Here is a 72089-nt window from a genome sequence, read left to right as displayed (position 1 = left end):
TTCCTCCTCCTTTCTCTCTTTCCTCCTTTCCTCCTCCCATGCACCCATTTCATACACCTTCGCTGAGCTCCAATGTGCAAGCCACTGGGCAAGGCTAAGGCTACGAAATAATTCAAGATCCCTGTCTGATCCTAAGCAATACACAGGACAGGGAAAGAGAGAGGCACACTGTCTCACTGACCTTTTCCACACTCTTGTAACACAAAAGAGAAGCTACTATACACATAAATACACATCCAGAGCACATATATGTATTACGTGCTTAAATGGGTACATATGTATATACATAGTCTGATCCTAAAATACCTTCAATCCCTTGGGGAAAGATCCTCCCCCACTCACCACACTGTCTCCTGGCACCATTCCTATGTTTCCTGGTCTTTCATTGAATTCCAACAGGTTTTGAAGAATTGAACATATGCAAGGATGTTAAAGCCCACTCAGAATGGCAGACATAAGCTCGTTGCTGGATGAGGGTTAACAGTGGTAGGAGTTGGGAATTAGCTCTCGGAGAGATGGAAGGACGTAAATAAAGGCATGATATATGCCGAGGGTATTATAAGGATGTGGGGGAAAAAACTAAGTACCAAGATTTCCTTCAAAAATAACTTCTTTCTAATTTTTCTCCCTAGAAACCTGCTCTTTAAGAACAAACAGACCTTAAGTGTAATCTTTGGAACTAGATTGTCTGAAGACAGACAATATGTAAGAAAACTTTTTCTTTGTGGAGACACCTCTTTTCAGAAGCACCTGCCTTAGGACAGAACATGTATTTTCCAGAGCTATGAGAATTAGCTGGGTAGCTTTAAAAATTATCAGGTCCAGCCCCAAACCAAGTAGGCCCCAACATCGACATGGCTTAAAACTGCCCAGTTGATATTACTGTGCAGCCATGGTTGTATGTGATGAGTGGTTATATAGACATATGATTATTACTTGCATTTCTATCATCTTTAGTAAAAGGACATTATTCTAAATAATTTTTTTTTGGTTTTGATAATATCATCATCAAGAATTTATTATAATAATATGTAATATGCTTTAAACTCCATTAAAAATAAAGACTGGTATCAAATTTTTAAATAGACCCTACTGTTGATTAAGATAACTGAAACATAGAGGTTTCTTTCATGCTTAATAATAAAATGACTCCCTAAAAAAATAGCAAGGTCTTGGTAAACAGATGGAGTTTGGGTCAGAATAATGATGCAAATTTTTTATTCAAGCTTACTCCCTCCCACCCACGTCTTCTATTTTCTCATCTATGCCATATCTGGAGCCTAATGTACAGAATTGAGGTAGGTTAGCAACAGACAACACAAGTTAGTTTGGGTAATGCTGACTTTCAGCAACTCAAAAGTCTCTTTCAGCCACATTTTCAGTAATTTTATAAATACGTCTACTTTAGCATGTTAGTCAGTAGTACAGGCCACCGTTGGTTTCCAACGCATTCACACAATTTAAGAAGCCATCTCTATGCCGGGCTTATGCTATATGTACAACAGCTGTGGAAATTAAGGGAGGGCTTAGTCTTTAGAGGTATGCCTACAAGGTATGGAAACCCAGACTAGCTCTGGCATACAAACAACCAAGAACATTCTTGTTAACTGGGCAACATGTTTTGTAAAGGTGCAGAATCCACTTTGTTTCTATCACTTGTCAGAGTTAAGCATAAATAATGTACAAACAAACAAACTGTGCCAGTATGAAATGTAATATTTGTTTATGAGACACTTCCAGAATCTGACAGTGGCCCTCTGTTAACAATATTTAGGCCATAACTATATTGGCCAAATTTACAAAAAAAAAAAAAAAATTCTTAAGCTTTGGGTAATGTTAAATAGCTTTAAAACTTATCCCTGGATCTTGTTTCTAATCTCAGATAAAATCAGGACAGAGTCACCCATTCTAATAATCATAATGTCACAGTAAAAGCTAAGCAAGAGGAATAATAAACTATGAGATTGTTATGTAGCAGGCTAACATTCTCCCAACCTTGGGCTCCCTGGACTTTGGGATTTCTTGAACCAGTAAAAATCACCCCCCCCCCAAAGTATTAGAAAATTAACAGAGCTATCATTACTTTTCAGAATTTTGTCAAGAAAGAATATTAAATGAAAAGGATAAAACTACAACCATTATCAGCATTACATCGCAATACCATGTAAACACCAAAAGAGTAGAAAGTACGGAATCTCTCAATAAACGATAATCCTAAAAAAAGAATACACTTAATGAAAACAATTTTCCTTGAATACCTTATTTCCCTGCTGTACAGTGAAAATGTCATCACAGATCAGCCTGAGTCCACAGGCCAATTTTGAGAATTACTGTTTGGAGAGTGTGCATTTAGTCTCCTGCCTAGTTTCTCAGAAAACTCTGCTTACGATCACCTTGATACCTGAGTAGAGCTGCCCATCCAGCTCATATAAAAGGACGTCCAGGGCACTCATGACAAACCTGAAAGGAATTTTTCTTCACCCAGAGCAGAGCACACCACTCCACCTGAGCTTGCAAGAGCATTGGCAAAATTAGAAAAGTCACTTCCCTCAAATATCACCATCTATGCAATGCCAGGGTATTATTATTATTATTATTATTATTATTATTATTATCATAATTAGTTTTGTTTTAAACAAGAGTTCAGGCAACAACCTTTAACCCAGCACCTAATTCCTCAGATTCAGAATGAGAATCCATGGCCAGTCAGTTTTTAAAGGTTTTTCCATATTGTATGGAAATTAAATGGAAGGGATCAAGATGTGTGTGATTTACATATTTGCACATAATTATTATTTTATAAATTTAGCCAAAACATGGAAGTTTCCTCTATCTTATAAGGCCATTTATTATGATACTCAGAACAACAGGAATAAAAGTTTCCTTGTTCATGTCCTATAGTCTGTAATAGTTTCCTTGTTCATGTCCTATAGTCTGTATAAGCCCCTGGTCTGCCTAACATAAATTTACTACTAAATGATAAATATATAGTACCCACACTAAGCAGCCTGTCTGTAGAACTACCTGCTGGTCTTGTGTTTCTGACTTCACAATGACATTTGGACTGTTAATCCGAAGGCAAATCTTTCATTTCAAAAATCTGAAAAACGGTCATTTGATTCAATACAAAACATTGAAAAATGTCCTGCAAATGAGCATGCTCCGGATTTAAGTTTTAAGATTTTAAGTTCATTGTAAATGGTCTAACTTTTCGTTTATTTCAGGTTTTTTTCTTAACAGTACTTTGATCTTCAGTAAAGAATAAATAGCTTTATTGGTTCTGTTGATAAATATTTCTTTCTTAATTGATATTCCAGTTCTTTTTCAATAATGATCTCAAACCCATAGAATGATAGTGCAAACACTGACATGAATCTCCCCCAATTTTCCAATGGCCTACATCCATAGTGATCTCAGACTTTCAATTCTGTGTAATCACTGACAAGGAATAGAAGGTCCTCAAAATGGTTTATGCTGAAAGGTAATTTTGGAGGGTTTTTTTCCCCTCCTCCAATGTTAAAGACACAACTCAAGGGAAGACATGTGCATTAAAAGGAAACTTTAACAGCACTTCTGTATAGGTAGCAAAACAAGCAGTTAGAGTGTGAGCCAAATAATTTTGCATTTCATGTGTGTTAGCTCGTTGAAACACAAAAACTACAAATAAATAAAAATTAACTTAGATGATTTAAAATTTTCCATCCTATCAGAAAGGGAGACAGAACATAAAGACTCCTAACTCTGGGAAACGAACTAGGGGTGGTGGAAGGGGAGGAGAGCGGGGGGTGGGGGTGAATGGGTGACAGGCACTGAGGGGGGCACTTGACGGGATGAGCACTGGGTGTTATTCTGTATGTTGGTAAATTGAACACCAATAAAAAATAAATTTATTATAAAAAAATTTCCCATCCAAAATTGAAATCAAAAGCTTTGATAGAAGGTATTTTATTTGAAAAAAGAGCAGTATAGCTTTACAAATTCATAGCAAACCAGGACTCTCTCTTCTCTCTCAGGCCAAGCAAGAAGCTAGCGAATGAGCATCAATTGCCCCTATCAAATGGAACCTAAGAAGTAGCACTTCAAAACAATCTCTATTTTTTAGCCCCCTCTTACTCTTTTTCTAATTTCTCAGTTACTTCCAACATTGCTTTTGTTCTTCTGTGATTGGCTGAAATAGAATATTTACCAGCTAGCCTACAAATGATTATTTAATGCTGATCACACAGTATTCTTAAGCATAGTGTTTTCAGTATTTGAAATGCAGATTTGATTCTGAGAAATGTAATTTGGCATTATCAGACAACGTACCAGATAAGACATACACAGTCACCTTGAAGAAGAAATGACTCCAAGTTCTGCAGGATTTGATTGTAGTTGAATTGACCATTGTAACATAAAAATGAAACAAAAGGGGGGGGGAGTGTGCGTTTGAAAGTGAGTTTCATCTATCAAGCATTATAAAAGTTAGAGAGGCTCCTCTTGACAATGCTATCCAGCTCTGTCTATGAGAGGCAAATACTTTGCCAAAAACTTTGGAACTCCCATTATGGAACTCCCTATTATGAAGTAGATGTCAGCCTAAATCCATTTACTATTTGATTCATCTTTTTCTTACTGTAGGCTCACCAGCTCCCCTTTGTCAATAAATTAGATGCCCAGGTAGGACTGCCCAAAGTGAGTGAGTGTGCTTAGAAGGCTGGTCTGTGAGTAATATTTTTCACTCTAAACTAATAAGATGACATTCTCACTCCACATTAGTCATCCTGAACAATGGATTCACTCTTGATGTGTAATTGAAATCAGGCTTCTGAGACTGGGAGACTGAGGCCCAGACTGGACTGTGTTCAACTCCCGCAGGTACCTGCCCATCATTGAGACACGTTGGAAAAAGACATTGTTAACCATTAGCCTGTTTTTTTTTCATTTTGCGACTTCTACAGACATTAGGTTTTAACACGACTTTATAAAGCTAGAGAAGTTTCACTAAAATATAAAGCTGACTCGGCTCCTGCCGAAGCATTTGGACAGCCAGGTTTGTTCCCTCCCTGGGATCAGCCTTACTTTTTAATATATACGCTTAGTGAAGTGCATAGAACACACTTGGTCCTTAAGAAATTTTTAGTTTTCTACCAAAAAAGAGTGCTAGCTTTTAGCAACAACAAAGTGATACCACATCTTATCAGCCTCAGCATTTACCTGAAAACAAAACAAAACAAACCCAAGCCTTTTGGATCATATCAAACTTGCATATGTCCAGGCACTTTTTATCTTAATTTAGGACATTGGTTCATGAATATTAGAAACAGTCCATGATATAGGCCAGAAATTTTTAGGTAGAAACTCCTATCCTAATTGTGTGATCTTAGGTACAGAAAATGTTACATGCAGAGTGCCATTGGTTATTAGAAGACAAGAACCATTCACAGAGGAAAAGTATTTAAACTAATGAGGAGAATTTTCCAGAAACATGTCCTTATTCATACCCCAAATCAAGAAAGACTGTAAAACTTCTCTCCTGCAGACATTCAAGGGTGTTGACAGGCAACAAGAATTTTGCAGAAGACACTTGCAGAGGGTGTCACCTCTAACACTTTCAGTAATGTATAATTTTTACACATAGGAACAAGAGCATAATGTCTAGAATAATAGGCATATAACAGAAATCTTTATGTTGGAACAGCTTATCTTGGCACACCTAGAGCCAAAAGCCTAAGAGCTCTCTAGCAATGACTACTGCCGCTCTGATGCAGGCTGTGACTGGGTCAAAGTTGATGGATGAGGAGGTATCAAGTCTGACCTGTGATGGGGAGAGACTTGGAAGAGAGGAGGCATAACACCAAGATGACAAAGAAGAGGACTTAGTCCAGACCTAGATCCTGCTCTGTTCACTCCTAAGAATTTCAGCAGTACTCTAGACGGGAGGAGTTAGTTGTTACCATAATATACTTCCTCTAGCTGTAATTATGCCTAAGTTAATTGGGTATACCTGGATACATATGTAAATATTCTTACTTGTTAGCTAATTGAACATCATTCCATAATCAATGGTTTGAGATGAACATTCTTCAAGGTAAAAACAAACAAGTAAACATACAAATAAATTGAAGATGTTGACAAGTGTTCTGTGATAAAAGAACAGAATCTTACAAAAGAGAACAGCGGAGAAAAGGGGGAACTTTAGATTGAGTGGTCAGGAAAGACCTGGAAAGTGATAGGTTAACCTGAGCTCTGAGAGAGCAAGAGAAAAAAAATTTCTAGAGAGAGGTATCCAAGGGTCCTAAGTCAGAGGAAAACTCAACCCAGTCAAGGAGCTGAGGGTACTGGGGACAAGCAGAGTGACTAAAGTGTAGTCATCAATGGAAAGAGGGTCCAAAATGCAATGGGCAGATTGGGTCGGGGGGCACAGCACACGGGGCATGATGGGCCATGGCAGGAGGCTTGGATTTTATTCTCTTTGTAATGTAAAACCACGGAAGACATTTAAGTAGGACGCTAACAAGATTTAATCCCTGTGGCTGCTATGTGGGAAATGAATGTATAGGGAGGAACACAATAAACGGGGAAACCAATTAGGAGTTTATCACACTGGAGATAAACTCCATAGAAAAAAAAAATAATGATGAATCAGCATTGGGACACCTGGATGGCTCAGTGGTTGAGTGTCTGCCTTTGGCTCAGGTAGTCGACCTGAGGTCCTGGGATCCAGTCCTGCATCAGGCTCCCCTCAAGGAGCCTGCTTCTCCCTCTGCCTGTGTCTCTGCCTCTCTCTGTGTCTCTCATGAATAAATAAATAACCTTAAAAAATAATGAATCAGCATTAGGTAATGACTATTGTGACGGAAAGATACAGATAAGTTTCAAAGCTCTTCTGAAGGTAGAATTGAGAGGAGCTGGTTATTCACTGTCTGTAGGGGAAAGGGAGGATGACTCCTGGCTATTGGACTTAGACCATGGAGGGCTGAGGGAACATCACCCAAGTCTATGATGAGATGGACCCAAACACACAAGTACTGGGGGAAAACCAGTCAAAAAGCACCACCTTCAGAAAAAAGAAAAAAAAAAAAAAACTTCAAATAGGAACTATTTCTCTTAAGATGTGCACTCTCTGAAAATTGCAATAAATTTGAAGAGCAGACTAGGGGGCAGGGGGTAGTATTGGTATTGTCTAGATTTTTTAGGGTATTTCCTACCCTTGTTGTTGTGTTTATATAATATGAATCTGAGGTTTTTAGACAGTTAAATAAGTAACTGCTTTCTTTCCCCCTGGATTTCCAACCAATTAAAAAAGAAGACAAAAAACAAGCATAAAAACAAAACAAAAAAAACAACCAGCAGAAAACAGCCCGCCAGAGATCAAAAAGGCTGATTAGAGAAGTGGGTTTCATTCAGCTCTGAGGTCTAAAACCTGGCCAACACTCCATACAATCCCTGCGCCATCCCCATTCCAGCCTTAGGAAAGCTCAGTAGAGAAAAGCCCACCGGGGTCACTACCCCACCGTGACCCAAGGGAGCCAGGGAAGACTTACCTTCTTTTAGTTTTGCACTGATCAATTAGGAAGCAAGGACCATGGAGGCCAGCCCCTGCCACCCTCGGGTAGGGTGATCCGCTCTTGCTCCGGGACGAGTGGTGAATATGGCATACTCGGGCTTACCAGAGCCAGTACTAAACAAAAACTAAGATTCAGAATGAGTGGTTGTGTCTTCCTAGTCACACTCTGGCTTACTGTGTGTTCTGGGAGTGATCTGACCTCCGCTAGGGATCCAGCCTGATAATGAAAAAGACACGTTTTGAAAATCATAAAAGGCATGAGTTTTATTCTTCTTAAAAAGTTCACCAATGTCTCTTCCAACTTTGTGTACCTTGAAAAGCATAAGACCCCTTAGCATCTCCGTATCCTTCTCTGCTCACTTAAACTTTCAGGTAGTAGTTCTTCACCTGCAAAATGACAACCTGTTCTTGGAGGTTTTCAGTCTTTTTCCTAAGCAATGGAATCCTGGTCTGGACACGAGCTTCGATCTTAATCAAAAGGCCCTTATATGGAAGTAATGAGAGCTAAGTTGCCTGTTGGGAAGCCTGGCATTCTGAGGCTCCATCCACAGACTGATCCTTTCCAAAATTCTAGGGCCCTGTAGCTGCTATGCCCCCCAATTCCTAGAGACAAACTATCCATGTGTCCAAAGAATCAATCAGTGGCAGATTGAAGGAAGGAGGTTCACTGTTCAGCCAAGTCAGATGGGGAAGGAAAAAAAAAAAAAAAAGCAAAAAGCAAACAGGTAAGTGGATAAAGACCACTCCCCCCTTAAAAGATGGAAAGATGAGAATTTCCAAGGATATATTTGATTGATAATAAAAACTAACAGGACCAACTTTTATTTCATTTCATTCATCAGTTCTATGGGTAGTTTTTGTACAAGCTTGTGCTATTTTTCTTTTGAGAGAGGGGGAGAGAGAGAGGTGGGGAGCGAGAGATGGACAGGGAGGGAAAGAATCCTCAAGCTGACTCAGTGCTGCGCATGGAGCCTGTTGTAGGGCTCAATCTCACGACCCTGAGGATCATGACCTCAGCTGAAATCAAGAGTCAGACTTAACTGACTGAACCCCCCAGGTGTCCCCAACATGTGCTATTTTCTATACTATTTACTTGCTTCTTGAGACTTCTATGATTTGTGAAATCCATTTTAATCTAAAGTCTCTTGCTATTCCACAGGAACAATTAGAAAAGAAAATAGAAGTTTTTAGAGAGACATCAAACAGCATGCACTTCAGAGTACTGAGGCTCCTAGCTTCACGAATTCTCATTTTCCTCTAATGTTGGTTTAGTCCTGCATTGAATTAGGCTGTAATATCGCATTATATGATAAAGCATCATTTAACAGGAAGTTATACTCTTTTATGTTATGTTTGCATTTCATTTCCATGCTACTTTTCAGAAAATAAGTGATAAGTAGAAGCAGAACAGGTATTTGTAATTACTCATGAGTCATTTGCTCTCACGTAATTTAATAGCCACAGATCTTTAATATTTATAGCACATGTTGAAAGGATTTAACATATGTAGTCATCTTCACCAAGTAACTCCATACACTTCTTGAATACAAAGATGTAAATTTTGTCACCATTTATGCAACCTGCTAAAAATCTTGCTATTAATTCATGTGAATGAGTTTTTCCTCTAAAATTTTAATTAAAACACAAATGCTTTGCACACTTCAATCTGCAATATCCCACAGATGCATTTTTTTAATGCCGACTGATCAGTTGGATAAGAAGGGATTTCTCTGTAAGTAAGATGCTTTCAATACCTGAAAATTCCCACAAAGCAGTTACTTTTATGTAAAAGCCCATTCAAAAGCTAAATAACCAACACACTACAAGTTTCTTGATAGCGATAGTGTTCTCTTCACTATCCGGTATAGTTCAAAATGTGCTGTAATAAGAAAAGGGGAGTAGAAATCTATTAAGGTGAATAGGTAATAACAATAGTCCAGACAATTTGAGAGAAAACCATGTCATAAGTAAAGTCAACATTAATAAAGCTTCAGAAAATGTATAACCACGATCAAAACCATGCATAACTTAGGATTTCTGTGACAGTTGTTGCTCAATGAAGAATACTTCGACTATCAATTATGATAATAGCAAATAGTTATATTTTTCAACCACTAAGTCTAAATTACTCCAAAGCTTTCTATCATACAACTGATTCAGAATGTTTTCATATATTTTGAAATCCACACTCTAAAATAAGTTTTAAAGTTTTTTTAAAAGTACTTCTTTGATTGGCTACTTTTTTTTCTCCAGAACAATAACAAAAATAGGAGTGATATAACATGATAATATTACTGTGTTTTCTGGAATCTTTAATACACACACACATGCACACCCTTTGTTCCTTTCAACTGTTCTTTACAGGCCACTTTTCATTTAATCATTTAAACTGACTTTAAATCATAAAAATGATTTATTTTTATAAATCATTAGAATGCTAAATATTCTTTTACCATCCTGTTTTCTTAATGATACTAAAAATTCAGCAATAATTGTGGGCTAGGGCAGCACAGCAGTTTAGCGCCGCCTTCGGTCCAGGTCGTGATCCTGGAGACCCGGGATCTAGTCCCACATCAGGCTACCTGCATGGAGCCTGCTTCTCTTTCTGCCTGTGTCTCTGCCCCCCCCACCCCCCGCCGTGTGTCTGTCATGAATAAATAAAATCTTTAAAATAATAATAATAATAATAATAATTAATAATAATAATAATTGTGGGCTATTAGAAAGCAAAAGTAAAGATTTTTCTAGATCCATTTTTCAAAACAGAAGTATGTATTTTCCTGAAGGGTTGAAATAGAAATGTTTGATTAACTGACACTTAGAAATCATTCCTGAGCAATCTGTTAGAATTTCTTTCCCTTTACAATGTTTTCTGTTCTATGCTATCAAGAACTATGAATCATAATTTCTGGCAGCTAAAACTAAAGGGGGTGATAGGCTCTATTAGCATCCTAAAAATATGCATGTCCTAATGCTCTCTTAAAATATGTCTTCTCAGAGATGTTTCAGATTTTCTCAGCCAAGCAAAATGACATTAACTAAGACCCTGGCGTGAAGATTTGCTTATTTTAGTTTGCCTAACAATGTAACCATAGCACAAAAATATTGCTACTCAATGGCAGATAAGTTACCCTGTCACATTCTGACCTATTGTTTGTTAACTTCACATGATAAACGGAATCGCTTATGAGCACTAATTACTTTGATCATTCACATATGAAGACAAGAAACTAAAGCTATGTTAGACTTAGTTCTTTTTAGGGTAAGAGAGCATTTTCTTTCTGTTTTAAGGGAGTCTGGTCAAAATGACTTCAACCCAAACTAACTGGGAATAATTGAGAACAATTAACAATTTAAGCCAAAACAGCATAATGTGTCTACATCAATAACTGATAAATTTCTGGAAGAGAAAATCAAAAAGTGTCGCTAATATATTTCTTGTGTTCAGCATTCCACAAGGAAATTCTACTTTAGTTGCCTTTTCCCTCTGAAAGTTTACTACAGGATTCCAGGAAGAATTTCCTAAGAGAGAACAATATCTGGCAGCCTATTTAGCTGACTCTCATAAAGGATGAGTAGAATGCAGAAAAGGTCAGTCTGAAGTCAAAAGAGGATGTCTTGTTATTCTGATGTTACACCTTTGAGGCAAAGGTCTTAATACCTTTTCAGAAAATAAAAAGCAACAAAATGAATACTTTTCTCTGCTAGAGACAGAAAGAGGACAGAGGTCATGTAATTGCATCTCTTGTTTGCATTGTTTCTCCCATTTTCTCTTTTATAATAGAAAACAACACATTGAGCAAAGAAACACTGCCTACTGATTTATTTCATATGACTAGTACATTTATATACTTCCAAAAACATAGAATACGTTAAAAGCGAGGTAAAATAGAAATGTTTGATGAATTCAGTGGAAAGATGTAAAGAAACTTTAAGTGGCCAAGAACACAGAGAATTCAGGAAATAATTCTAATAGTGATGGGAGGAAAATGGAAAATAAAGAAAAAGAGACTTCCAAGAGGAGTCTCTAGACTTGGAGTCCATAGAACAGACTCCAGTTACCAGAGAGGGAAATGGGGACAAAATAGGAAATAAGAGGGACGTCTGGGTAGCTCAGTGGTTGGGGGCCTGCCTTCAGCTCAGGTTGTGATCCCAGGATCAGGATCGAGTCCCACATCAGGCTCCCTGCAAGGAGCCTGCTTCTCCCTTTGCCTGTGTGTGTCTCTGCCTCTCTCTCTCTCTCAGTCTGTGTCTCTCATGAATAAATAAATTAATCTTTAAAAATAATAGGAAATAACAACAAAAGCCTTACAATTACATTATGCCAGGATCATGCCTGGAATCCAAGGTTTACTTATTCCATTATATCAGTATTTCCAAAGATGTTTCTTGAAACATGGATTCTATCATGAGATTATGATTTATTGCCAAAGCAGCTAATTTCTATAATCAAAAGGTTGGGATACACTGGATTAAGCAACGTTGACGCATTTCTTAATTACACGACTTTCAGTCTTTAACATGCTAAATGAATTGTATGGCTTTCCAAGAGAAACACATGCCATGCTTCTCAAACTTATTTCACAAAGAAAATTAGAAAGAGAGAGAGATACAGAAATACTGCAAGTCTAGGAAATGAGAGCCCATGGAATGCAGATTGGGACTTCCCAAGAAGTTTCTTTTTCCAACACAAAATTCACACATACTGACGAGGAGAAATCATCGTTTTTCCTTCAATTCATTAATTTAAACTTTTATCATCTTCTGTGTAAATACTTTCTGCATACTATAATTATTCAATTAATAATTGAATATTATTGAATATTCAATTAACAACATTAATAATTATAACTCCTACATAATATTCTATTACTATTTTTATAGTCCCATTTATTACCTTCCTTCATAAATAAAAACATAGGAAGTGCTAAATATACTACACTATGTTAAACTTTATTTATAACAAAGTAACCAAGCAGAGTGCCTACATGTTTCGCTAGGAACTTCAAAACACAGAAACCAAAGGAACTTGATTTAAAATAGTACAAAGTGCATGGGAGTTAATCGCCTATTTACCTAAGATCTGGCTTTTTTTCAAGTAATATACATATTTAAGCTATTTTAAAACATCATCAATTGTGAGATACATTGTGATTTAAGAAATGTCAAAAAGTGGAGAGAATATATATCTAGATATCAACCAAAAACAATGTACATGTACATACATATATACATATATATCCACAGTAATAGAATAGGAGACAAACCATATGGACAAAAACACATCCTAGCATATGTACAAAAGGAGCTGCAATCTAGGAGAAAAACAATCTGCAAGGTAGACTTCTAATAAATCTGAGCTCAGAAACTGCAAGTAAAAGGATGGGAGGGGAGGGAAGAGAGGAGAGTAGGCCAGAAGTCAGGGTACGTTGATGAATGACTCTCCCTCGAAAACTGTTCACAGAACTTCCAGAAGTGGGCATTTTCATCCCCCAGGCAAAACAGACAAATGGAGAAAAACAGTTCTTCACAAAATAGAATGAATGATCTCTTTGGGAAGAATGAAGGCAATCATTCTGGTTGTGTTGGAATGCTAACCAATTACCTATGAGACTTTATTTTTTTTGAGAACTTTAATTTTTTTAAAAAAAGAACAGAATGATATAAAAAAAGAACAACTACATAATTAGAAGTTTTCAAAATAATTTTTAGACTTTATCAAAATTAAAAAGTCTATAGTAAGTTTTAGCAGAAATATTATGACTTTATCAAAATTAAAAAGTCTATAGTAAGTTTTAGCAGAAATATTAGAGGAATATAAAACAAAACAAAACAAAAAGTCCTTTCATATTTAGTCTAAGAGAGGAAGAATCGGGATGCCTGGATGGCTCAGTGGTTGAGTGTCTCCCGGGATCGAGGATCAAGTCCCCCATCAGGCTCCTTGTGGGGAGCCTGCTTCTCCCTCTGCCTGTGTCTCTGCCTCTGTGTGTGTGTGTATCTCATGAATAAATAAATAGAATCTTAAAAAAAGAGAGAGAGAGAGAGAGAGAGAGAGGAAGAGAGGAAGATATTTAAAGGATCAATCCAGGAATACCAACATCTGATTAATAAGGATCAAAGGAAGAATAAAAGAGAGGAATTTATTAAGGAAATAATAGGAAATAAAATCTTAGAGTCGTCAAGAGTAAGACTAAAAGTGCCTACAGGTGCCTAGCACAATTAATAAAAAAAAAAAAAAGTAATTACCCTGAGATTCACTAGTATGAGAAGCTAGAACACTAAGAAAAAAGATTTAACCCTAAAAGTGTTCACAAAGTCACTTAAAAGAAAATAAGGATCAGATGGAATCAAACTCTTCACTGGTATCATAAGAGGCTAAAAGACAATGGAAACATATTTTAATACAATTTTAATACAATTTTTATAACCATCCAAAATATCTCAATTTATCATAGGACAGAATAAAGACATTTCCCCAACGTTCAAACAAAAGAAAAAGGGTATAGACTTTTTAGGGTGTATGTTTAACAAAATAAAAGGAAAAACAACCCAAAGATTCAGGAAACTGCACTTAATTCAGAAAAGCCTTGAGGTATATTCCCAGGCCAAACTGCAGCAGGAAGATGAATGGCTTAAAAAGAATTCTCAGGGAGAAGAGTGTAAGAAGTGCATGGGTAATCATAACTATAGCTGATGAGGGAAAATCCTGAAGACTGAATAAAGTCAGCTGGTGAAGGGTGGAAAAGAGAAAACCAGGAAAGATTATCCAATGGGAAAAAGACAGTCTCTTCAACAAATGGTGCTGGGAAAACTCAACTTGCAAAAGAATGAAACTGGACCATTTTTTTTCACCCTACACAAAAATAAATTCAAAATGGATTAAAGACCTAAATGTGAGGCCTGAAACCATAAAAATCCTAGAGGAGAACAGAGGCAGTAATTTCTCTGACATCTGCCATAGCAACATCTCTCTAGATATGTCTCCCGAGACAAGGGAAGTAAAAGCAAAAATAAACTATTGGGATTACATCAAAATAAAAAGCTTCTGCACAGTAAAGGAAACAACAAATAAAACTAAAAGGCAGCTTACTGAATGGGAGAAGTTATTTGCAAATGACATATCCAAGAAAGGGTTAGTATGCAAAATATATAAAGAACTTTTACAACTCAACACCCAAAAAACAAATAATCCAATTTAAAAATGGGCAGAAGACGTGAACAGACATTTCTCCAAAGAAGATATCCAGATGGCCAACAGACACAGGAAAAGATGCTCGACATCACTCATCACTGGGGAAATGCAAATTAAACTACCATGAGATATCACCTTCCACCTATCAGAGCGACTAAAACCAAAAATACAAGAAACAACAAATGTTGGTAAAGCTGTGGAGAAAAAGGAACCCTCTTGCATTCTTTGTGGGAATGCAAACTAGTGAAACCACTCTGGAAAACAGTAGGGACATTCCTCAAAAAACTAAAAGTAGAACCACCCTACGATCCATACCCTACCACCGTGTATTTATGAACAAAATACAAAAACACTAATGCAGAGGGATACAGGCACCCCAATGTTTACAGCAGTATTATTTACAACAGCCAAATTATGGAAGCAGCCCATGTTCATCGATAGGTGGATGGATAAAGATGTGATATATATATACACACACACACACACACACACAATGGACTGTTATTCAGCCATTAAAAAAAATAATGAAATGCTGCCATTTGCAACGACACAGATGGAACTAGAGAGTATGATGCTAAGCGAAATAAGTCAGTCAAAGAAAGACCAATACTATGACTTGGGAATGCTATGATTTGAATATTTGTGTCCCCCCCCCAAAATTCATATATTGAAATCCCAATCCTCCCAAATGACAGTATTAACAGATGGGCCCTTTGAGAGGTACCAAGGTCATGAGAGTAGAGCCTTCATTAAAGGGATAATGTTCTCACAAAAAGACCCCACAGAGCTCCCTAGCCCTATCCACCGTGTGCAGACACAGCAAGAAGGTGCCATATGTGAATACAAAGCAGGCTCTCACTAGATACTAAATCTGCCAGCACCGTGATCGTGGACTTCCCAGCCTCTAGAACTGTGAGGAATAAATTTCTGTTGTTTATAAGCCACCCAGTCTGATGTATTCTGTATAAGAGTCTGAAGGGATTAAGACAAGTAGGGAAAGGGGAAGAACAACATGTAAACTGTCTAAATCCTTAGGTGCTAGGTCAGAAAGCTAATAGGGAAAATAGCAAGATAAACATATTATCTAAAAGTAAGTACATGATTATTCCTAAGCTTAAGAAACTGGAATAAGGCAAAGGTGGTGCATTTGAAAATTATTGCTAACAGTGGAGTGAAAAGTTTTAGGACAACTGCATTTCATTATAAGCCTGAGTGTACAGCTTCATTTTTGAGCTTCTGCATTGATTCCTTTGATGAAAGTTTGAAGAAATATGGGTATGTATACATATACCCAAACTCCTGCTTCCTTCCCAAGGTCACTATTGTTTAGCATCTCTGAAAGGTCTTAACCTCTTTTATAGTTACTTTTCAGCCTTACTAATGATTGAAATACGAGTACCATAGGTTTATAGGTTCTTAAAAAAGAATTATGCTGCCTCATATTTGCTCCCAATTTGCTCCAACCAAGCATCAAGTATTATGACGCAGCTCTCACATGCTGGGATTTGATTTTTTTTTAATTAAGAATTTGGTTAAATCTCCTTTTCGTCTTTACTCTTCTGGTTAGAATTGTCTATAACTTTTCTTATAGTTAATTTCTATCTTCAATAATTTCAGCAACTTGTTGGAAAAATCACTCTACATTCTAATTTTTAAGACTTTTTTTTTTTACTTTTCATTTTTATTTTTTGAAGTTTTTTTTTTTTTTAAACTAAAGATTGTACTAATTTATTTGAGAGGGAAATGAGAGCGAGAGCAAGCAAGCATGTGCAGCAGGGAAGGGCAGAGGGAGAAGGAGAAGCAGGCTCCTCAGTGAGCTGCAAGCCTGACTCGGGGCTGGATCCCAGGACCCCAGGATCATGACCTGAGCCAACGGCAGGTGCTTAACTGACTGAGCCACCCAGGCACCCCATTACTTTATTTATTAAATTAACATAAAGTGAAACTGACTTTTTTTAGGTGTATATTTCTGAGTTTTAACACATGAACAGATTAATATACCCACCATCGCAATTAGGATATAGAATAATTCCCTCACTTCAAAAAAACCTGCCTGTGCCACTGATTGGGGTCATTCTCACCCATTCCTAACCCTTGACAACCACTGATCCACTTTCCATCACTACTTTTGCTTTTGAGAATGTCTGATACATGGAATCAAACCATATGTAACCTATGAGACCGAACTCTTCTATTTGGCATAATGCCTTTGATTCATCCAACGTGTCTGTTATCAATAATTAATTGCTTTGTGTTTAGTAGTAGTATTTTATGAATATACCACAATTTGTTTTCCTGTTCACTTACTGAAGATTTGTGTTGTTTCCAGTTTGACACTGATATGAATAGATTTGTTACAGACATCCTTGTACGGGTGAACGTTTGTGAGAACATAAGCTTTCATTTTTCTAGGAAAAATATCTAGGAGTGAGATTGCTATATCACACGATGTAGGCACACTTAGCTTTTACAATAAACTGCCAAACTGTTTTCCAAAGTGACTGTATCATTTTTCCACTTCCATCAGCAATGTACAAGGGCTCCAATTGCTCTATCTCCTCGTCAGTGCCTGGTATTGGCAGGAAATTCATTTTATCCATTCTAATACATGTATACTGGTGTTGCAGTCTTTCACTATCACAAGTGATGTTAGCTTGCAGATGTCCCATATCAAGTTGAAGAAGTTTCCTTCTATTCCTAATTCGCTGAGAACTCTTATTACGTATGAATTTTGAATACTGAAAAAAACCTTTTTTGCATTACTTAATATAATCACATGACTTTTCTTCTTTAGACTATTAATAAATTGTCTATACTATTTTTATTCCCAAAACTTCTGACACTAAGTGTGTGGGCTTTTTCTCATACCAACCAATCCTCCAACACTCCAGACACCAACTAGGTGCCCTACAATTCAATTCAGGCCTGACACTAACCACCTGGAGTCAGCATTGGAAACCACAGGTTTAAGAGCTCAGACCCACAAGCCTACCATCACTTCAGATGCTGTCACAAGCATTGGGTGCTTATGGCACCCACACTTCTGTTCAACTTTGCTACACGGTAGGGGGTTCCCAAGATCCCTGCCGTTTTAGGTTCAGTAATTTATTAGAACAGCTCATCAAACTCAGGAGAGTGCTTTAGTTACTATTACTGGCTTATTATATAGGCTGCAGCTCAGAAAATCAAATGGAAGAGATGCATAGGTCAAGGGATGGGAGGAGAAGGGTAGTGCATGGAGCTCTATGCCCTCTTCAGGCTTGCTCTACCCAACCAGTACCTCAATGTGTTCACTAACCCAGGACCTCCCTGCCCCCTGTCATTTAAGGGTTTTTATGAAGGGCACATTACATAGGTATGATTCATTAAATCATTGCCATTGGTATTAACTCAATATCGACCCTCTCTTCACTCCTTAGAGGTTGGGGGACAGAGAGGTTAAGGCTAAAAGAGTCAACCTATTCATGCGTTGGTCGTTCTGGTTACCAGCTTCCATTCTGATGCTACATATGGGTCCCCAGCCATCAGTCATCTCATTAGCAAATAAAATTTCCTCTTCTTAGTCCAGAGATTCCAAAGGGTTTTAGGAGCTCCATGCCATGAACCAGGGACAAAAATCAACTATGTATTTCTTATTATACTACAGATGGGTTTCACAGATTGACTGCCAAACCCTGAACCAACCTCGCATTCATGGGATAAACACTACTTGGTCATGTTAAACTATTCTTTTATACATCACTGGATTTGATTTGTTAATATTTTGGTGATGTTTTATCATCTATGTTTGTGAGAGATGTTGATCTATTATTTTCTTGTATTGTCTTCCTGGTTTTCATATCCTGATAATGCTCATATCATGACATTAGTTGGGAAGTGTGTCGTCATCTTCAAGAGTTAGTGCAGCCTTGGTTTTATTTCTTCTATATCTGGTAGAATTGACATTATAACTATCTGAGCCTAGAGATTTCTTTTAAATGGGTTTTTAATAATGGATTAAGTGGTTTAATAATTATAGAACCACTATGGCTATTTATTTCACCTGAAGACAGTTTGTGGAAATTTTTGGTTTGGAGGAAGTTGTTCATTTCACCCAGCTTCTTGAATTACAAAGATTTATTTATATTATTTCTTTTTTTAACCTTTTTTTTTCTTCAGAGAGTGCAGTAAGAGCCTTCCTTCATTTCTGCTATTGGTAATTTGTGACTGTTTTTAAAGTTTAACAGTTTGATTATGATGTTTCTGGGTGTGAATTTCTTTGAATTTATTATGTTTGGGGGCTTATTGAGCTTCTTGAGTCTTTAGGTTTCTGTCTTTCACCATATTAGGGAAACTTCCATCTACTAGGTCACCAAATATTTGTACTATACCATACCGTGTGTTCTCATTTTCTGAGACTCTCATAACATGAATGTTAGACCTTCAGTATTATCCTGAGTCTCTTTATTTTTCCCTCTTTTTGTCTATTCCTTAGATTGTGTAATTTCTACTGTTTTATCTTCAAGTTCACTATTTTCCATTTCATCTTCAATTGATTATTGAGTCTATACAGTGTGGGTTTTGTTTGATTCTTTGGGATGTTTCTTTTTGTTTGCTTATTTTTGCAGAGTCTGAGTTATTATACTATTTTTAAAATATTTTTATTTATGAGAGAGAGAGAAAAGGAGGCAGAGACACAGGCAGAGGGAGAAGCAGGCTCCATGCAGTAAGCCTGATGTGGGACTTGACCCCAGGTCTCCAGGATCATATCTTGGGCTGAAGGCGGCGCTAAACCGCTGAACCACCCGGGCTGCCCTATTATACTTCTAGTTCTAAAATTTCCACTTAGTACTTCTTTATATCTTTTAGTTTTTTGTTTTCTCTACATATGCTTCAAGAGTGTTTATCCTTACTTCTTTCAGCACTTTTGTAATAGCTGCTTTACAGTCTTTGTCAGATAATTCCAATATCTTGACCATCTTAGTACTGATGTTTGTTCTTTGTCTTTCCTCATGTAAACTGGGTTGGCGGAGGGAGGGGTGGTTCTTGCCTGTCAATGAATTACTCATTTTATTTAGACACTTTGAATATTATCTTATGAGACTCTGGGTCTTATTTAAATCCCATGGAAAATGTTGATATTTTGCTTTAGTAGGCAGTCAACCCAGTTGGGTTTAGACCCAAGTTCTAAACAGCTTCCTGTGGTTTATGTTTTCAACATACATTCCAGTTTTCAGTAACTTTGCTGTGTTACTTACATCTGTCTCCTGTGTTTGCCAGTCAGTAGCCATTCTAGGATCTGGACAATTGCCCATCTCTTCATTCCATTCTCAAAGGATGTGGTATATTGTTTATGATTAGATCCATTCACGTGCAGTTCAAATGAGACTCCCGTTTCAGTTCTCCAGAGATCTTGGGCTTTAGTTATCCACCCTGACACAAACTTCCCATGACTGCATCTGCATCCAGGGTCAAGCAGCAGGAAGACAAAGAAAGAAAAAAATACTGAACGTTCTCATCCCTCAAAATTTGAAGCACTAGAAGGCCCCTGCTGTCACCAGGTTCCTACCACAGGATCCTTTTCCTTGTTTTGTTCCTGGAGCCTGAACTGGAGGGCTTCCCACCCCCCCGCCCCAGGTTCTCTCTCTCAGCATGGTGCCAACTTTCATGTCTTGTACTGCTTGAATCCAGTCTGGGGTACACTAGAAGGGAATAAAATGGTAAATTCACTGTAGATTCAGTGGTACTTCAAATTCTAGTAAGATCCTCAAATAGCTGCTCCATGCATTTTGTCCATGTTTTCTAGCTCCATTCATTATGAATGATAGGTTGAGGTATTCTTACTCCATTTTTTTAGAACTGGATGCCTTGCATTCTTTAAGTTAAGCTTATAAAAATCATTGTTACTTTAAAATTAGTATCTATCAAAGCCTTATCTGTGTGTGTGTGTGTGTGTGTGTGTGTGTGTAAGGGAAAGAAGAGAGGAGGGGGGAGGAAGGCAAGAAGGAAAGAAATGGGGGAGAGAAGATCAGGAAAGAGAGAGGAAGCCAGTGAAGATAGAAAGATAGACATTAATCTCAAATACCTGACTGGAGTGAGATGAAGGCAACTTCTTTAAGATATGACAAATTACTACTCTTGTTTGGGAAAGAGATCACTGTGAGGAAGCCAGATTTCCTAAATGTATGTGTAGAAGTTACAATTTCATCACATAGTTTTTGCCAAGTGGAATAAAAGTGCCAATTTATTTTTGAAAAAGAAAAAACAAATAAGGCAAAAACTTCATTTAATGCTTATCCTGAACTCTTTGGAGGATAAGATGGAGAACTCCATCCTTGAAAAAGCTTTCAAGAAATAAATTCCCAAAGGTTATTAAGTCAATGTATGAAACATAATATCACCTTGTGGAAGGGAGTTGCACGTACGATTTAGAAATGTATTCCCAGGTTTTCCCGATAAACTACAATGGGCTAAGAGCAGAAGTTTTGACTTTAAAAAAGTTTTAACTCATATATATCAAATGTTTTTTACATTTATATCTCATCATATAATTTTATATACGGAGATTATAAATACCTATTCATGATGAATTCTTTTAATCTTAAAAGTATATTTAGATGGTAAGCCTACTAAAGTACTATTCATACCTAGGAGGCTATTCTTAATAAATGACTCAACTGGTAAATTCAAAATTTATTTCTTTTTCTATGTGCACTCCCCCCATTCTATTATGCTCCTAAAATGGGAAAACCAGAATAAAATCCACAGTACTTCAGATCTAGACACTGAATAAAAAGGATAAAGTAAAATTTTCATTTTTTGTACATCATCTGTGTATGTTGTGAAGAGGAGGAATTTTAAGAGGTGGTGTTCATATAGAAACCCAGAAATACATAAATTTTGTCTTAGCCCAGCTACCTCTTAGTCCCGTAAAGTCCCCATGGAAACACATATATAAATAAAAATGGCAGATCTAGGCAAATTAACTCTCATTATTAGCTTGGACTTCAGTCCCAATGGCTAAGCAAAACCAGAGCTCCAGTCCGTTGCACTGGACCAATGGAAAACTCCTTTCTCCTATAGAAGCACAATAGAGGCAAAAACTAAACTAAAGCACACTGAGTAATCCACAATGTCTTCAAAGCCCACACTAAAGTCAGGATTTACTATGGACTGCAAAAAGGGCAGATTTTGAGACCAGCCATCTTTTCTGAAAGGAAAGGTAAGGGTACTTATTCCAAAAGGTAAGCCATCGCCCAAGAATTCTTGGGCCAATACAAAAGCCAGAGTCTATCTGCCTTGTGGAAAGAGAAGAAAATTTCCCAATATAAGAAAGTAAAAGCAATTGCAAAGGCAGGAGTCAGAAGTAAAATGAGGGGGACATCGGGGAAAAGCCTAGGTCTGATTCTCCAGCTCCCTCCTCAGAGTCAGTTTTAGATCCTTGAGCCTAACAAATCCATTGGGAGAAGTAAGGATTGATGTAAAGTCAACAAAGAGAATATTTCTTCCCTAGAGGGCCACATTGTTCTCCATGAATTACCCAGCATTTTCTTACCTTTCAAAACACTCATTTCAAAACATTCTCATTTTTCAGAGAAGTGACCATATAGCAGTTCTCAGATTTCTATCTTTAATTATCAATGAATGTCCAAACTTCATCTTTAAAAGTATTGTTTCAAGTTATAGACATGATCTTATACTGATCCATGGTGAAATTAATTGGTTGCTCACTTTCCTGCCAACCTTGACAGCCAAGCAAAATCTTTTACCTATTTTTCTTTATAACCGTATTTTGCCACTGTATGAGTTTCCTATTGCTGCTGTAACAAATTACCACAAACTTAGTGGCTCCAGGTCTGTGAGCTAGATTAGGTCTAGGAATTGAACATGAACTCATGACTGCTTACCTTGGTGACCTGAGTCCAATTTCTGTGCTCTAGACTTTTTCTACATATGAGAAGCAACATCTTAGTAAACACATCCGTTTCATCCCTAAGGATTCCATGATAGATGAATCAATGCCACAAGTCCCTGTGGGTCAAACACTCTTCTCACCATTCCATCCTTGCCGCTTATTAATATAATTGCACTCATCTTGTCTTTGCTGGTTAAGCACTGGCATGAGGCCCCTACCACTCTATGAGTCCATGATTCCATCAAGACCTGGAGGCCCAATGCCAATGCAGCTCCTCCTACTGTCATCCCCAGCCTGCAGAGGACAGCCACTACAGAGGCTGCTGTTTTTCATTACCAACACATTTCTGAATGTTCAAGTGAGGGGCATGCTAAGTGGGTGGCTGCACAAACTGCATATAATAGACTCATCCCAACATTCACACCTCCCTGGGCCTTTGGACTCCTTCCACTACAACATTCCAGGAAAACTCTAGTATTTTTTTCTCATCAACTCTACACCACCATTGGGTGTAGTCTTCAGCTCACCATGTTTACATCATTCCCAGGTGGCTGAGCCAACACATTAAATCCCAAAACCCAGGTAAAGGCAACTGTATAGATGAATTTGACCCAGTCTAATGTTACAGTTTTCCTCTTTGGCTTAATACTCTTAGAAACTGTACTTAATTTTTTTTTTTTTTAAGAAGCTGCCTATACATGTGCTACATAGATTCCTACTGATAGAACCTGGCAAAGTGCTAAAACTCCTTGATACATTGACAATTTCCTCTGCAACCATGCACTGTACCTTTTTTTTTTTATGATAGTTACACACACACAGAGAGAGAGAGAGAGAGAGAGAGAGGGGGGCAGAGACACAGGCAGAGGGAGAAGCAGGCTCCATGTACCGGGAGCCCGACGTGGGATTCGATCCTGGGTCTCCAGGATCGCGCCCTGGGCCAAAGGCAGGCGCCAAACCGATGTGCCACCCAGGGATCCCCTGTACCTTTTCATTCCAGCTCTCTTGTATACCCCATTCTACTACTAACTGTACAGCCTTAGGCAAGTTATTCCATGTATATGAGCCTCATCTTTAAATGAAAGTAACAATACCTACTTCATAGGGTTGGCACATGAAAAATAAATAAATAAAACTACTAACACACAGCCCAGGACATGAGAAGTGCACAAAACAGTATAGCTCTTTCCCTTCTTTAAGGATCAACTTTGAACCAAATCCCCAGATACAAGCAAAAAAGCAAAAAACAAACAAACAAAAAATCAACAGAGAACTCAACTACTTTATTAAATTCCTTCTTTTCTTACTTAGGCCTAAGGAAATCTTAAATATGAAAAAATAATAGTTTAGTCTCTCTCACACAAAGCAGGTACTTCAAAATGCTATTTGTAGAATTAAATCCTAATCCAAACCTTGAATCTGTTACTGTCCTTTGAATGAATTCTCCTTCAAGCATCTATGTCTGAAGAAAAAAAAAAATCCATAGGATTTCCAGATATACCAGTAAAAGACAAATGTATCATAAATTGGTATTTTAATTACTCATGAGTGGGATTGATGCTGAGCCTTGAGTATACTTAACAGGTTTTGTTTTTCACGAAAGCCTTCATTTCCGTTGACATTGGCAATCAGATTATGAATCTTAGCTCCAGTGCGGTAATTATGTCAAACACAGCTTGGGAGGGTAAAAGTGTTCAGTAGAGAGCAGTTGCCCTTGTTCAGAAGGAACAAGCACAAAAAGGATAAATGGCTACTTATCGAATTCATCCTACTTGGGGAATGACAAAGTTTCTATAGAATCATAGGAATAAAACTGCAGTTAGAAACCTAATTTTCATCTTGTACGGAAGAAGCAAATAGGGTAGTAACAGTGGACAACAGAAAATTCATTTATTCACCAGTATTTTATTCTCCTATTGCCTAGAAGAAAGTGTAAACATACTGTCTCTCCACATGTTTTAATTTATACTAATACTTTCACCAATTAAGTTGTTGGGGAACGCCCTTGTAAAAGCTGATGCATTTAGGACTAGCTTGCCATCGAATTGTGATGTCAATGTTAATTGCTTTAAGAAACTACACTGTGGAGAAAAACCAATATGCATGTGTTGCTGAGGCTATGGCCATTCTTTTGGAAAGCAACTTCCTTAATAGCAAAAAGGTGCAATGTATAAACACATAGTCTAGAGCCATCTATTAGAAATTCATTCATTCCAAATACTTCCCCAAAGTGTAAAATTGAGATATAAAATAACCATTCCATGATGTGCTTCAAAAATGTACCAGATGTATTTCTCCATTCTTGCGGGAACCTGTGGAGTCGCCTTCCCACATGAGCTATCCCTATGCAGGAAGATAATTTCCTCCTACTTTTCCCACGAACCCTGTTGCAATTTGCAGGACATTATGGGAAATTTGCCACAATATGTGGGACACTTTGGTCTCTCACTGGAATTTTGCAGGCATGCACTGCCATGGTTTGAAGCAGGGATCAAGATATTTGTTTCACATGGTGAGATGGAACCTATAATGCTTCTTGAGGGGACCAGGAGCCTGCCTTTCTTTTCCGAAGTCATTAGAGCTGACAGTACAGTCCATTCGTTTAGTCAAACTGCAGAGGAGAAAGGCATAACCATTAGCTACAGACATCCCTGCTGATTTACCAGGGCTAGAGACCGCAACAGCCTATCTGGGCACCGCCAGGCAGGGAAGGAGCCAGAGAACCCATCCTAAACTGGGTTCTCCTCTTGAGAGAAACTTAAACTCCACCATTCTGCTGGCTCTGGGAATCACAGAAGTTTTGAGCTGCTACAAATCCTGGTACTTATTGCATTTTATTCACCTGGTAGGCCTGATAGACCTGGAAGCCGAGAGGGAATTACTTTTTAAACAAGAGCCTGAATTATTTATGTAAACCAGGTTTTCATGGAGCCGAGGAAGAAATCCATTTTTAAGTCAATTTTCTCCTGAGAAGTAATGATTCCATGGAAAGGGGAAAATGTTTATGAACCTGAATATATAAAAAGCTCAATTTTAAAAAACCCAAAATTTGAAGAAAAAAAAAGGAATGAACAGAAGTTTTAAGAAGCATTCATCATTTATTCCAACTGTTTCTATACCTGTCTTTTTTTTTTCCTTTTCAGAATATACTATTAAAAAAATACATCAAAGTGTAAGAAAAGTCCACTGGGTATATTTAAAAGTAATTGCCCAATAAAAATAGTTGATTTGACCAATTCCAAACGATCAGCCTAAGCTTCCTGTCACTTCTGTGCTAGTACTATGAGTCACCAGGACGCAGAAGTTATGTTTCTATTATAAAAACAACCAGACGGATTATAAATGAAATGGTTAATTATACTACAATATGGTTGATTTAATCACAAACTGAGATTGGCTATAAATAGGAAATAATAAAAAATTGAGACTGCACATAATGGTTCGATGGCAATCCTAAAGACATATGTATTATCAGAGAGATTTAAATAATAAACAAAAAAAGTTAAAGCCCTGACAAGCTATCGCAGTAGTCTTTACTACAGGAATCTCCTAAGAGGAGAGGAAGAAGAAAACTATCAAATTAAGCAAATCCCACCTCTGATATTTTTTTAAATCTTAATAGTAAAGAGACAAAACCATAAACGCTTTGAAACAAGCCCCAAATTTCTCTAAATAACTATATACAATATTTTGTTTTTTCGTCTCTCTCTTATCCATCAACCCAGCCCACTCTTGCCTTTTGCAGCTTCCTCCCCCTAATGTAAACACACTAGTTTCCACTAAAGTTACTAATAAAGATCTAATTAACTTAAAAAAAATAAAGTTGATAAATCTAATTGACATACTTTTAGTCCTTGTCTTATTTGGCCTATTAAAAAACACAGCCCACTTCTTACTAATCCTTTTTTATTTTTTAAGATTTTATTTATTTATTCATGAGAGACACAGAGAGAGGCAGAGACACAGGCAGAGGGAGAAGCAGGCTCCATGCAGGGAGCCCGACATGGGACTCAATCCCAGGACCCCAGGATCACATCCTGAGCTGAAGGCAGATGCTCAACCACTGAGCCACCCAGGTGTCCCTACTAGTCCCTTCTTGAACCATTCATGTCCCTTGTCTTCCGGAAACGTCATCCTGGTTTCCCTTCTACTCTGGCCACTCTTCTCTGTAGACCAATATCTTCTCCCTGGCTATGAGTGGTGGCATTAAGTCACCCTTTCTTTTCACTACACCCTCTCTTCCTGCACAATCTTTTTGAAACTCATGAAGTTTTTATGGAGATAATTCGCAAACTTAATTCTTCAGTCTAGACCTCCTACTTCAGGTAACCAAATGCCTTCATATGTCCATTCAGTTCTCTTTCAGAACCACATACTTACAATTGTTCAGAACTGATCCCATGGTTCTTTATTCTAAATATGTTTTTTTTTCCAATGTTTTTTGATGGTACCAACAATGATCCAGTTGTGCAAGTCAAAACCTGGAACCGGCTTTAACAGTTCTCCACCAACTCTTCCCCATATAACCAATCCAACTGTAACTACTATCAGATTTCCCCTTGATGTTTTATTGAATTCATCCATTTTGTCCATCTCTGATGACCCTCTCCTCATTCATGCTATCATTATATCTTATCTGAGCCATTAAAATTGTCCCATTATAGCTTTCCACTCCTACCTTTGCTCTTCTCAAACTAAAGCTGCCCTGAAGCCAGAGTAACTGAAGTAAATAAATAAATGTGATGTCATTCGGTGCATAAAATACATCAATAGTTTCCTATTGCTCTTAGACAAAGGGTAAGACTCTTAGTGGTTTCCCCGCCTATATACCTCATTAGCATATCGTCTACACTCCCCCTCCCAGACTGTCTGCTTCTGGCACACCTACCTTTTTCTCAGTTCTCATAATATACTACGTTTCTTCTTGCCTCATATGATGTCCTCTTTGATGAACACTCTTTCCCTCTTGTCTCAGTCACTTCTTCCTGGAGATCTCAGCTTCAATGTCACTTCCTTAGAGAAGCCTTCCATGCCTGTTCTGACCAGGTCAAATTGCCCATCATATGCTCTTATAACAATATCCCTATACATCTACTTTGTGGCACTTATCACAGTTATAGTATGAAAGTTATCTGTGTGATCTTCAGATTTATATGCATAAGTAAGTTCCACGAGGTAGGTGAAGGGTCTGGTATTCCCTGCTCCAGCATACTGTAGGTCAATATTTATAGAGTAAATTAATATTTTTATAATGAATGAATGAATGAAGTTTTATGGAAACTCTTATTAAACAAGGAGAGGTACTCCCCTTCAACTCTTGATTGTCCAAAGAACAACTAGTTAAAGTAACCATAGAACCAGACACTCATGGTGAAGCTAATATGGTTGGTGATGAAACTGAAGATGGTGACAGTGATAATGCTGATGATCATGATGATGTTATTTAATCCTCAATGAGCACATGAACAAAATACCAGTGTAATCCTCATCACCGCCCTAGAAGTAAATATTCCTGTCCCCTTTTTATAGGGACACTAAAATTCAGAGAGATAAAAGTGATTTATTGAACTACTATCATTAAAATTTGATGACCCTCTCAAGTATGTTTTTTTACTATTTTTATCTGTGAAGAAGAGTATTTCTAACTCCTTTATCAATCCAATAATACTGAACTTTATAAATTTAGTGCCCTACGAGGAAATTGATGACCTTTTTTTTTTTAATTTTTTTTGATGACCTTTAAAAATGAACTTATTCACAAACATTTCCAATAATTTAAGTGCACTGCCTTTCATCATCAGTAAGTGGAACTCTGGTTTTTAGTACTGCAAAAGCACTTATTTAGAATATAGTGTGTCCAGTAAGTTAAGTAGTGAGTTGACTTGAATTTTTTCTTTTTTCTTTTTTTTTTAAGATTTTATTTATTTATTCATGAGAGGCACAGAGAGAGAGAGGCAGAGACACAGGCAGGGGGAGAAGCAGGCTCCCTCAGGCTTCCTGAGGAACTTGACCTGAGGACCCCAGAATCAAGCCCAGAGACAAAGACAGAGGCTTAACCACTGAGCCAACCAGGTGTCCCTTGAATTTTTTCTTACTATAGTGTTCTAAAAACCTGGTGAAATTCTTGCATAAGGTAAAGAAAAGTTTACCTTTTTATAACACTACAATAGAAACTCTATTCCTGGTATTGAAGGTAGGACTATACAAACTTTAAAAATAGGTCTATCTAGAAATAAAGAGTGGATTTATTATTCACTTGATTCTATTTTACGTGTCTCTGATATTTTCGTGTTTGTGATTCCAAAAGTAAAAATATAACTGCAAAATAGTGATAATATAAAATGTATCGAAGAAATTGAAAATCAATAACAACAAGAATTATTCCTCTCCTGCACAATCACCTTCATAGGCCTCTGGTCACTTGTAATAGCATGGCTACCCTATGGTGAGGCAAATAAGTACTGATAAACCAAAGCCATGGCTTCTCAATATAAAAGAGATCTAGTGTCAGAGTTTGCTAAACTCTCTAAGTGTCAGAAAAGATTTCTCCAACTTCGACCAACAGTCCAGGATGATGCTGCAAAATTTTTCCAACATAGGTACAATTTTCCCCAATCTTCCCAGCCTTTGTTGGTTATAAATTATTTTATATCAACCTTCTGTCATCTGAAATTTTAGAATATTTCATTTACAATATCAACTATTTGGATAAACCTGTGAAAATGACAGCTGATCCTGTTTTAAGAAACGTGTCACTCTGTCTCACAAGAAGTCAGGCAATACTGAGACCTAATGATGGTTTTACAACTGTTTTCCAGCATATTTTTACATTGCATGCATTTTCACTTCCAGCCATGAATCCAGTACTTCACAAGACAGAAAATTAATAATTCAGCTGAACATGTTTAACCAGGTAATGCAGTCACATGCTAACTCCCCAGATGATTGAGCTTTATTTCACTTTCTAGATAGAGATTTTAAGTCATCTGATACTATGACCAAGGTGACAGGATTGTGATATGCCGAAAAGTGCAATAGGTTTGCTCCTCAAATGTGTGCTTCTTCTGTGTTGTACTAAATGGGAGAGAAGGAGGAGTTTAGGGAGGGGGACGCCACACGGACACTCCATCTCATCCTAACTGGTTCCTTTGTGTACTCTGTTATTGCAGCACATATGGCTCATTCCATACTGATCTGAGATCCCTCCAACACGTAGCAATAAGCAGAAAAAGTGAGGAATGAAGTGTTAGCCTTCACTTTGAGTTTCCTAGCTTTGGAGATTTTCTCTAAGAGTATTACTTAAAAGTTGTTAATTTCCTTTTATAACAGTTTTTTTTTAATGGAAGAAATTCCTCATAGAAGTGTAAAGGAGATGGCAGGATTGACTACAAAGGTTCTAAAGATGTGTAAATACTTAATTGTGGACTTTTTGAAATGCAGATTATGCAAATACTCATCAAGGTACTTTAAAACATATTATGGAGCAAACTGACTATAATTATTTTATTTGGTGTTATTAGAATCGGCCTCTAAAATACAAATTGGATATTTTAAGTAATACTGTTTACCTAGTAGATTATAAGGATTCCACTAGGGCTATTATAGTCTATGTATAAATATTTAGAACATATGTTGAAAATTAGCAGTCCAAGGCCCAAGAAAAATCCTTATGCACAGCTCTTTCTCAGCATAGACAAAAATCAAACTGCAATTTAAAAATTAGATAGACCGCTAGTGACCCACCATCATATTTAGCATCAATACATATTCTCTAATTTCCCTTAATATCTGGTCACTGGGCCCACTCTTGCATTCTTGGCAAAATGGTTTGGGACTCTTTCTTCCCTGGAAAAGTTTGAAACAGCAGGTTCCCCTACAGGAAACAAAAGGTTCCCCTACAGGCCACTAGTCAGTTCTGCATTGTCTTCCAGGTAGTTTAGAGTTTACCTTCTGACCAAGTATGACAAATTTTACCACCTTGAAATGCAAGAACCACTAGGCGAATAATTTCAGCGCTTCCCTATGTCAGCATGCATGTCAAAAGAAAAATGCATTTTCAATAATTTATGTAGAAGATAAAAGAGATTAAGATGATTTCATTCACCTAGATTAAGTCAATAATTAAGCCTTATGTAGCATGTACAGTAATCATGTAACATTTTCTCCTTTAATATATTAAAACAAATTGTAATAAATGTATTTTATATGATTTTTAAATAAATGTATTTCAAATGAACCTCTCTTTTTTTTTTTTTGCATTTCACACAATAGTTACATAATAGATATGGTGTAACAGTTTAAATATAAAAATATTTTCAAGTCCTAAGTCCAGAGTGACAACTTTAAATTGTTTACCATTCATTCATGAGATTCTGGTATATTCTATATAGTATATTTGCCTAGCCGAGCAGAGGGCTTTCCAAGACAAATACAGGGGAAAAAAGAAGATCAATGCTTATTCCAGTTACAAAAGACTTTGTAACTTTTGACGGAAGAGTAAAATAGTCAGGGGTGGATTACTTAAGGCTATTCCTAATCTGAAAATGTTTCTGGTTGCATACTTCATGCATCTCCACATGGAAGTGACATAAATGAATGAAGAAGAAACTCAAACCTGATTCAGAAGTGCTAGTTTTGACTAAAACCCAAACCGTTGGTTACAAGCAAGTTTGCTTGAATAGAATTAACTCCCAAAATAACAGGAGAAGCACATTTTAAGAGCATATCTGGGACCCTGCTTATTATATCAATCTTTACAAACAATAGTTAACTCAATAAATATATTGAAAGCAAGTACATATGGATGAAATTTCCTTGACATCATTTAAAAATAATTAAGGGCGGGAAATACTTGGGATAGAAAGCATTTGGGATTTTATTGAAAACAAGCCGTTTGTAAAATAACTGGAGATGTTTAATGAGCTTAAAATGTAGGCGTGTTGGCACATCTTCCTTTTGGATTAATAAACTTTTTATTACTAGAGCCTGGTGGGTACACATTCCTCAGATCTAGTGTCAGCATTACCCTCCTTCAAGAAAGAACCCTGGAGCCAGCCATGGACCATATCCATAGTGTCCTTAAGCACGGGAAATCCTGGGAAAACAAGAGATGGCAAGAGGAGGATCATAGCAAAAACATGGTCATATAATGATACAATTTTTCTCATGAGTTGACTTGCGCCTAGAAATAATCAGCATGAGAGAAAGGACTTGAACTTTGGATTTATAATCAAAGTAACACTCTTTCTTTAAAGGTTTAAATGATTTTAAATGTACCTATCCTGCTAGAATAACCTATAATCATTGGGTTTGAACAATTTAAGAGCAGTGATACAAAAACCAAAGGTCACAGACTCTTGCCTACTTCTGTGTCAATCAAATTCTACAAAATGCTAGTTACTGGGGACACTGTTTTCTGAAGTGTAGGGTCCAAGGAGTTTACTAAATGAAACTAATTTAAAAAAAAAAAAAAAAAAACTAAGAAAATACAGCTTCCTGGTACCCGAGACCAAGAATCTATAGCTTAAGGTACACTCGGATACCAAATTTCTGTCCCATAAAGAAACACTCTGTGAGTCCCAAAACATATCTGCAATAGTGACTGTTTCGTGACAGCCCTTAGAAATGTGGCATTTTACCTAATTTAACATAATCAAACTCTATTGAAACAACGAACTGTCCATTTCCCCCAAACAAATGCCAAATGCATCAGTTTGTGCAGGAAAGAGCATTAAGAGGGAGGAGGGCAAAGGTCCTGGAAGAAATGAGACTTGCAATAGGCCCTGAGAAATGGATAGGGTGGGGGAGGCAGAAAGACAAAAAAGAAAGTAAGATACCGGGCAAAGAGTGAAAAACAAGAATCAAAGCACAAGAGCCAGAATGCTGAGGCAAGAGAGTCTAACTTAACCACTGCGAGGAGTGCTTTTGAGGAAACTGAAAACCAAGGGTGAATAAAATGTAGGAAGACCATGTAAGGTCTTTAAAGCAAAGCAGAAAAGCCAGGACATGAGGCAACAGGAGAGAGATCACCGGTTTGGTGTTCAGAAACGCCACGGTGGAATGGGTGTTTTAGAACTACTAGTGTAGGGATCCCCGGGTGGCGCAGCGGTTTGGCGCCTGCCTTTGGCCCAGGGCGTGATCCTGGAGACCCAGGATCGAATCCCACGTCAGGCTCCCGGTGCATGGAGCCTGCTTCTCCCTCTGCCTGTGTCTCTGCCTCTCTCTCTCTCTCTCTCTCTCTGTGACTATCATAAATAAAACAAAACAAAAAATTTAAAAAAAAAAAAAAAATAGAACTACTAGTGTAGAGGAACAAGTATGCTGAATGGATTGGAGAGACACTTGAGGAAGGAAAATGAGGTAGGATATTACTGCAGAATTAGGAGCATAAAGCGACTAGGAAGTAGGAGCGTGTGTTGGCAGTCGCCAAAGCCAACGGAGCAAGAAACATCACTGAAGTGTCGAAGGCCAACATAGTCAACTAATAAAGAGAGATCTTCACCTAGTAAAATGGGAAAAGCATGGACTGAGTTTAAATCTTCACTTTATTATCTATTAACTCTATGACCATAATTAGGTCATATAATCCCCTCAAAACCTTAGTTTCCTGATCTGCAAAATAGGCAAAAAAAAAAACTAATATGCAGAGTCATAAAAAGTAAATGAGGAAATGAATATAAAGCACTTGGAAATAAATAGATAATAGATAGATAGATAGATGATAGATAGTAGTTGTTATTAAGGAACTATATAATTTAAAAATGAGGAATATTTGTAATTTCCACTGTAACCAAAAACATCTTCAAGGATCCTCTCGCTGACCTTAACAGATAGTCTTCAGTGGAAAGAACTGAATCATGGGGTCCCACTTGTTTTTTTGGTTTTTGGTTTTTTTTTTTTTTTTTTGATGGGGTTCCATTTGATGAGTACTTTTAATCATCCCTTGCAAGAAATAGAAGTTTTCTATTCTGCTTCTTTCCATTACTCTTTTTCAAACTAATTGCTGCTAAGTAAGTGAAAACTTGACAGGATGAACCAAATAGATGCAATTTCAGGGACATGTGGACACCGATAAATGAAAAAAATGAAATTTCCAATATTGATTAGCTTTTCCTTCCTCAGGTATCTTTTGCTGAGTGTTTAAAGCATTTTTTATAAAGATAAAAATAATAGACACCGCTGCTTTTTGCTGTAGCTGAACCCTTTGTGTTCATGTAAATTGGCTATAGATCTTATAAAGATCATTAACATACTGGAAAAGCCAGGTTCAGGCTCACATTTGCTGCTGGAGACACCCTGTCTCCCATTTTGTGTGTGTGACAATTCTTCAACAGCTCAGAGTACAGACATTAACTTTTACCTGAAATGCATATACCTACCCCTTTCGGTCTGTTGGTATTCCAGAAACCAATGCCATTGTCCCTCAAAAATTGAAATGAAAAATATGATTTCCCTAGGCACCACAGCACCCAGGTCTGGAGTTCAGAATTATTAAATTGGTTCATTCACTCTAAAACTTTGCCTTTATCCACCCTTCCCAGCACAAGTAAATTTCTCATCTTAAATAATTTGAAGTCTAGACACTAATTTCTTTTTTTTAATAAAATAATTTTTATTGGTGTTCAATTTACCAACATACAGAATAACACCCAGTGCTCATCCCGTCAAGCGTCCCCCTCAGTGCCCGTCACCCACTCACCCCTACCCCCCGCCCTCCTCCCCTTCCACCACCCCCAGTTCATTTCCCAGAGTTAGGAGTCTTTATGTTCTGTCTCCCTTTCTGAAAATGTCCATGTTACCCAGGGCAATGTACACGTTTAATGCAATCCCTATCAAAATACCATGGACTTTCTTCAGAGAGTTAGAACAAATTATTTTAAGATTTGTGTGGAATCAGAAAAGACCCCGAATAGCCAGGGGAATTTTAAAAAAGAAAACCATATCTGGGGGCATCACAATGCCAGATTTCAGGTTGTACTACAAAGCTGTGGTCATCAAGACTGTGTGGTACTGGCACAAAAACAGACACACAGATCAATGGAACAGAATAGAGAACCCAGAAGTGGACCCTGAACTTTATGGCCAACTAATATTCGATAAAGGAGGAAAGACTATCCATTGGAAGAAAGACAGTCTCTTCAATAAATGGTGCTGGGAAAATTGGACATCCACATGCAGAAGAATGAAACTAGACCACTCTCTTTCACCATACACAAAGATAAACTCAAAATGGATGAAAGATCTAAATGTGAGACAAGATTCCATCAAAATCCTAGAGGAGAACACAGGCAACACCCTTTTTGAACTCGGCCACAGTAACTTCTTGCAAGATACATCCACGAAGGCAAAAGAAACAAAAGCAAAAATGAACTATTGGGACTTCATCAAGATAAGAAGCTTTTGCACAGCAAAGGATATAGACACTAATTTCAAAACCATTCTCTTAGAAAGAGAGTATCTTGACTCAGCTCAGGTATTCAACACCCCTATCATGAAGAGATATTAAAGTTTAAAGTTGCCTCTTATAAAACTGGTGGTTCGTTTCAACCTCGACTTCAAAGAGAGAGGAAAGGGAAGAGGTGACACCGAATCAGGACAATGCCTTAAACTGCTGCTTAGTTTCATGTCATTTCTTAAAAGATTTTATTTATTTACTTGAGAGAGAATGTGTGCAAGAGTGGGGGGGTTAGGGCAGTGGGAGAGGGTGAGACTCTCAAGCCAACCCTGCACTGAGCATGCAGCCCAACTTGGGGCTTGATCTCACAACCCTGAGATCATAACCTGACCTGAAACCAAGAGTCAGAGGCTTAATCGATTGAGCCACCGAGGCGCTCCAGTTTTGTATCATTTTTTTATTGTACTTTTAACATCAAGTTTCTACTTTTATGAGTTACAGTTATTGAATGATTAATGGAATCAAAATATAGAATATTTCCATCACCCCATTAAGCCCCTCACAGAGTCAGTCTCTCTACCTTCCCAACCCTAAGCATCCTCTGCTCTATCATCTGACCTAGCAGTCTTCTCTCTCCTAAGTATGATGGAATGGCATCAGACAGTAACTTGCTCTTCTATCTGGCTTTCTTCACTTGACATAATGCTTTCGAGATCCATCCATGTTGTACCATAAATCAGTAGTTTGTTCCTTTTTGGCTGTGTAATATTTCAGTGCCAGGATATATCACTGTTTATACTCGCAGCAATTGACGGACATCCAGTGTTGAAGAGTATGAATAAAGCCGCTATAAATAGTCACATACAGCTTTGTGTAGACATGTGGATGTGTTTCCACTTCTCCTGCATAACTACCTTATGCAGGAGTAGGATTTTTGAGTCAAATAATAAATATGTATTTAATTTTATGAGAAATTAAAAACCATTGCCCAAAGTAACTGTACCCTTTTGCATTCCCACCAGCAACATATGATAGATCCAGTTGCTCCACCTTATTGCTAGCGCTTGATGTTGTCTCTTTTCTTAACTTTTAGATTTTTTAATAGGTATGTAGTGATATCTCATTGCAGTTTTATTTAGCATTTCCCTGTTGACTGATGTTGTTGAATTTATTCATAAACTTACTTGCCATTTGTACCTCTTCTTTGGTGAATTGTTCAAATCATCTGGCTGTTTTTTGTTTGGTTGATCTTACTATTGAGTTGTGAGAGTTCCTTATACAATGGCTCTAAATGCTAGATATGCGTTTTGCAAATATCTTTTTACTCGGTAACTCCATATTTTCATGTCTTAACATCATTTTTTGAACAAAAGATGTGTTTTCTGATGAAATCTAATTTTTTCTTTGATGGCTTCTGCTTTTTGTATATTAATTTAATTTGCCTCACCCAAGGTCACAAAGGTTGTTTTCTATGTTTTCTTCTAGAAATTCTATAGTTTTAAAATAAATTTCTGGTGAATTTTTATAAATGGGATGAGGAATACATCAACATTAACTTCTAGCATGTCATGGGGTATTCTAATATAATGTTCTGAAAAGACTATTCTTCCTCTAATGAATTAACTTGGCCTCTATGTCTATAAACAATTATCTATAGGTGTGTGGCTTTATTTCTGGAGTCTTCATTTTTTTTTTCCAGTGACCTGTATGCCTGATCTTTCACCAAAACTATACTTGTTAATTTCCATAGAATTATAGTTAGATTTTAAATCATGATATGTGAACTATCTACTTAGTCTTTTTCAAAATTACTCATAATTCAAAATTAGTATCCTAGACCCCTTGTTTTTTGATATACATTTTAGATCCACCTGTTAACCTACACACAAAACTCTGCTAAGGTTTTCCTTATGGTTACATTGAGTCACTAGATCAAGCTGAGGAGAAAAGACATCTTAATATGAGTCTTCCGCTTAAGAACATGATAGGGCTCTCCATTTATTTCAGTCTTCTTTGTTTTTTTCTAAGCTGTGTTGCAATTTTCAGTGTGCAAATAATGCAAATGTCTCTTAGTTTTATTCATAAAGATCTCATGTTTTTCATGTTGCTGCAAATGGTACTTCTTTTCAATTGCAATTTTTCAATTTCAATTTTGTTAACTAATATAAAGTGTGATATTGGATTCTGGAGTAGAATTCAGTCATTCACCACCTACATATAACACCCAGTGCTCATCACAAGTGCCCTCCTTAATACCCATCACCCATCTAGCCCATCTCCCACTCACATCCCTCCATCAACCCTCAATTTGTTCTCTATCATTGAGTCCCTTATGGCTTATTTCCCCTCTCTCCTTTTTCCTTTCCCCTTTCCTATACGTTTGCCTGTTTTCTTTCTCAAATTCTACATGAATGAGATTGTATGGTGTTTGACTTTCTCTGACTTATCTCACTTAGCACAATACACTCTAGCTCCATCCATGTCATTACAAATGGCTAGATTTCATTTGTTTTGATGGCTGAGTAATATTCTATATATATATATATATATATATATATATATATATATATATATATGCATCACATCTTCTTTATCCATTCATCAGTCGATGGATTTGAGCGCTCTCCATAGTTTGGCTATTGTTGATAATGCTGCTATAAACATCAGAATAAATATACCCATTCAAATCTGTATTTTTATATCCTTTGGATAAATACCTAGCAGTCAATTTCAATTTTAACTTTTCCTTGCTAGCATATAAAAATGAAGCAGAGTCTTGTATCCTGAGACCCTGCTAAACTCACATATTAGTTCTTACAGTGATTTTGTAGATTATTTGGGGCTTTCTATATGGACAATATGTCTTCAAATAAGAATAGTTTTATTTCTTATTTCTTAATCTATATGCCTTTTATTTCTTACTGTATTGCACTGGCTAGGAACTCCAGTATCATTTTGTACAGGAGTGGTGAGAAAGGACATCCTTAACTTATTCCAGAAGGTAGGAGTAGAAAATTCAGTCTTCACCATTAACTATTATATTAACTGCAAATTTTTATAGGGCTCCTATAAGAGATAGGGGATGTTTTCTTCTATTCCTAAGCCCCTGGGGGCTTTATCAGGAGTGAATGTTGAATTTAGTCAAGAACTTTTTCTGTGTCTTTTGAGAAGACATACAGTTTGTTTTACAGTATTTTGATATAATAAATTACATTGATTTTCAAATGTCAAAATAAACTTGCTTCCCACCAGGTCACAATGTATTATCTTTTTAATATATGGATGAATTTAATTTCCAAGTTTTGTGAAGAACTCCTGTGCCTCTATTCATAAAGGATGTATTCTGTAGTTCTGTTTTCTCCTTATGCCTTTTCAATTATTAGTATCAGAATAAGCCTTATAAAATGAGTTGGGAAGTTTTCTTCCTCCCTATTTTCTGAAATATTTGGGGTAGAATTAGAATTATTCCCTCCTAAAATGTGTAGTGGAACTCACCAATGAAACCATCAAGAATTAGAACTTTTGTTTTTGGACAATTTTTAACATTAATTTCTTAAATAGGTACAGACCTATTATTATTATAATATGCTCTAGCTCCATCCATGTCCATTGCAAATGGCAAGATCTCATACTTTTTGATAGCTGAGTAATATTCCATTGTGTATACATGCCACATCTTCTTTATCCACTCACATCAATTGATGGACATTTGAGCTTTTTCCATAATTTGGCTATTAATATGTTTCTATTCACCTCATGGTGCATGTGCCCCTTTGAATCAATATTTTTGTATCCTCTGGGTAAATATCTAGTAATAGCTGGATTGTAGAACATAATCTATCTTTAAGTAAACAATACAATTCACACTTAGAACAAAAACCTTACAGCATCAGGGGTGCCTGGATGGCTCAGTCAGTTAAGCATCCACCTTCGGCTCAGGTCACAATCTTGGAGTCCTGGGATGGAGCCCTGAGTTGGGCTTCCTGCTCAACAGGGTATCTGCTTCTCCCTTTCCCCCTGACCCTCTCCCCACTTGTGCACATGTTCTCTCTCTCTCTCTCTCAATAAAATCTTTTAAAAATAAAAAACCTCACAAAAATGTAGCTTCTTCCAATCTCTTCCTCCCATTTGTTGTGTTATTTTTATCAAACATCGATTTTTTAAATATTTTATATATCCCACAGTACATTTTTAAATTTTGCTTTTTTTTTAATTCAAATACAATTGACACACCACAATATACTTTATTATTTTGGCCTTACACAGTCTACTACCTTTTTAAATGATTAAATATTTTTAAATCTTTTAAATTCATTTTGGTGTCTTTCATTACTTCTGCTTGTGTACATGTGTGTAGATCCAAATGTCCATTTAGTATTACAATCCTAGAGAACTTCTTTATTTCTTACAGAGCAGGCATGTTGGCAATAAATTCTCTGGGCTTTTTCTTAGCTTAAAATATCTTTATTTCACTTTCATTTTAAAACTATATCTTCTCTGGGTATAGAATGCTGGGTTGACAGGGTTTCTAAGTACTTTATATATGTTTATTCATTAGCTTTTGGCTTGTAGTTTCTGAAAAATATTCTGGTATAATCCCTCACTTTCATCTTCTGTTTGTAATGTTTCTTTTTCCTCTAGCTTCTTTAAAGATTTTCTATATACTTTTGCTTTTCAGCAGTTTTACTATGACATGTCTAGGTGTGGGTTAGCTTTGCTATATTTTGGTATTTATCCTTCTTAGCAACCTAGAAGCTTTTGGATTTATGATTTGAGCTCTTACTCTTTGGCGGTAGGGGTAATTTTCAGCCAATATCTCTTCAAATATACCTTCTGCTCCATTCCTGCTGTGTTCTCCTTCTGGAAGTATAGTTATACATACCTGAGACCACTTGGAATTGTTGTGCAGACTTTGGATGCTGTTATGTTTATTATTCATTTTTCTCCCTTTGTCTTTCCTTTCAGATGATTTCTTCATCCTCTCTTCCACTTCAATGTGTCTTGCCTCAACTGTGTCCACTCTAATGGTGAATCCATCAAATCAGCTCTTCATCTCTAGATCATGTTTTTCTCTCAGCATTTTCTCATTTGATTTTTTTAATAGTTTCTATATGGTGCTAAATTTCCTAACCGTTCATGTCTATTGTCCACATTTTGTACCAGTTCTCTCACATATGAATTCTTGTTATCTTCAAATGTCTTTCTGATCTGTCATATCTAATAGATAGAGTCTAACACAGATACACACTCCCTTTCTCATCTGTGTCATAGCTAATTCTGGTTCTACTGATTATTCTCTCTCTTAATATTGAGTTATTTATTTCTTGTTATTTTTGTGTATGTCCTATAACTTGTTTTATTAATGTCAGACATTATGTGGAAGAATAGTAGAGACTGGAGTAAATAGTATTTATGCCTGGAAATGGACATCTGTCGTCTTCTGCAACGGGGTGATTAGAATGGCATTTTGAGCCAATCTAGTGAGGAATTGAACTGAGTTTGGGTTTTGTTGTTGTTAGCTAAACTTAACTTCAATAAACCTCAATTTCATATTCCTATAGGCAGTAAACAGCACTTTGGGTTGAGAGTGAGGGCTAGAGTGCTAAGTGCTTTTTCTCAGTATCCCTGCTCTACTATCAGCTTTGAGTATAGCACATGGGCCTACACCACACCAGGGTCTGCCTCCATGCCCTGACCTTCGTTATTCAGCATCAGGTTAATGGGAAGCCAGGGAAGTCCTCTCTTGTCCTGGTCCAGCCTCAGGCTTAGGCAGGGTCTTTTTGCCCTCCGTATTCCTGCCCCTCTGATTCATGACAGCAAAGTGCTTCCTTGTATCTGCATTTGTCTTTGGATGGGAGTTTTCTCTTTCTCTCCATATGCCATGCTTATGGATTGTAAAAGTTATTATTGTAAAATGCTCATACTACCCAACACCATCTACACATTCAATGTAACTCTATGAAAATGTCAATAGCACTTTTCACAGAACTAGCATAATCCTAAAATTTGTATGAAACCACAAAAGACCTCAAATAACCAATGCAATCTTGCTAAAAAAGAATAAAGCTAGAGGTATCACAATCCCAGATTTCAAGATATACTACAAAGCTATAGTAATCAAAACAGTTTGGTACTTACACAAAAAATCAACAGAACAGAGTAGAGTGCCCAGAAATAAAACCACACTTAAATGGTCAATCAATCTATGACAAAGGAGGCAAGAACACACAATGTGGAAAAGAAAGTCTTTTCAATAAATGGCTTTGGGAAAATCAGACAGCTACATGCAAAAGTATGAAACTGGACCACTTCTGTATACCATACACAAAAATAAACTCAAAATGGAGTTTTGAGTTTACAACCTAAATGTGAGACCTGCAACCATGAAACTCCTAAAAGAAAACATAGGCAACAATCTCTTGGACATCATCCTTAGCAACATATTGATGGATGTGTTTTCTTAGGCAAGGGAAACAAAAGCAAAAAAAAAAAAAAAAAAAGATTAGAACTACACCGAAAGAACTTTGCAGAGCAAAGGAAATCATCAACAAAACAAAAAACAACCTACTCTAAAAACAACCTACTCTAAAGGAGAAAATATTTGCAAAGGGTATTTTGATAAAAGGTTAATATCCAAAACATATAGAGAACTTACACATACAACTCAACACCAAGAACACAAGCAATCAACTAAAACATGGGCAGAGGACACAAATAGGTATTTCTCTAAAGGAGACACACAGGTGAACAGACACATGGAAAGAAGCTCAACATCACTAATCAGCAGGGAAATGCAAATCAAAACCACAATAAGCTATCATCTCATGCCAGTCAGAATGACTGGCATCAAAAGGACAAAATATCAAAAGGACAAAAATAACAAGTGTTGGCAAGGATGTGAAGAAAAAGGAACCTGTATACGTAGTCGGTAGGAATTGGTGCCACCACTGTAAAAACAGTTATGAGATTCCTTCAAAAAATTAAAAATAGAACTACCCTATGATCCACTAAAACCGCTACTGGATACTTACCCAAAGAAAACAAAAGCACTAATTCAAAAAAGATCTATGTAGCCCTATGTTCACTTCAGTATTATCGACAGTAGCCAAGATATGAAAGCAATCCAAGTATCCACTGATGAATGCATGAAGATGCAATGTATACCTCCCCTCCCCCGATATACATAATGTAATATTACTCAGCTATAGAAAAAGAATGAAATCTTGCCATGTGTGATGATGTGGATAGACCTAGAGGGCATTATGCTAAGTGAAATAAATCAGAGAAAGATAAATGTCATATAATTTCTCTTATATTTGGTATCTGAAAAACAAAACAAACAAAATACAAATAGACTCTTAAATACAGAGAACAACTGGTGATTGTCAGACGGGAGGTGAGGGGGTGGGGGTGAGTGAAATGGATAAAGGGAATTAAGAGGTACAAACTTCCAGTTATGAATAAGAAAAGGAGATGAAAAATATGGCACAGGGAATATAGTCAATAATATTGTAACAACGTTGTATGGTGACAAATGGTGACAACACATCACAGTGAGCACTAAGTCATATGTAGAATTTTTGAATCAATATGCTGAAACGATCCTGAAACATACTATTGTATGTCAATTATACTTCAATAATATTTTTAACACACAAAAAAAAAAAACAAGAAAGAAAAAATTCTATTGCTGCCAATGGTAGGATTTCCTTCTTTTTGTAGTCATTGTATATTTATACATTTTCTTTGTTAATAGACAGTTTTTTCTTACATATCGGCTATTGTGAATAATGCAACAATGAGCATGAAAGTGCAGATATCTCTTTGAAAGTGATTTTATTTCTTTGCATTTATACCCAAAGTAGAATGCTGAATCATATGGTATTTCTATTTTTAATTTTTTGAGAAGTGTCCATACTGTTTCTATAGTGGCTGTACCAATTTACATTCCCACCAACAGTATATCAGGGTTCCTTTTTCTCTACATTCCACAATGTTTGTTATCTATTTGATAATAGACCTCCTATTAGGCATGAAGTGATATTCCATTGTGGTTTTCATTACCATTTCTTTTATGATTAATGCTCTTGAGCAGCTTTTCACGTACTTTTTGGCCATTTGTATCTTCTTTGAAAAATATCTATTCAGGTCTTTGCCTTGCCATTTACAACAACATGCACGAACCTGGAGGATATTATGCTAGGTGAAATAAGCCAGACACACAAAGATAGATACTGTGTGATCTCTCTTATATGTGTAATCTAAAAGTAGTCAAGGTCATAGAAGTAGAGAGTAGCATAGTGATTACCAGGGCTTGGAGGTGGAGGAAATGGAAGATGTTGGTCAAAGGTTATACACTTTCAGTTATAATATGAGTAACTTCTAGGGATCTAACATACAGAGTGGTGATGATAATTAATAATATTGCATTGTATTCTTGAAATTTGCTAAGAAAATAAATCTTAAGTGTTTTAACCACAAGAAGAAGTAAAGAAAGATGAATGAAAAGGAGGGCGAAGGGAGGGAGGAAGAGAGAAGAAGGAAGGAAGGAAGGAAGGAAGGAAGGAAGGAAGGAAGGAAGGAAGGAAGGAAGGAAGGAAGGAAAAAAAGGAAGAGACTAAGGTGATAGAGTGTTAATTAGTTTGATCATGGTCTTCATTTCACAATATAGGTATATCAAATCGTCATGCTATACACATTAAATATATACTATTTTTATTTGTCAATGTCAACACAATGATGGGGGGGAGTCAACACAATGATGGGGGGAGAAATTATGCCTGTGGTGGCAATTTGGACCTGCACCTATATTTCATACAGACCACAATCCTCCCTTCCTGAAGGCCTGCATTATGGATCTTAAACTTTCTTAGCCAACTACCATAATCACCTGATTCATTTCTTGTGATAGATAGACAGAGACAGATAGATAATCTCCTACTTGTTCTGCTTCTTTGGTTGAACCTTGACTGATACATTTCCTGACTTCAATAACCTTACCTTCTAGTGGGAAGAGGCAGATAATAAACACATAAATATATCAAGAATGGATAAATAATATGAAGAGAAGGTAAGGACATAGACAAGACAAAGACTGCCACCTTAAATAGAACATCAAGAAACAATTCTGATGACATGAGCTTTGGGCAGAAGTCTGAGTGAAATGAGAAAGCAATGCCCTACATGTATTTGAGAGAAAACCATTTCTAGTTTAGGAACTAGCAAGCACAAAGCTCATGGGAGATGATGGAACACTTAGTGTGTTTAGGGAGGAGAAGGATGGAAAGGCTGAGGTTCAGGCAGGGAGGGGTAAAATGGAGGAGTTAAGGTCAAACAGGCTCCTGGGATAGATGCTGTAAGGCTGGAAAGTCACAAAAAGGCTTCAGGTCTTCTGAATGAGACGTTAAATTCTGTAAGGTCATTGAGGTTGTGATGAGGTACAGGTTAGAAGGACCCAGCTGTTGTGTAGAAAGCCAAACATTTGGTGGAAGAGCAGAAGCAGAGTGAGCAACTGGGAAGTGATTACAATATTCCAGGAAGGGAGTGAGGACAGTTTGGTCAGAATGATAGAAAGGGAGGGCAAGAAGTGGTTGGATCCTATGCCTATAATGAGAGAGAAACAAGATTCACTGAAGGATTTGGATGAGGATTGTGAGAAAAAGCAGAGAGACAAGAATGATGCTAAACTTTCAGGACTGAGCCTCACTCAGGCTTTCCCTGATTCCCCAAATTCTGATTAGGTGATACCCCAGGACCCTGCTCTTCAGACAGCAGTGATTATCACACCACCCTGACTGCCTGTTAGCCTTCTGTAATTCACTCAAGATTGCAAGCTTTTCCAGGCTACAGACTGTCGACCTCTTGTAACTTTATTCCTAGGACAGGCAACAGCATCCAGAGACACTCAAAAATATGTATTGAATGAATGACTTTTTTTTTAATATTTGCAGTTCATAATTAGGAAATTTTATCTTATAATTATATCAATTTCAATCTATTTTATTTGGTATATTAAATATAAGCTATTTTGTTGAGCTTTATTTTCATACGTTGCTAACCATTTATCATTTATTTCCACTATCTGTTTTTTATTCTTTCCTCTATGTCTTCTAAAGTATACATTTTTTTTTCACAAATTTGGATAAAATGTTTTCATGTCACAGATATCTCATGTGTGATATCTATAGAAATTTTCCCTGTTCTTACTTCAATTTTGATATTTTTGATGAATAGAAGTATCTTTTTCTATTTTCATTTTTATGAGGTCAAATTTATTATTTCTTAGACTTCTCTTTAAAGTCCCGTTATAGCCATAGAGCAAAAACATGCAATTTATATCATTCTTCAAGTTTTTATGGTTTGATTTTCTTTTTAATTATCCCCTTTTCCTCCTGAGCTTTATTCTGTATGCGGCAGTAAATGATTTACTTCAACTGTTGTGCAGATTCTCTGAAAGGACATTGAGTTTTAACCTGAGAAACCTCCTCACCAATCTCTCAAGGCCAAGAGTGGTATATTTTGTGTTATTTTTCAAATGACAACTGATGTCCTTATTGTTTCTGAAACAATACCAGCTGTCACTGTAGGCAATACTAAAATATGAAATATTGCCATTCTTTATTTTAGAATATGTATCAATACATATCAGATGTTTATTTAAATTGGCTCACTGAGCCAACACTACTGCAAGATTTAGATTTTAAGCACAAACAGTACTTTAGCCTTTCTAAATAATCTATCCAGTTCCCAAGGCCTCCCAAACTGGTATAGCTAAAAGCAAGAACTTTATTTTAGTATACCCATGCTTTGGAAGTAGGCAATTTCTAGGCATCCTTGTGTGCTTAACAAAGACTATCTTGATATAATTGCGTTCATTCTACTTGTGACCTAAATAAGACCTAACTCAATTCTTTAATAGCAGAACACTAGTCCACTGACACATTTTTTAATGTAGCACAGCCACAAATAATGGCTTTCTTAGCTTTTTCTTTAGCAAACTAAGAAACTTTTTTTAGTTTTTCTGACTGTCAAAATTAAGCACAAAAGAGCAACGTAATGGGGAGAATAAAAAATACATAAACAGAGAATTTTTCAAACTTTAAAAACTAATAATAAATTTGAGGGCAAAAGTTGACTACTATACCAAATGTAGGACTTTACATAGTTCAGGGCCTTAAATCCCTAGGGTTACAGAAATCCCAAATACAACATATTTTCTATTATTAGGTTTTTCTATTTTTAATCCTGTTCAATTTCTGCTGTAATAAAAATATGGAGCTTCATAAAGCCAGTTTATAAGATCAGAAAGTTTTCATGTGCCAGACCATTTCAAATTCCAACTCCAGGTTTTAGAATTTTTTAAACAAATCAAATCCATAATCGACTTATCCTAATTTTTATCAAAATGAAAACATTTACCGAGGAAGGGAAGTGACTAAGAAATATGCTGGAATTCCACCTTTGTCACTTTCATTTAAATCAAATAAGAGAGCGTCCATGTGGCTCTCAGAGGTACAAATAAAACATGTTCAGAATTTTAGCTGACTTCCTAATGACTGGATCTCTTCTTATATATTATTAACTTTTGAACCATAAATCTACCTCAACATCCTAGAATCTCGGCATCAGGACACTCAGCAAAAGTTTAAGTGTTCCCGCTTCGAAAATATCCTCTGGTAAAAGATCTGAGGAATGTTTAATGACCATCAAGCGACCGAGTAAATCATCTGAGTATTCCATCTTGTACATCTCGTAATAATATACCTTTGCGCTTGGTTCAATATCCAAATATCCAAAGCAAACAAAGAGCTTAATAATGAGTGCATGCATTTCATCTCAGAGATGTCATAATATGCACACTTAAGTGAACCTTCGTTAGAGCAGTTTCTTTAAAATATTTAAATAAAAAGCAAATTTGACCATGTATTAGAAATAATAATTTATTCACTAGTTGAAAGAGCTTCTTATTTAAAGCAAAAGCAGTATGACTTAGAAGGACTACAGACTCTACGTGTTGTCACCACAGCGCATCAGGTGTTTTTACTTGAATACATTTCTTTGTCATGCATGGGTTAGGAGAGAACCGTTCTTTTTCTTGCCAAATTTGAGCATTTGGCTTTACAATCATGATCATATTCAGGTCATCAATGGGGACTATGACAGTGAAAGTAAAATCGTGTTATGGTGCATTTTAAGTGGTTTGTTTAAATGCTTCTTCTGGTAGGCTAACAATATCTTTTGAATCTAAAAAATGAGCCATTTCAAAAATAAGTTTTAAAATGTATGCAAGTGCCCAGAATTCTGATCACCTAACATCTGAATGTAATGATCATTTTAAATCACTTTTAACTGCCAAAGTCCAGGTTCCCCTATCACTCCCAAGCTGAAACACTGACGATAAATTGGAGGGACTCTAATAATTTTAAATCATTGTGTACTGCACATGCTCAGAACCGATCACTTCCAAATTTGAGGGCATATAAAAATTTGAAGAGCTTCAATTATTTTAAATCACCATGTGTAGCATAGAGAGAGATTTGAAATTGTTGTAGTGCCTCACATTTTTTTTAAGTGCTTCAGTTTGGAAGGGAGTCAAAGAGCATTCCAGTATTGAGGCACAAGACACACTGGCCTATTTTGACATCATAACACTCATCACAACCAGAAAATACATACCCAAAAGCCAAGGAACTAGTTTGTTTCAATTACACATTTTGAAAAGTGAGGGTCTTTTAAAACCCAAATATACCCCGTTCCAATCTGGAAACCGTGAAGTGAGAAAACTGGTGATCAGGGCAGAAAGATCCAAAGGGAAGTTACAAAGGGTGGTTTTCCTTAAACTTAAGGCAATATGATGGCTCAAAGAGACACAAAGCTAAAGAAATGCAACAAGGTTCTGAGAGGACAGCAGGCAAATTCATTCAGTCCTACAACTCAATTTTAATCCTAGTGGCATTTTGCACACCAAAGCTTTCCTTGCTCCAATTTGCTCAGCAGAACCGACTTTCTGGTTCCCTCCTGGGTGGGTGACTGTACGGCATTCTGTTCTATCAACATTGTGCCATTTTTTTTTTCTATATTCACTTTGTTTGTGGGAGTGAGCGAGCATTTTGACATTTTACACAGCTCAGAGCAGAGTTCACGTTCCACATCCAAATCCTTAAAGCACCCCAAAATGATACCAGCACGGTCAGGCTATTTAAAGATGGCCCTTCTTCAGCACTGCCCATTTTTTTCATCTAAGTTATTTTCTCCTTTGTTGCCTTGGGTTTTCACGTATTTTTGGCCTGGCAGTGCCCAGAAGGCAGGATACTCTTCATAATTCTGCATCGGTGGAAACATAATGTCCTATAGTTAGTAGGGGGAAAAAAAGGGTAAGGAAAAAAAATGAAAGAAAAAGAGCCTGAAGGCACTGGAATAATTAAGCAAATTCAGTGACAGCTGTGGCAGGTCCTGGGCAGAACTGGCTCCACTGAGCTGAATTAATGACATCAACAGCCCAGTATCTCCATTAACATTTGATCATTAATTATTACCCTCTGACAGTAAGAGCCTAAACCTTCTTAGGAGTGGCCTGTTATTAATCTACCTTACCTGCCCTGAGCATGGGCTGCTCGCCTACCTCAGTGCAGTTGGTGGGCTGGTTTTCATTTCTTGTTGTTTTAAACCTCAACTATTGTTTCATTTCCTTGGGTACATGGTGATGACCATCAACTTAGAAAGGCAGCTTTGATTGCTAGATCATGTGTTGTTTTTTTTTTCCCCTTCTAAGATAGGGAGAACCTACCTAGACCTGTTGCACTCACTTTCTTTGTCAAGTTGACAAGGGTCAGGAGACACAGTCTACCTGAAGAAATGCACGGGGCAGCAAAGAAGTAAATCATTCACCATTGTCCCTCTCACCTACTGGGACAAGAATTTTTCATATTTTCTCAAATAATTGTCTTTTCACCTCTAAAATTCTTCACTTTAAATGCTAGCCAAAAGCACAGAGAAGTTCAATTTATGGATATATTTCATCAAATGTTTATCTCGGCAAATTCTGACAATCCTTCGGACGAATCACATTCTGTTTTCCAATGACAATTATTTGAATTTTACCTTTTAAAAATTAAAGATTAACCATGTATCTATATCTAAATGCTTCTGGTGAACCTTTAAAACTTGTCAGAGCCTTGGTGATTTAATATGTGCATGCATACACACACACACACACACACACACACACACACACACACACCACAGATAATCTATGAAGTTGCAGGAGGAAGATGACGGAGCCATAAGAAGAAAAAAAAATTATCAAAGGACCCATTAATGTTTAACAGTGTCCCAATTTCTCTCCAACAAAGATTTGTCCTTTCCATGTGACAATACGTTCCCATTGCTAGTGAGAAAAAAATTGGGTGATGTAAACAGCAGCTCATATGTTACATACTCTCCTCATAGCAGCAGACCTTATAGTATCTGTGTGATAATTAACCTTTACCAAAGAAGACTTCATCAAAGTCTAATACATTAATTTGCTGATTATTCTTTCCTGCTAGAGACGTAATCCAGAGTTCACTTCCTAGTCAGAAACATAGACACAATATAACTTAATAGAGTGCCTGACTCTGAATAGACCTAGAAAATCCCAGTACTTTTAGGACTATGGAGTATATTCCCCAGTGCACAGAGGCAATCTGTGTATCCCTCCTCTCCGGCAAGGAAACAACAGGAGAATCAGATCTGACCAACAGTTTTCGTTAGATCCTTTTTCTGTAAGTCACTGGTATTGGCTCCCATGTGGGAGCAATGTAGGTTTTTCTGAGATGAATGTGAGAAAGAAATCTCATGCTCACCATCCAAACCCTCAAAAGAGCGTTCCTCTCATTTAAGGACAGACCTCTCTGTTCTCCTATTCACAGTAGCTCATTGATTACTCCTTCATGAGGCTCCTCCCGGGTCCTTTGGTCAACTCATGTGATTCACTAGGCCTCTTTATTGGAAACCATTACTCAGAAATCACCTTGGCTGCAGAGCATGTGGAGGGAAGTCTTTGATTAATACAAGTCCTTAGTTATCCAGTACAATAGAATCATAAAATGAAAGAAAAAGCAACTTAAACACTATGGACTTTAGTTCTCTCATGTGTAAAAGTACTAAAAAAAAAAAAAAAAAAAAAAAGAGCATGGTTTCTTGTCAGCCTACAGTTGAGGTTTTCGTTGAGACATGTTTGTTTGCAATAACTAAAGTCAGAGTGATTAAAAAAAAAAAAAAAAAAGAATCTAAAAGGAAGGACAAAGTAACCGGGATGAAATCTACTTAGAAACAACAACAAAGACACACTGAATATCCTCGATGTACAAGGCAATTTTGTGATGGAGGGAGAAAAAGCAATCAACATTTCCTATTTATATGCCATTTTCTTTAAGCCTCATGGGAATTATCTTCATATTGGTATCAATCTTTCTCACCAATTGATCAGTTAGAGTTCTTTCTTAGACTCTCTCTTACTCTATATACATTGTAGTAATTCCTAGAACTTAGCTCAATTTCTCATTTCAGTAATATGCTGAATTATAATTATCCCAATCAATGGGCCAAATATTCCCACCATAGATTTTTCTGATATCAGAGATTCAGACATGCCCAACTTTCTACAATCTTCTTATAACTTCACTCAAGTCTTCTCTTTTAACATAACCCTAAATAGATTTGAACCTGGATTTATGAAATATGCATATATATTTTATAAATATATATAAATTTAAATATCAGGTTTCCCTCTTTCTTCCACAACAATCACATCAGTGGCTTGGATTCTTAAAATTTCAATCACATTTCTTCCAGCTGGTTATAAGTAGTGTCTGTTCCCACTGCAATTTCTCTACAGCGTTCCTGACTCTTAAGTCACAGTGAGTCACCCAAGTTCACTTCAGGATCTCAAGCTACAAATAGTAGCTTCCAACACTTCTTCCACCATCTATGATCAATCCGTATTTGAAAACACTTAGAAAAAAAGGAAATGAATGAACACAAAGCATTAATGCGCCATCTTTATGGTATTTATAACAAAAGGAGCCACATTTTCCAGAGGTGATCCTTAAAGAAAAAGTCACCATGTTAAACATTCTTCTATTATACTTCCTTGTTAAATATATTCCCGAGTTTTCTTCATCTTATGCCACATTCACAATGACCCCTTAAAGAATTAAAATCTTGCATTTTGATTACCTCTTTTTTACATTTAGCAAAAGATTACAGAGCAGATATTGTTTGACATTGAATTTCTGTTAACATGTCCTCCACTGGAGCATAGTTGTACACATTGTTTCAGAGCTAACATAATGGGGAATATTTTCAAAGAGGGCTGTGTTTCAAGCCAGATGGTTTATCTGCCGAAACAATTCTCCCAGTAGAGAAATAGTGGCTGCACAGTCGCAGTAGTGTTCATAAGCCTAGTGCAGTAGATTCATTTGGCACCCACATTTTGGAGTCAAACAAAAGTGTGGTTTGTGTGAATCTCAGACTCAGACGTTCATAAGTAAAAAGGAGTTTTCTGCAATTGCACATTGTGCCTTATTGTAAAGGCAGTAGTGTGTTTTTATCAAAAACAATATGCAAATATGATTTTTAGACATATATTAATCGTTTCACCCACACAGTGCAAAGGAGACAATACTACAATAATTGCTTCTGAGATTATCACAGTCCGGTCCAAAAAGAGCCAAGCTGCCATACTTGTATTGAAAGCAGATGTTATTACCAAAATCCAGGTCCACCGTATCTATTAAAACCAAAAAGAAAAGACTATACATGTATCATATCCTGGGCTTTTGGCAAAGATCAACTGTTACCTAATGAGCCTCCAAGAACTCACAGACTATCCAATCCATGTTGTCGTGCTTAGCTCTTCAATGCTCCTTCTTAGAAAGCTCTTGATTTAAAATCCCATGATTTTCAAGGGCCTCTTAAAAGAGACCTTCATGGATCATGGCATTGGGTTCTCTACCCAACAATGATGTTCAGACGTGTTGCTATGCACACTGGCATCCTCACCCTCCTTTGTCACTTCCCTGTATACTAGTGCTGCCCACATCTTAAAAATAAAACAGAAGAGTTCGAGGACTCCAAGAGGGGGTTACCATGCTCTAAAACGTCTCAAGCATGCAGAGGGATGGGAAAATCCCTGAGATTCCAGAGATTTAAAAAAAAATAGCACATGGGAGGTTCTAAATAAAGAAATTCTTGGGTATGTCGGGGAAGTTGGCAGCAGCCTTGCAGCTCTTTCCCTCAGAGACTATTTTTGCTTGAGTTAGCGAGCCAGCGAGTGCAAGAACGCATGTGCCTGCATGTGCCCTTTCACGTTTAAAGAACTCAGTGAATGTTAATGGCATTTGATTTTCATGGAGAATAAGATACATTTTAAAATAGGTATTATTTCCCTTTGTTTTCCCCAATATATCTTATACTTTAATAACTTTATTTAAACAAACTCTGCACGTAGGATGCAAGAAGGGATGTGGTTCTTTTTATAAAATAGTGAAAATAAGGTCAGAACTGTGATCTCCACAAAGGGAGTTACACTTTCTTCACATATACAACACCCACATACAGACATACAGACACACACACACACACACACACACACAACGTATGTCCCGTAATAAGTCTCAAGGAGGAGGAGAAAAAAATAAAGGTAAATACTAGAAGCTTAACCCCCCTAAAATTATCAAGCTCACTGGAATCCCCAAGATGCTGCAAATATTCACATTTTAGCTTTTAGGGCCCTCAAGTATGATGAATCCAGATGAAGAAACTTCACTCCAAATTAACGTGTCTATTGAATCCAAATAAATGTTAGAGATTCACGCAAGATGAAAACTTTTACATGCCTGTCTCCAAAACATACTTTTATTAATTGAATACTTGTGCACAAATCAAAATAAAAAATATAAACACCTACATCATTTTCATGGCTATCCCAAGAATGTTGATACTTTATTTCTTCCTTAATATTATATATGCTGTATCTTGATCTTTTTGAGCGAAGATTTGCTGGCATGACATTTCACGCAAGCATTGAATACTGGCAGGATTGTGGGATTTTTTTTTAAGTGACTGCTTTGGGGATTTCTCATTTTTCTTCTTTTTTCTTTTCCTTCTTCATTTTATGAATGTTGTCATTTACTAGCAGGCAGCTTGTAAGACATTGTGGTCAAAGGAATACAGATCCCATTGCATTTATAACAGAGCTTTTATAAATATTTAGTAAGGGATCTAATATTTTATATCTTAAAACAAAGAAATATCCTATCAGGTTAGATATTTAATGCTCCACATGCTTATGTGTAATTAATGCCACAAATCTTTAAATACTCCCATGTCCCAAATACTAGGAAAACTGCCAATCGCCTTGGCACATCATCGGAGTGGACTCTTTGTTTACTCTTGACATTTGCATCACTTTGACTGACTTTACCAAGCAGAAACCAAAGTGTATATTTTTCTTACTTCTTAGTAGTGTTATCAAAATTACATATATAAAATCCAGGACAGAGAGGGAAAACTTCTTTGATGGACAAGTTGAATCCAATTCAAGTATTTGTAGCATCAACAGCAAACTTGGATATTTCCAGAAAGTGAACAAATTGCATTATTCATGAGGCCAAAGTTAAGTCAGTACATCTCTGTCTTAACCAGATCCTTCCTAATAGTTTGCATGATACAAACTATGAAGTATAATTAATGTTTACAAATATAACATGTAAACAGAGAAGAAAAACTGGTAATTTGGTAAGTCAGTTGATTTGTAATAGAATTGTCCTACCACAGTAACTTTCATATCTTCAGAATTTATATACTTACACCCAAAACCGTTATGCAGGGAAGTGCGAAGCTCTGAGGAACATCCAGAGCATCGTGAGCTAGATGAAAGAAAGGGAGCTCATCCTCACCATTTCTAGTAGAGTGGCTATAATGGCCCAGTGTTGCTTTTTCCTCCTCTCCACTTCACCCTTTAAAATACCCTGATTTTCAAAGAACGCCAATTGCTGCTCACATGAGGACAGTGTTGCATGATCATTTCAGGATCTTTTTCTCCCCCTCTTAAAATTTATCACCAATTTAAAAAGTGAACTCTTAAGCAAGATAAGGCGGGGGCGGGGGGGGAAGGAAACCTACCCAATTATTTAATAACAGAGTGATTTTTTTAAAGATTTTATTTATTTATTCATGAGAGACACAGAGAGAGGCAGAGACAGAGGGAGAAGCAGGCTCCCTGCAGGGAGCCCCATGTGGGACTCCATCCCCAGACTGGAGATCATGCCCTGAGCCGAATGTAAAGGCTCCTCCACCACTGAGCCACTCAGGCGCCCCTAACAGAGTGATTTTTGAAAAGGTACTCGAGTTGTACTATGCATGGGCTCTGTGGATTCCCTCCCCCGTCGCCATCACCGATAAAAGACTAAATCATCAAATTTTCTGCCCTACATCAAATCTATAATGTCCTTCCGACATCATAATTCTAGAACCAAACCGGTTTCCGAAAGGGATATCTCCAGGCTGTGCCAGTTTGCCAGGATCTTTCTGGTCAGGATGCTGAGACTGTGATTTAGCCCTGCACTCTCCAAAGCAGGCAAAAATACAGCCATTAGAGACCTGAGCCATGCTTCTCCATGTGGCCTGAAGTTTCCAGGTGGCTTGTGTGTGTTATGATTGTGCCTGGCCTCAACATAAAAGCAAATTGACAACCCCTACCTCCCCCGAGCCAGTGCCAATTTTTAAATAAAGTGTCTAGTGGTGATTTATTGCCAGTGCAAACTGCCAGACTGGCAGCCCCATTTACCTACTAAGCAGACAAATCAGTAAAAGCTATGTCAACCTTGCCCAGTTTCCCCAAGTATGTTCTAGAAGGCATTCCAAATTTCATGTTTATTCTGTTCCTAGATTTCTTATTTGTGTGCATTAGAAAACGAAATATCCAGTTGACCTCACGGACTTCAAAAAGTGGTTATTCATCCTTTGAGAACTTGCTGGGATCAACCAAGCTCATTTTCCATAGATCACACACTCTTCCATTCAGATAAGAATTGTTGACCATTAATCATCTGGCTTGAATATCAAACGAGGCTGCAGAACTGAAAGAATTTCTTTCCTGTGTCTAATATCATCTCAGGGGCCTGTTTCCTACCACTTCCCCAGGGACCAAACACCTGCTTTGGCAATTCTCCAGAGACTTCTCTCCCTGATTCCTCTCCAGTTTATAAATAACAGCACCTATTGGCCAAGGTATGATTCTTAAATGTTACTTTAGGTCTTTTTTTTTTTTTCCCCCCCTCTCCACCCCTGCTATTCCCCAGTCAACCCAATCCATTCTTGCCAGGATAAAGTACATGAGGTTTTTGCATGGCTCTGCTCAAAAGCACCCCTTCCTGTGCAGGAGGGGACGTCAAGATTGCCACATATAATGTATTTTAAAAGAAAAGGAAAAACACCCAGAGCCATCCATTCCTATGTCTTTAGGATGACAGACAGGCTGCTCTGACGAATGAAACCTCTTCCAGGATTACTTAAGCTGCTCAGAGTGTCTAGTTATCAAGTCAATGCTAAGAAATCTTTTATTCCTTATCTTGATGCCTCGGTGTCATTGTACACAAAATGCAGAGCAGACTATATTTCATCAGCCGTTGTCTTCATGTATTATTTAATAAACTGTTTAGAGCATGCCTAATTACAAACATTTATTATAGAATTCAACCCTAGAAATGTGTGAGAATATGCTAAATTGTTTCCTACCTAAAGTTTTAATGAGAGTATAATACCTCCGGCCCATATGCTTCAAGAACGTTATCCTTAATTATGTAACATGGGTATTTTACTGATATCTGTTAACTGCTCAAGCAGCTGTGGTTTTCTGCTTTTTTGCACAGCTCGGGAGAGGCAGTAAGTTCAGTTTCCCCTTTTTGGGGGGTTGCAAAATCCATGCCCCAAACAGGTGTGTGCAATCACGAACCGCAGTGATGAACCCAAACTGCTGCCTTTCTAAAAATTCCACCAGCCGGTGACACACGCTGGTCAAGGTTGCACAACCTTGTTTTCCACCGGTTATTTTGATGATTCATTCCCCCATGGGGAGGTGAATTTTCAGCCATTTTTACTTTGCTCCTGTTTCTGATAACTAAAGGAATCACTTCCTCATTTTGACGATTTCTCTCTTTCCCTCTCTTGCTCTTGCTATCTCCCTGTTTCCTTTTTTTTTTTTTTTTTTTTTTTTTTTAAGTTGGATTCTGACCCTTTGCAAGGTGCTGCCTGAACTGGCCGTTTGCTCCTTCATGGACAAGGGCCAGGAGAGGGGAAGTTAAAAGCAGCACACTCACACAGTCAGCAGAGCTCTTCAAGCTACCTCGTTGCAGTAAAGCTACCTGGATGATCTGTAACCATACAGTAAATCACCCATTAAAAATATAAGAACCCAAAGCAATAAGTGAATATTATGTACCTGTAAGTAGTGACCTCGGAACATTACATCGATTTTATTGATTGCTCAAGAAATGTCTTGTGGAATTGCCACCAAAACTTCCCTCTCATATTGTTTCGGATGTCAAACGCAGTAAATCATCCACTTTAAAAAGGTAGGTTTGATTTTTGCAAACATCTGCTCTTTATCCAGAGCCAAGTCTGCTGATAAATCGATCATCTTTTCTTTTAAATAAAAATGTTTGATTACTAAATAAAAGCTCGTAGTGAGGAATACAAAATTAATCTAAGGAAAATTTCAAAAAAGGAGGTGAAAACATTTTGAACAGTGGCAAATACGAGGATTAAATGTAGTCTATCTAACCTGACTTCCTTGAAGAAGACCACATCCCTTTGTAAATCTTATATGCTTGCTACAATGATACAATACTTTGCCCTCACGTCTTGACTCTTCTAAAAGATGGAGCAACTCAAATAAATTTCTCCCCGCCCCACATTAAATAACAGCAGCAAAAATAGAAGAACGATACTCTAGAAATTTTATTCCTAATTAAGGACATCTGCGTAGACACAAGAGCACATCTACCCGTTTCACATTCCTCTAAAGGTGTGGATTTTCCAGTACTAGAATGTGCTGTATCATCATGGCACAAACACAAGTCACGGAATATGATATTCTACATATTAAACTGGAATTTACTTATTGTCGGTCACCTTGAGCAAGTGCCCGGAATTCAATGAACCTCAGTTTTCTCATCTATTAAATGTGGAAAATAAATATATGCTTTGCACAGGTATTATGAGGATTAAATGTATGAAAAATCTCAAGCAGATTGCCTGGCACATAAGAGATGCCCAAAACATGGTGACTTTTGGGATATTTGCCATTTTCACACACTAGCGTTCTCCAACAGAGCATGAGCTCCTGCAGAGCGAGTACCAATGTTTGTTACTCGGCATCCAGCATAGTGTCCAACACACAGGACTCAAAAAGTATTTATTAAACGGCCAAATACATCCTTTTGAATGCACCTAAGATTAAAAATTGGAAATCAAAAGTAGAAGATTTTATTTTATTATTTTTTAAGATTTTATCTATTTATTCATAAGAGGCAGAGAGAGAGAGGCAGAGACATAGGCAGAGGGAGGAGAAGCAGACTCCATGCAGGGAGCCCAATGCGGGACTCGAGCCCAGGACTCTGAGATCACACCCTGAGCCAGATGCTGAACCACTGAGCCACCCAGGTATCCCCAAAAGTAGAAGATTTTAAATCAAGTCTTTTGAAAAAAAATAGTCCAGGGGCAACTTGACCTGGTTCAGTTTATAACATATCCCAGGTCCGTTGGTAGCCAGAATAAAGAATATTATGACATATTTTAAAATATCTTATTTGTTGATCTAGCCCTACTGCCCTATTTAATGTTTTAAGCAGCCCACTTATTATTGCAAGATGATTTCACTAGAAGTAATCACAAATAAGCTTTAATCAGGTGACCGAGCTAGGTCGAGTGAGTGGAAAGTCTAGCAGTATATTGATGAGCTGCCAGATGGGGAGATGGTGGGAGGAGAACTTTGGATAGGAATCACATTAAGCCACTACTTCTATAATTCTTGGTAGCTGCAGGGGTGTGGACTCCATAAGGGTGGTGGAGCACTAAAGCAAAGTCACACTTCCCTAAACACAAGCATAGTGGGATGAAGTCTCCTCTTAACCTGCCCCGGGCACAAATCTAGTGCTTGGCTCTCACAACCCAACCATGCAAAATGACTCCCACAGGTACCAGGCGTTTAAGAAGTAATCGTTATACGTCTACAGGAGCAAATACCATTTACTCACTATTTTCTTTATTCCCATTTTTTCCTTATTTTCCCTGTCCCCTGACTATAAAAATAAGATTCTAAAGAAAACAAAATCACTCAAAGATGAGACCTTGTTAGACTCACTAGACAACTGTACGAGTCGTCCTTTGTGAATTCAAAACACTTGCTACACCTGCACAAATTTAAAGGTAGAAAACTCAATTTTCTCTTTTAAGTAATATCTTGCTACAGAAAGTAGGAGGGTTATAACTATCCTACAACAGCCAAACAGTCAAGTCTACCTAACCTCATTGGCTCACTGGTCCACACCAAAAAAAGAAAAGCAAATTTCTATGAGAAAGAAGTACATGCTCCATGGAATGAATGGTGCTCATAGACTCCTTTCAAAGGGATGGACAATAAAAGTACAACATACATAGGTATCTTCAACTCTCCACCATCAATAAGAATTCCTCTTCAACTGTTCACTTCCTCACATTGGTCTTGCGTCTTCTCAAGCACCTGGTTATGGAGACCATGAACAATTCGTGCCATTTGCACATAGGTACCCCTACTGAAAAAACTTTGCTTTGTCACGGCACTTGGAGAAGAAGTTAGATAATCGTGTTTAGGAGAATTGCAAACAAGGAACAGAAACTTTGGACTTTTTTTTTTTTTTTTTTAATCTTAAGTCGGAATCCCATGACCCAAGATTTTGCAAGTCCTGAAGGAAACTTAGCTCAGGCAACAAAGAGTCTTATGATACAGTACCCTGCAATCTCTTAGTACTTAAAACTCTGATTCACACAGGAAAATAAGAATACTCATAAACTGGAATCTCAGATTAAGTAGTAAAAAAGAAATACATGGTCTTGCCTACCTGACAATCCATCATTCCCTCTTCTCTAGTGTCATAGTTTGGGACCATCTTTCTGTACTAATACGTCTCATTATTTATGTATATCTACCCTCCAAACTCTCCACCTCTTCAGGGAGGTGACCAAATCTTATACTTCTCTGTATCCCACCTCCTGGCACAGAAATTGGCACAGATGAGATGCTTGGTAAGTATTTGTTAAACAACAACAACAAAAAATGGCAGATAAGTCTTGTTCTTCATAAAGACGATATCAATATATAATAATGCTTTCTCTTTTTTTAAAGATTGTATTTATTTTAGAGAGAGAGAATGGTTGTGCGAGTCAGGGGAGGGGCAGAGGGAGAGAGAATCCTCAAGTAGACTCCATGCTCAACATAGAGCCCAATGTGGAGCTCGATCTCACAACCCTAAGATCATGACCCAAGCTGAAACCAAGAGTTGGACACTCAACCGACCAAGCCACCCAGGTGCCCCAAAATAATGCCTTCTATAATTCAGTAACATACCCTACGTGGTAAGCAAATATAGTTAACACTCTTAACATAGAAGCAGGTAGCCTGGGCAGCCTGGGTGGCTCAGCGGTTTAGCACGGCCTCCAGCCCAGGGTGTGATCCTGGAGACCCTGGATCGAGTCCCACGTCGGGCTCCCTGCATGGAGTCTTCCTCTCCCTCTGCCATTATCTCTTGTGTGGATTGCTGCAATAGATCTTAACAGGTCTCCTTGCCCACCCACAGTCCAGTCTTCAGAGCAGATAGAGTGACCTTCTCCAGGCATGAGCTACATCCTGTCATTCCTTCAACCTGAATTCACCTCTAGCTTTTGATATTACTCAAAAGAAACCAAAGTCCTTGGTACAGGGTCCTATGTTATCTACCTTTGCCTCACCATCCATACCCATTCCCTCTCTGAACTGCTTGATTTCTCCCTCATCTCTCTGCTCCTGGCACACTGGCCACACAGCTCTGTGCCCATGACAGATCAGACACTGTCCTGCCATTGCACTAAATGTGCCCCTCTGCCTGGAATTACATCCCAGATGTCCAGGTTAATTATACCCTCATTTTCTTCTTGTGTATACTGGATCTTTTCAGTGAGGCCTTCATTAGACACCCTATCTCAAACTTCCCCATCCCTTCTAACACCTCATATTTTCCTCTGCTACTCTATTTTTATCGTTAGCAATTCTCACTACCTAACAAAAAATATATTTTCTTTATTTGTTCCAGTTACTATCTGTCATCCCTACTAGAATATAAGGTCTATCATGGCAGGGATTTTTACCTTTTTTTTTAAAACTACTATATTCCCCAGAACATATAATTTTTCCTGGTATGTACTAGGTATTGGTAAATATTTACAAATGAATGAACGAATGAACCTCTAAAGCCTTGACTTCATTTATAGGATTCATAGTCTTACCATTTATATTTTATTTTTCTTAACAAGGGTCAACCTTGTAAATTTTGAATGACACAATGTTTTGAAATTTGTTTTTTAAGATAAATCCATGAACAAAATGAAATATAACTTTTTTCTACTATGAAGTTAATATACTGGCTTATCTAGGAGAAGGAGTTCATCAGAATTTTTAAACATAGATCATTAGAAGAAATAAATGTTATAACATAGCTTTAAAGTATTTTTAAGAGGAAGTAATAAGAAGGCAAAATTATCACTAATAATGAATATAATGAATGTCAATAATATATTTTCATATATGAATAAATGAAAAAATAATGAATATTTTCTAATAATGAAATCTATAACTAAAGGACCTAGAGAATTGATAGAAAACCTACTGGAAAAATCTGAGCATTAAGTAAGGTGGCTGATTACATTAATTTAAAAAGTAAATGACATTCCTTTATTGAAAAAAAAATTACCCATTAAAGAATATCACAATGGCGGGGGTGGGTGGTGGTGGGGATCCTGTTACAGCAACAAAACAAATGAAATGAAACATTATTTAAAAATTAAGAATTATGTAGCCTACATGAATAAAATGTTAAAGTGCTATTAAGAAAGGTAAAATAACTTAAACAAAAAGATATGTCTTTATGAAATTACAAAAAAATACTTTAGTACCTATCCTAGTGGATACCATTTTAGGCATTGGGGCTACATCAGTGAATGAAAAAGATAAGATTTCTGTCTTCATGATATCTCATGAAGAATTCATCTAAGAGTTCAATCTTTCCAAAACTAAACTCATAACACACTCCCCCAAATTCAGTCTTATCTCAGTGATTCCCAAAGGTAAGAAAGCCACCACCAAGTACAAAAGCCAGGAATCTGGCAACATCTTTGACACTGGTCCCTTCCTTACCATCTAAATCAAATCGACATCAAAGTCACCAACAAGATCTATCGATTTTCTCTACTACACATTTCTTGTATGTGTCTCCTCTCCGTCTCTACCACCAGCCTACCTGAACCACAATCATCACTGTCTCTTGTTGGACAATGACAATAAGTTTCCTCGCACTATCTGACCTATTTTCAACCAGACCTTCTAAAGGTAGCAAATGTAAGTCTTCCTGGAAAAAAAAAAGGAAGAAGCTTTTAATGGTTCCTCATCATTCAGATCTTCACTCAAACATCAGTGCTTCATGGAAGATATGACTAGTCACCAGTGCTTATAGTATCATGTCCCCAACCATCCCCGTTTTTCTATGTTTTTTTTTTTTCTATGGATTTTGGTTTGAACAATTTAGGATGGAATTTGTCCCCAACGCAGCTGATATTTTTGCTCTCTCTTGGAAACTATCCACTCTATGAGGATAGAAACAGTACCTCTCTTGTTCTCACTATATTTTCAGTGCTTAGCATAGGATCTGGCACATAGCAGGTGCTCACTAAATACTTGTATACAGTACAGCCCTTAGATCTGGCTGAGATGGGCCTTTGTCATAGTCCTCTTCTCTAGAGCCTCCCTCCATTAACCCGCCCTACACACACACACAAAAGGGGACTAAAGAACATGCAGATACCTCTGTTATGTGACTTTCGACCCACAGCACAGTGCAAACCATCACCTTTAATATCCACTCTCATAATTTATACATTTCACAAACCGGGGAAATGCTTCTTTCCATTTCTTGCTCTAAATCCCCCAAACAAAAATGCAACCATGAATGGTTGAGGACTGAGTTGATACTGACATTAGAAGAGAACTCTGCTTCAGATGAGTAGCAAATACACAATTAAGTAAGAGAAAAGACAAATTAATCATCTGGTTAAATCCTTCCTCTCAGACAGTATGAATGCAAGAGATTCTTGCAAAACAAGTATCATTTCCCAGAAGTGTCTAGCATTTTTCCTGCTTCTTTTCATGTTCCAACACATTGCTCTGGAAGTCCTCACAACCCAACACAGTATTTAACATGAGAATTTTTCACATGTCAGGATAGCAAAGTTGAAACCAGCTCAGGGTTGATGAGAGTGTAGGGAAATGGGCCCTCTTTATTATTGCTGGGATTTTAATACAGTGTAAAAATTTTAGGGAATAATTTCGAAATAAAGATCAAAATTTAAAGTCATATACACTGGAGAGGCAATATATCCCAGTGGTTGTGGGCACAAGCTCCAGATCCAGAAAGAATTGAGTCATATTGTGATTTTGTCATTTCTCTGCCATGTGATTTTTGTGCAAGTTTCTTAACCTCACTATGCCTCGGTTTCCCCATCTGTGAAATGGTAATAAGAATAGTACCTACTTCATACTTCCTAAAGTTGTGAGGATTAAAAGGGATACTGTCTGTACTTAGCACAGTGCCTGGCTCATTGTAATAACACTTGACTAATATCAAATTTCACCATCTTCCTTCTTCTCCTCCTCCAACACCTCCTTCTCATCATTATTACCATCATCGGACCAATATTTTTATATATAATTTTATCATCACAAGGGAAAGCCCCACAGTTAGAGGCCATAAAAAATAATGAGATAGATCCATATAAACTCATAGGGAAAGATGCCCATAATAGACTATTTAAATAATGTTTCATAAAAACATCTATGATTCTATTTTGGTATCATCTACAGTGTGATTTACAAATTATGTGTGTATATATTAATAAAATAGAAAATTTCTAAAATTATGTACCAAAACTTAAAAGTGGCTATAATCAGGTTATCTGGTTGTAGGGGGAGGATTTTGTTAATCATTTTACATTTTTTTATACTGCTTGAATTTGTACATAAGTACTTACCATTTTTATTATTAAAATTTTAAATTTTTTTTTCAATTTTCGTCTTTAAAGTCATTAATATTCACCAATTCCAGGACATATCCTCTCTTTGGCGCCGGGAAAGGCTTTTCATTCTCTCTTGCAGTCTGAATAAAGCTCCGTGACTACTTCCGGCCACTGAACTATGAGTGAATGTGACATGTCATTTCTGAAACAAGGTAGTTAAGAGTCTGACATCACCAGGCTCTATCTTTCCATGCCTAGACAAACTTGGAAGATATATGATGGAGCTGTTGTGGCTACTAAACAGCAGAATCACTTACCACAATTTGAGAAATGCCATATATATTTTTTGTTTTGAATTTTCAACTCTCCATGTGTTAAGGGCAGTCTTTCTACCTTTTGTATCTTGAGGGACTAGTGAGGTATACTGTACCATGAGAAGTTTCTAATAAGTGTTCACTAATGGTACTATTGATTATATCCTTCCCTCATTCCAAGACATGGACCTGCAAGTTGAAGTCCACATTGCTGAAATTTAGAAGAGTGAACTGTGTCTGCTGTCTTTGGAAACAGGTAAGAAATGAAAGGAAAACAAGTAATCACAGAACATTTCTGGAATTCAGGTGCATTTAGATTGTTTGTATCAACCTTCAATAGGTAGGTTTCAAATATCTATTTGTACCAGGAGCTTGGAAAACAGATAACTAAGACTCAGGGCCAGGTCTCACCAGGTCCACAGCCTAATTGGAAAGAAACACCTGAAAGCAAATAACCAGAAGATAAGCACTGATAGTGCTATTCATGGGGTGTTAAGACTAGATAGAGAAGAAAGTGGATATTTATTCCTGGAGTCAAATAAGCTGTACTTTTAGTTTAGAAGTTTACACATGTCCCAGATAAAGGTGTTTAAAAGAAATTCATGATAACCTGGCTTTATTTACTGAAAAGAACAGAGGGAATGTTTTTGAGCTATGCTTGCGCAGTTTTTTTTTTTTCATAAAGATAGACTTCTATTTAATTTGGCTCTACCTAAATATAAGTATTTGTACTGCTGTTTGAATTATTTGATGACTTCTCATTAGAGACTGGTAAATGGTGGTTTAATACTTTAAACATACGAAATTCAGTCCAAAATCAGATTTATGGGAGAGTGGTAATTGAACTGAAAGCCATGCCTACAGTTCACAAAGCCAGAGGTGTGATCAAATTGCGTATCGAGCAGCGGATGGTGGGATGATGCTTACCCAGCATGTCGCACTCTTATCATATTTCACCAGCAAAGGTGTAGATAGAAAAACTGCAGGTCAAAGTCGCAAACAAAATAAGATATAAGTTTCATGAAACCTGATATCGGACACACATTTTATCTCCAGGTACCTCTTGAATAAACTTTTGGCAACTGAACTCAGAGTTAACAACTGCCCCTGGTCAAATCTATAGTTTGCATTTTGTGCGAAACACACTCAACAGGTAGAAAGCAAAATTTCTTCAGCATATAGAGGTTTAATTTATACAATCAATACCTAAACAATCCTGTGTCTGCTCTGTTGGACTATTTATTCTGGAGCCGTTCTTAATACTGTAAGTGTAGATATCATCACCAAATGTGATCCTCTCTAGGAACGTTTTCCAACCTAATCTCAGGGACTAACAAGTTAATAATTTTCTGCTCTACCACATTCCTATTTGGTTACATTGATGTTACAGCTCAGTTCTTTATTCTTTCCCTACATTGTCCCTTCCTCAAATTCTCAGGATTTTCAGCAGAAAAAAATGACTGTTTGCTGGCCAGATATTTAATCTGGATTGTGATTTACAGTTCTCAAAAATGATACTTGACTTTTTTGTCACCCCTCACAAAATGTTCAAATCATTCTTCAGATTTTTATTTATCTTGTATTTTATTTTTTTAAAGATTTATTTATTTATTCATTCATGATAGACAGAGAGAGAGAGAGAGAGAGAGAGGCAGAAGAAACAGGCAGAGAGAAAAGCAGGCTCCATGCCGGGAGCCCGACGCGGGACTCGATCCCGGGACTCCAGGATCGTGCCCTGGGCCAAAGGCAGGTGCTAAACTGCTGAGCCACCCAGGGATCCCCAGTCTTCAGATTTTAAAAATATTTATATCCCTTAACCCGGTAATTTTACTTTTTGAAAGCCTTCCTATATTTTATATATAGATGATATATCCACCCAAATAAATACAAGATGCTCATGAAAACTAAATATGTACATGATGGGATTATAAAAGAGTATTATGCAGCCATTAAAAATCATGCTGCTGAAGACTGATAAATGATCAAAGAAATATTCATTGAATATTATAAAATATCAAAAATAGATCACATCACAAAATGTTACATACAGTAGGATCCCAAGTTAATAAATACATTCACAGAGAAGATCAGAAGGCTGCGTAACAAAATATTAACAGTTGCCATCTCTGGTGATTAAGTGTAAACTCTTCATTTTCTTATTCACTTGTTTCCAAATTCCCTAACATTTCCTCAATAAACACATAATGTAAAATATAAAATATATACACATACACAGAGTCTCCCATCCTTCTCCAGGGTTTAGTAAGCATAGCCACCAAGTGCAATCACTTCTTAGGTGGAATGAAACAACATCTAGTGATACTCAGTCACTATCTAATATTGAAAGGAAAATTATTTTGAAAAATATAAGGCCTCATCCAGGCCAGAAAATAAGAATTACTCAAAACCCTGACGCTAACACTAAAATGTGTCCATCTCACAACCAGGCAGTCAAGTGCTGACACTTCAACTGTACAGGCCATGTCAGTTCCTGTTGGCTCAGATCCTCTTCGGGCTTGCTATTCTAGTCAAATTTAACTGTTTTATACAAACAGTAACTATGAGCTCTAAGATTTCCAATCCCATTTGGCTTGGCTGGACCAGGACAGGTGATGACATGGAACCTCCCAAGATAGTCAAGCCCTGAAATGAGAAGACAGGCATATGACTGCACTCAGAACTGATGGGCTCCTTCTAGATCTGAAGTTCAGTTCACTGGTTCTCAGATTTTTACATTTTATTAGCCTATTGGAAGTAAAAACTAAGGTACCTACATAGTTAAAATAGTTTTGTAGAGGAAAGCACATTTTTACATGAAAAGAATTAGAAGGGCATGATCCCAAAATAAAATACTGAGTTTCGAAGAAGAATCATTTTAATTACATTGCAACATGTGCATGACACCATCCAGTGAAAATATAACCACCAAATGGATGTGATCCTTAGACTGGCATTTGGAAACTCCTGAACCAGCTAACATCTGGTGATTTCTCTGAGAAGCTATCCCTCAGAGGCTAAGATGGTTTCATTGTTGAACTGAGGAATTTATTATATAATAATCCAAAGCACAAAGATTTATTTGTTCACCCAGTCACCCAGGATTAATGTACTCCAAGAATAATCAATGAATTGGGTTTGTTTTGTTTTGTTTTGTTTTTGTTTGTTTGGTTTTGGTTTTTTGGGTTTTTTGTTTGTTTGTTTTTTGTTTTTTTTGTTTGATAATCCACTTCAAAACTTTTCTGGAGCGTAAAAGGAGCATCAGAGATCTCTTTTAAGAACATTATATCCATCATTATGAATTTTGGGCTTTTAGAATGTTCACAAGAGAACCTATCTCACAGTAAACCCCAGTTCCTAGATGGGCACCAGAGTCTCTTCAGTCTTGCTGGAATCCTCTAGCCTAGACAAGAGCCAAAACCAAGATACACCTACTGACCTAAGACACATGAAAAACCAAAGGGCATGAGGCAAGTTTACCCTGAGAATGGATACAGATACCTTTTATCTCCACATGGCACAGAGCAACAAATAACCACAAAAGACCAAAATCACAATTCAAAATCTCATTTCTATAACAGCAAAATCAGCTCATCTGGGACAGATTTTTCCTGATTGTCCTCATTATTTTCAAAGCCACCTAGCTCATCCAAGAATATTTCCTAGCCAAGTCCTGGCTCACTTACCCTAGTACATACATAATGGAAATACAAACTAATTACTCACTTTTGTTTGTCTCAAAATCATTATGTAGTAGTTTAAAGTCGATGAAAGTTTTAATAAGAACCAAGGAGGAAAATAAAGGTAAAGTAAAAGGAGGTTTCCTGCAGATGGTTGTTTTCAGCTAATAAGCTTTAGGTAGTACTTAGACAAAGGTCAACATTTATAATCATATTTTCTTCATAGTTTCTTAATCCAAATTCAAAGGTAGTGGTTTCTTTTATGAATATTTTATCAGATCAGAATAAATGCAACATTTTATTTGGATTACACCACTCAGAGAAAGGGGGAAATAGAGAAAGGCCAATAAATCTTGAAGAGTTAATTATTTATACAGAGAAAATTTACTTTGTATGTTGTGACTTGTTTTATTGGTATACTGCAGTTCAATTTAGATTAAGAAGCAGAAAGATTATTGTTTCCCAACAGAGACGTATCATAAATAAATACAGCAGAGAACTTTTTTTTTGTATTTGTGCCAAACCATCCACAAATAATCAAAATAAAAAGAAAAATACATTCCTAAAATTCCTCAAGTTTGAACTCTTGCAATAGTATTTAGCTACACTTAGCACTGAAAGTTTAGTGGTGGAGCTAATCAGATCAGACCCTGTATCTCAAGGTGATGGCAACTAGAAGGCTGGCACCATAATCATCCCATCTTTGCTAGAATGATTACTGGCTCTCTGGCTCAGGTAGTTTATCTAGAAAATTGTAAATGCATCATCATTCTGTGGACAAGACTGTGCAATCATATAATATAACACTTTGGTTACCAGAACGGTCTGGTCATAATCTGAACTATAGATCTTTAATTATCATTACTTGCGATACCGAAGTTAAAATCCCTGCTAACCTAACAGAATATAAAATTATAAAACTTTAGAGTAAAGTTTCATTCCCTGGCATAAAGTAGGTACACAATTAATATTTATTGAATTGGATGGATGGTTGGATGGATGGATGATTGCAGGAAGAATTACGAAGCCTGACTACTACGGATGTTAACTCCACAGCCTTTTCAAATCCTCCAACCAGTGCAAATCTGTGACAGTTGTCTTAACCCCAAGAAAAGTTACAAATTATGACAGTTATAGAACAATGCCAATTATAACAATGTCCCATATTTGGGGCATGGTTTCTAGGACAGAAATAAATTTCTTTAGTTTAAAATCGAATTGGACCTCTAAACCCACCACAGAGTTTACTCTGTTCTTGGGTCTTTGGTGAAATACATTCTGCTGTGAACACATCTAGGAAAGATTTCCCCCATTATTTGCAGACCTCAATTTATCCCTTAATTTCCCTCCAGAATTGTGAAAACATCTACCATTTATTGACCCCTAAGTATGTACCAACCACTAGGTAATGGATTTAAGATACATGAATTCATTTGATGCTAATTAAAACCCTATGCATACATGTATTAATTCAACATGGATTAAGTACCTCCTATATATCAGGCAATGTTCTAAGAACTTAGAAATTTTTCAGTGACAAAAACAGACTAAAATCTCTGCTCTCATAGAGCTTACATTCCATTTATGTGGGAAAGGGGGTAAACAATTATGTTTATTTTGTTATAAACATCCTTACTTTGAAGATGAAGTAAATAATGTTCAGAGAATTAAAGAACTCTCCAAAGAAGACATTGATAGTAAATGACAGATGTGAGGATTCAAATCTGGGGCCCTGGCCCCAAAACCCATGTTTATCATAAGTCACAGGTTTAGGTCACTGCCTCCACTCTTGGAACTGAGCTAGCATGGGGCCAAGTACTTGGAGTCTGAATTAGACTGTCCACGGTATGGTGTAATTTAACTGGCTACACGGTAGACATTGTCAGATGCCAATCATCTTCATAGCTGCTGAATAAAGCCAAACCTTTCTGTCTCTCCATCTGTGATCCAGAAGCTTCAACTAAGATCAAAGGCAGCTTGGCAACCTTCGTGCTATGGTACTTAATGCAGTTCCAGCCCAATCCCTTCCAGGCCTAAGAGGATTATACTTCCTGCTCCCCTTTTGTTACGTAAGAACATATGACGAGTTCTGTCCAATGTGTGAATACAAGTAAATGTGACACAGGATGAAATATTTAATTCCTAATTCACGACTTCTCAGAACCAACTCCTTCCTCTTGTATTAAGCCCAGAAATGTGCAAGATGGTGGTGGCTCCGTCAGCATGGAGACCTGAATTATCACTGAGAGCAGAACCCCTGTGCTGATGGACAAAGAGCATGAGTAAGAATAAATCTTTGTTATTTAAGCCACTGGAACTTCAAAACTTTTTGTCATACAGCATAACCTAGCTGATCCCTCTTTCAGCTGGATATAGGCAATTCCTAAATCTTTTCCTCTTGAATATAATTATGTGGCAGTAAAGGTAAATTGAATAAAAGTGAGTATAAAACAGTCTTAGAAATTAACCATATGGTGTCTGGTAGAGAAGATATTAGAAAGCCAGGGTGCCTGGGTGGCTCAGTCGGCTAAGCATCTGACTCTTGATTTCAGCCCAGGTCATGATCTCAGGGTTGTGAGATCGATTCCTGTTTCAGGCTCCATGCCCATCATGGAGCCTGCTTAAGATTTTCTCTCTTCCTGGCCCTTTGCCCCTCGCCCTCCACTTGTACACATGCACTCTCTGTAGAAGAAGAAGAAGAAGAAGAAGAAGAAGAAGAAGGAGAAGGAGAAGGAGAAGGAGAAGGAGAAGGAGAAGGAGAAGGAGAAGGAGAAGGAGAAGGAGGAGAAGGAGAAGGAGAAAAATACATACAGAGAATTTTGAAGGAATGGAAAAGAACATTGTAAGAAAAAAGATCTTAAAAACTCTAATAAGCAAGGAAAAATTAATGTGATAAAAAATGGAGAGATCCTTCTCTCTGCTCAAGACTGGACATTATCACTGAGCACAATCTCAAGATTAAAAGAAAAAAATAATAAAATTGAATATTTAATTCATTCATGCATGTATTTCTTTATATTTTTCTCATCAGCTGAGCCCTTGCCCAATTAAAAATAAAATCTGGGAAGACAAGATATAAGTGCCTCCTATGTTCCTGAATGTCAACATCTTTGAATAAAAATGAAAAAATCTGATATGACTTCTTCAGCACACAGAGTCAGAAAGGAAAGCCCCCAAGAACCAAGATACCACCTGCATTTACATCTTCCAAATGAAAAGTGAAAAAGGAACAAATGTGGTCTCATTACTTTCCATCAAGGGCAAGATTCTTACCACAATAATGCTTATTGTACCAGATTATCAAACACAGAATCACATTGTAGCTTCTGGAAAATACAGAATATTTACATAGAATGGAGCCCAAACACCTCCACATGGGTATACCTCACCTTGAAAGCCTCAGTTGTTACAGAAAAAAACAAAACAAAACAAAAAAAAACTATGGCATGAAAATAGGGGAAATTGAATAATAGGGACAAATGAAACTTTCTGTATTAAAGTTTCCTAAACTAAAATTATTCTTGTAATTTGTTTTAATCTACATTTTTTGCACTTTTTAATTCTCATCTTTTTAAATGTAAATTGCATTTACACCTTGTTAAAGTTTAGCCTTTGACTATCAAAAGTCAAAGTTTCTGGCAGGATTATAGTAATATCTATTTTATGATATCAGGTTCACACATTCCATTACTCTAAATAGAAAAGAGGAAGATTGTATAACAGGCCCCATTTTATGAAGACCTAGGTCCACAGCCATAGATGAGAATAATTGAAAGTACCTAGAGGATGGTATTTCCCAAACCCATGGGAAAACTGTTCCATGTATATCAACAAGCCACAGGTGTCCTCCAAGTCCTCAAATGGTCATCAGTAATGATGTAGCCAATGAATGCTTGCGGTGAGTGTCTCCATAGAATGGGCAGCCTCAACAATCAAATTTAGGCTGATACTAACCCAAAAAGAGAGACTGAGCTAATTTGTGGAATTATAGGATCCTTAAAATTCAACCAAACTTGTTCCCATGACCACAATCCATTTGAATGGATATTTTTCTATACAAGTTCCTCAGATAAAATTTCCAAAGAAGATAGGACGATTCGCACAAGTCCTACTTCCTTAAGCATACTTTTTCAATTAGAAAGAAGCAAGACTTGGGGGAATTGTATCAACCAAAAAATACTCAAAGTCTACCTCATAGACTTTAAATGCCCATAAAGCTGACTAGTCCATAAAAGCAATCCATGTTCTTGGAATTGTTAAATATCACCTTCTGGATGCATAATGTAATACTTATGTCATGTCTTACAGATAGTTCTTGGCTAAATACTTGTGTCATGCCCTGCAGATAATTCTTGGCTAAAATAAAAGATCAATCAAATATTTCTCTCCACAAGTTAATAGCAACACTTAGTTTAGTTCAACTGGACAGAATATTAATTTGATAAAGTTTGTGTATCCTCCAGCTATATGGCCTGGTTATATTCACCTTTGATAGTGCTGCCACAGAACATGCTCCTGAACTTAGCTACTTCCCTACATTATTTCTATAATATTCCCTACTTCCCTATATCATTTCTAAAATATTCCCAGAGCCTATGTAGTAACTGACTCATCATATACAATTAATATACATCTTTAAATGAATCAATGTTTTTAGAATTATCTGTTATGTCTTTTAGAGGAACCAATAGGAAAAAGAAGACAAAGGGACATGTTTACTGCACACCT

Source organism: Canis lupus, chromosome 20, assembly GCF_048164855.1.
Source record: "Canis lupus baileyi chromosome 20, mCanLup2.hap1, whole genome shotgun sequence".
NCBI classification, from domain to species: Eukaryota; Metazoa; Chordata; class Mammalia; order Carnivora; family Canidae; genus Canis; species Canis lupus.
The sequence above is the reverse complement of the archived record's forward strand: the minus strand, read 5'-3'. Positions refer to the sequence as shown.